We start from the raw sequence: 67,472 nt of genomic DNA, 5'->3' as shown, positions 1-67,472 counted from the left end.
TGCTCAGGGCTGTCCGGTCCCTGTCTGACCGGAGCAGGAGCTGTGTTTGCATTGCCGGCAGTAAGTCAGACCTGTTCCCAGTGCATGAGGGACTCCTCAGGGCTGCGCTTTGTCACCGGTTCTGTTCATAATTTGTATGGACAGAATTTCTAGGCGCAGTCAGGGGTCGGAGGGTGTCCGGTTTGGGGACCACAGGATCTCATCTCTGCTGTTTGCAGACGATGTTGTCCTGATGGCTCCATCAAACCCGGACCTGCAACATGCACTGGGACGGTTTGCAGCCGAGTGTGAAGCGGCTGGGATGAGAATCAGCTCCAAATTCGAGGCCATGGTTCTCGACCGGAAAAAGTTGGCTTGTCCTCTCCAGGTGGGTGGGGTGTCATTGCCCCAAGTGGAGGAGTTCAAGTATTTCGGGGTCTTGTTCACGAGTGAGGGAAGGATGGAGCGTGAGATCGACAGTTGGATCGGTGCAGCGGCTGCAGTGATGCAGTCGCTGCATCGGACCGTTGTGGTAAAGAGGGAGCTGAGCCGAAAGGCAAAGCTCTCTATTTACCGGTCGGTCTACGTTCTGACCTCACCTATGGTCATGAGCTTTGGGTAGTGACCGAAAGAACAAGATCGCGGATTCAAGCGGTCGAAATGAGTTTCCTCCGCCGTGTGGCTGGGCGCTCCCTTAGAGATAAGGTGAGGAGCTCGGCCACACGGGGGGAGCTCGGAGTAGAGCCGCTGCTCCTCCAGCTGAGGTGGCTCGGGCATCTGTTTCGGAGCCTCCTGGGCGCCTCCCTCGGGAGGTGTTTCAGGCATGTCCCACCGGGAAGAGGCCCCGGGGAAGACCCAGGACACGCTGGAGAGACTATGTCTCTCGGCTGGCCTGGGAACGCCTCGGGATCCCCCCGGAGGAGTTAGAGGAAGTGTCTGGGGAGAGGGAAGTCTGGGAGTCCCTGCTCAGACTGCTGCCCCCGCGACCCGGCCCCGGATAAAGCGGCAGAAGATGGATGGATGGCACCTCCTCGTTTCAGTCAAAGCGATTAACTTCTTCACAATCAATTATTCAGTCCACTCTTCTCTCCCTCCTCTTTTCTCTTTTCGCTTTGCTTTCTTTTCCAATTAGTAAGGCACTTAGCGGCTCCGGGGCCCTGAGCGGCTCCGGGGCCCTGAGCGGCTCCAGGGCCCTGAGCGGCTCCGGGGCCCGTGGGTGGAAGTGCGAGGTCATAACGAGACGCTTTGTAGTAGTTTTAGTCTTGGAGGTCGTTGAGGAGTTTCACGTCAGAAGAAGATTCCACTTCTTCAGGATCAAAGGTTTCATCAGAGCGATCGATGTGGAGGCTGCAGAGGCCGCAAGAGCCCGAGCGCTGCAGAGGCCGCAAGAGCCCGAGCGCTGCAGAGGCCGCAAGAGCCCGAGCGCTGCAGAGGCCGCAAGAGCCCGAGCGCTGCAGAGGCCGCAAGAGCCCGAGCGCTGCAGAGGCCGCAAGAGCCCGAGCGCTGCAGAGGCCGCAAGAGCCCGAGCGCTGCGGCGTAAAGAGGCTCATTAAGGCGTGTGAAGACAGGACGGGCCCCGGGCCCCGGGGAGCTCGTTAGACTCGTTATCACACGCAATAATTATAAGTGCACACACGTCTAATCAGAGCAAGAAGAGACTGAGAGAGAGGTGTCTGCTTCTGCTCCTGTCTGCTCCTGCCTGCTCCTGTCTGCTCCTGTCTGCTCCTGCCTGCTCCTGTCTGCTCCTGCCTGCTCCTGTCTGCTCCTGCCTGCTCCTGCCTGCTCCTGTCTGCTCCTGCCTGCTCCTGTCTGCTCCTGTCTGCTCCTGCCTGCTCCTGTCTGCTCCTGCCTGCTCCTGTCTGCTCCTGCCTGCTCCTGTCTGCTCCTGTCTGCTCCTGCCTGCTCCTGTCTGCTCCTGCCTGCTCCTGTCTGCTCCTGCCTGCTCCTGCCTGCTCCTGTCTGCTCCTGCCTGCTCCTGTCTGCTCCTGTCTGCTCCTGCCTGCTCCTGTCTGCTCCTGCCTGCTCCTGCCTGCTCCTGCCTGCTCCTGTCTGCTCCTGTCTGCTCCTGCCTGCTCCTGTCTGCTCCTGCCTGCTCCTGTCTGCTCCTGTCTGCTCCTGCCTGCTCCTGTCTGCTCCTGCCTGCTCCTGTCTGCTCCTGCCTGCTCCTGTCTGCTCCTGCCTGCTCCTGTCTGCTCCTGCCTGCTCCTGTCTGCTCATGTCTGCTCCTGCCTGCTCCTGTCTGCTCCTGCCTGCTCCTGTCTGCTCCTGCCTGCTCCTGTCTGCTCCTGCCTGCTCCTGTCTGCTCCTGCCTGCTCCTGTCTGCTCCTGTCTGCTCCTGCCTGCTCCTGTCTGCTCCTGTCTGCTCCTGACCTTGGCTCTGATTGAAGGACGTTTGTGACTCTAAACACGCCTCCAGGAGAAAGAGGGAGGAGCTACAGATCAATACTGCTCATAGATGTTAATCTGATGAGAGTGAGCCGTGCCACAGATCTGACCCGTCACCATGGCGATAGAGAAGTCAGTGTTATTTCATTTAACGCTTTTCACAGATAAGAAAATAATGGAAAAATAGATCCAGATAAAAATAATGAAGCCGGTGGTTTAAAGCCGCATTCTGGAACGTCTCAGGCGAAGCCAGAGCGTCTCCATGGAAACCAGTCATCAATCATTTCAGCTCGTACAGATGTGTTTATCAGCGGGGCCACACCTGCTGCCGCCTGCGGCTCCCGGGGCCCTCGTCCCGGGGCCCGGAGCTCATTTCAGTCCTTTAATCTGTGAAGCCCAGAGTCAAAGTGAGAGAAGCTTTTGAAAAGAGCCAGAGAGAAGGAGGAGAGGAGGAGGAGGAGAGGAGAGGGAGGAGGAGAGAGGGAGGAGAGGAAGAGAGGGAGGAGAAGAGGAGGAGGAGAGGAAGAGAGGGAGGAGAGGAGAGGAGGAGAGGGAGGAGGAGAGGAGGAGAGGGAGGAGGAGAGGAGGAGAGGGAGGAGGAGAGGGAGGAGGAGGAGAGGGAGGAGAGAGGGAGGAGAGGAAGAGAGGGAGGAGGAGAGGAGGAGGAGGAGAGGGAGGAGAGAGGGAGGAGAGGAAGAGAGGGAGGAGGAGAGGAGGAGGAGAGGGAGGAGGAGAGAGGGAGGAGGAGAGAGGGAGGAGAGGAAGAGAGGGAGGAGGAGAGGAGGAGGAGAGGGAGGAGGAGAGGGAGGAGGAGAGAGGGAGGAGGAGAGGGAGGAGGAGAGGAGGAGGAGGAGAGGGAGGAGGAGAGGAGGAGGAGAGGAGGAGAGAGGGAGGAGGAGAGGGAGGAGGAGAGAGGGAGGAGAGGAAGAGTGGGAGGAGGAGAGGAGGAGGAGGAGGAGAGGGAGGAGAGAGGGAGGAGGAGAGGAGGAGGAGGAGAGGGAGGAGGAGAAGGTGAGGAGGAGAGGAGAGGAGGAGGAGAGGGAGGAGAGGGAGGAGAAGAGGAGGAGGAGAGAGGGAGGAGAGGGAGGAGGTGAGGAGAGGAGAGGGGAGGAGGAGAGGGAGGAGGAGAGGAGAGGAGGAGAGAGGGAGGAGAGGAGGAGAGGGAGGAGAGGAGGAGAGGGAGGAGGAGAGGACGAGGAGGAGAGGGAGGAGGAGAGGAGGAGGAGAGGAGGAGAGAGGGAGGAGAGGAGAAGAAGAAAGAGGGAGGAGAGGAGGAGAGGGAGGAGGTGAGGAGAGGAGAGGGGAGGAGGAGAGGGAGGAGGAGAGGAGAGGAGGAGAGAGGGAGGAGAGGAAGAGAGGGAGGAGAGGAGAGGAAGAGAGGGAGGAGGAGAGGAGGAGAGGGAGGAGGAGAGGAGGAGAGGGAGGAGGAGAGGGAGGAGGAGGAGAGGGAGGAGAGAGGGAGGAGAGGAAGAGAGGGAGGAGGAGAGGAGGAGGAGGAGAGGGAGGAGAGAGGGAGGAGAGGAAGAGAGGGAGGAGGAGAGGAGGAGGAGAGGGAGGAGGAGAGAGGGAGGAGGAGAGAGGGAGGAGAGGAAGAGAGGGAGGAGGAGAGGAGGAGGAGAGGGAGGAGGAGAGGGAGGAGGAGAGAGGGAGGAGGAGAGGGAGGAGGAGAGGAGGAGGAGGAGAGGGAGGAGGAGAGGAGGAGGAGAGGAGGAGAGAGGGAGGAGGAGAGGGAGGAGGAGAGAGGGAGGAGAGGAAGAGTGGGAGGAGGAGAGGAGGAGGAGGAGGAGAGGGAGGAGAGAGGGAGGAGGAGAGGAGGAGGAGGAGAGGGAGGAGGAGAAGGTGAGGAGGAGAGGAGAGGAGGAGGAGAGGGAGGAGAGGGAGGAGAAGAGGAGGAGGAGAGAGGGAGGAGAGGGAGGAGGTGAGGAGAGGAGAGGGGAGGAGGAGAGGGAGGAGGAGAGGAGAGGAGGAGAGAGGGAGGAGAGGAGGAGAGGGAGGAGAGGAGGAGAGGGAGGAGGAGAGGACGAGGAGGAGAGGGAGGAGGAGAGGAGGAGGAGAGGAGGAGAGAGGGAGGAGAGGAGAAGAAGAAAGAGGGAGGAGAGGAGGAGAGGGAGGAGGAGAGGAGAGGAGAAGAGGGAGGAGGAGAGGAGGAGGAGAGGGAGGAGAAGGAGGTGAGGAGGAGAGGAGGAGAGAGGGAGGAGAGGAGGAGAGGGAGGAGGAGGAGAGGGAGGAGAAGAGGAGGAGGAGAGAGGGAGGAGAGGGAGGAGGTGAGGGAGGAGAGAGGGAGGAGAGGAAGAGAGGGAGGAGGAGAGGAGGAGGAGAGAGGGAGGAGGAGAGAGGGAGGAGGAGAGAGGGAGGAGAGGAAGAGAGGGAGGAGGAGAGGAGGAGGAGGAGAGGGAGGAGAGAGGACAGAAGGAGGGTCTAAGGACAAAAGGAGGGTCTAAGGACAGAAGGAGGGTCTAAGGACAGAAGGAGGGTCTAAGGACAAAAGGAGGGTCCAAGGACAGAAGGAGGGTCTAAGGACAGAAGGAGGGTCTAAGGACAGAAGGAGGGTCTAAGGACAAAAGGAGGGTCCAAGGACAGAAGGAGGGTCTAAGGACAGAAGGAGGGTCTAAGGACAGAAGGAGGGTCTGAGGACAGAAGGAGGGTCTAAGGACAGAAGGAGGAGCTAAGGACAGAAGGAGGGTCTAAGGACAGAAGGAGGAGGGTCTAAGGACAGAAGGAGGGTCTAAGGACAGAAGGAGCAGGCCCCTGGAGCAGGCCCCTGGAGGAGGCCCCTGGAGGAGGCTTGTGGCGACGTCAGTGTGGAGGCCTGTCAGGGCTTCATGCGCCACTCAAGGCGATTCTTCCAACGCTGCCTGACAGGGAGCACCCTGCCTGACAGGGAGCACCCTGCCTGACAGGGAGCACCCTGCCTGTTATGTCGATGAGGCCCTCTGGCCTGACAGGAACCGGAGGCATGATGGCTATTTTTTTTTGTGAGGGGGACTGACACAGACAAGAGGACATAAGACCATCTTTACACACAATGAGACACACACAAGACGACATAAGACCATCTTTACACACAATGAGACACACACAAGAGGACATAAGACCATCTTTACACACAATGAGACACACACAAGAGGACATAAGACCATCTTTACACACAATGAGACACACACAAGAGGACATAAGACTATCTTTACACACAATGAGACACACAAGACGACATAAGAGCATCTTTACACACAATGAGACACACACAAGACGACATAAGACCATCTTTACACACAATGAGACACACACAAGAGGACATAAGACCATCTTTACACACAATGAGACACACACAAGACGACATAAGACCATCTTTACACACAATGAGACACACACAAGAGGACATAAGACCATCTTTACACACAATGAGACACACACAAGAGGACATAAGACCATCTTTACACACAGAGACACTGGGCAGCACAGACCGGGCTGAGAGGGCAGAGGAGCCGGGCCTTTTCACCCCACAGCTCATGGGGGAGGAGCAGGAGGAGAAGAGGAGGTGAGCGCTTCACACGGAGCTGTTCTTTGATGTTCGGGGCGCGCACTAATTGGGAGCTGGGGAATCGAGGCTGCGCGCTCCGATCAATTATGTTAAGAGAACAGCTGTAAGTACAGCTAACGAGAGCATTAGAGACGCGCGGTGCTGTCAGGGCGGCAGGGGCGGCAGGGGCGGCGCTGAGCAGGACTAAAGCAGGTCTAAAGCAAGAGTAAGGCAAGACCCAGCAGGGCGGAGGGCCGTCGCCCCTGGCAAGTACAGTGAACTAGCCCATGCCGAAGGCATGGATCATGCACACTTACTCCTGCTATGCCCATTCACTCATTGTTGACTAAAGCAGCGCGAATCGCTGCATTCCTCCAAAAACCCTCCTGACATCGTCCTGTACGCGAGAGTCCATGGGCCATGCTTGTATCTGCGCAAATCAATGGAAGTCTATGGGGAGTGACGAGCGCGTAAGCGCTCGTAATGATGATTCCACCTCATGGCGGCGGGGAAGGGTTAGAGCTTTCAAACGATGTATAATTTGTTGTTATAGTGGAAACGACTGTATTGTTTTCGCTAAAAATATTATTATTAGGCCCGAGCGCCACAAGCTGGTGAGAGTAACTATTAGTTCCGTAAGGCCGTGCGAAGCACGGCTGCGTAAGTGAAATCGAGCGCGAAGCGCTTTACATTGGGATGGAAGTGTCTCACAAACACGTTCCATCTCTTTATGTTCAGTTCATATAAACATGTGATGCAAAAATGTAACATTATTACTGTTTAGAGGGCCAAAAACACAAAGTGGGCGGAGCCCACTCAAAATGAATGAAAGTACCCGTCAGTGACCAGGGACCCACACCATGAGGGAGGAAAGCACGAGCGCTTTCCGAAAATGTATAGTTTATGATATTTGAAAAATGTGAAACATTGTTTTCACATCAGAATATTCTTCTTCTTCTCGGGACACGCCCCCTATTTTTCACCCAGTGACATTGACGAAAAGTCACACAAATGTTCACACGTGTAAAGATCGTGCCTCTCTACATTCTGGCTATTTCCCTTTTCTAAAATAAAAGAATGTGCGCGTCAGCGCCCCCAAATGTACCAAAAATGCATTGAGAGATGGGAAATGACCCAAAAAATTCTGATGGTAGAATCATGAAATTTGGCGCAGAGGTAGATGGCGACAAGAGAAGTAAAAAATATTATTACGGCAACGCCGTCCGCCCAACCAAATGTCGGCCATATTGCTTCAAAAATGGCTAAACATGACTCGGGAGTTTTTCCAGACGTGGTACTTTTATGAACTCCTCTCGGGGCGTTGGCTCTAAAAAGCTGAAATTGTGTGAAAATGGTGCTGAGAAGTGGGACATCAAAAGTTATTCAAATGACTTTGACCCTGTCACAGTTTCTGTGGGTTTGGGCGAAGCCACAAACTGTAGCTAGAATTTCATAAATCTCCCAAATTTAACATTTCTGCCGTTTGCACAGATAAAGTCCAAATTGCGTCAAATTAGAATCAGTTGTTAAACTCTTTGCCCTAAACCTACTTGAAGTGAAATAAATTAATTTGGAGCCACAGTGCCCCCTACAGATTTTATATGGAGGTTAAATGTTTAGTTTTGCGAAATTATATGAAATTTGACACAAAACTCAATTTTGGCCCCATCAAAAAGTCAATGACTCATGTCATAATTGTTATATCGTTGCCGTAGCGATGACCAAAACCTCCCATGTTATTCCAATGGGGAAATCGCCAGAACATGTTTACACTTTATACTTTCACAAACTCCTCCCCCTCAGAGCGTTGACTCCTCCCCCTCAGGGCGTTGACTCCTCCCCCTCAGGGCGTTGACTCCTCCCCCTCAGGGCGTTGACTCCTCCCCCTCAGGGCGTTAGACATATGAACCTGATGAAATGTGGTGAGACTCATGTTCAGGGGTAAAAGTTATTCACATTTTTAATGTAAGAGTCACGTGTCTGTGCGGCTTCATTCTGCTGAGAATTCAGAATAAAATTGTTTTTTGATGTAAAACAAAGAGAAGATGTGACAGCGTCACAGATTCAGCAGTAGGCGTAATAAAAGGACAATTGGGGCGCGTTAGCCACGCCCCCTCCTCTTGGGGCGTGGCGAGGCTGATCATTGCCGCTTGCGGCTTTAATTATTCTTATTATAAACATGAGTCAAAAGTGACTTTAATGTTGACACTTTATCACCAAAACATTTAAATCTCAAATACAAGATTCTGCACTTCTGTCCCGGTCCTGTCCCGGTCCTGTCCCGGTCCTGTCCCGGTGGCAGACTCTTGTCGTGGGCGGAGCGTGGGCGCGCGTCGCTCTCTGCACGTGCGTAATTGGCGTAATCAGGTCCGTGTCGCGGCTGTGATTGGTCCACGCGGGGGGAGGGGGAGGAGGGGGGCGTGCGCGTGAGCAGTGCGCGTGAGGGACAGCTGGAGCCGCACGAGCCGTGGCAGACGCTGAGCGCGAGGCGAACGGGACGCATCTCTTTGTGTCCCGTCATCCACTGCGGCTCCCGCGCTCCGCGTCTGCACCGCGTCTGCACCGCGCCTCTACCGCGTCCCCGGTTCCCCGCCGCCGCGTGCTCCTCCTCCGGACCTGCGCGGAGCCTCACGCCGCCGTGCAGGAGCCGTGTCCCGGGAACAAAGCCCCGTGTCTCCGGTTCGCAGTCGCATGCAGCTGCTCCGCGGCTCCAGCGCCTCCAATGCAGAAAAGAGACAAAAGTTACGGTAAGACGGTTCTGTCCTCTCCCGATGCGCGTGCGTGAGAGCCTCATCCCGCCGCGGGGAGCCGCGCGTCCGCAGGTGACCCCGCTCCACCGTGACCGCTCCGGGACACGGGCTCAGGACGCGGTGAAACGCGCGCTAAACGCTGGTGTTTACCGCAGCTCCGCGCGGGTCTGACGCGGCGGTGATTGGCCCTTCAGCCGCGGGCCGCTGCCATGGCAACAGTCATTAGGAAAAGGCCAAATGTCACCGAGACCGAAACACCATGTGACGCGCGCACTGCGGAGTCCGCGCCAGAGCCGCGCCGTGACCGGAGCCTTTGTCCCGCTTGGTCCCGATCTCCTCTGCGCGGACACAGTGGAGCAGGGGCCCCAGTGAAGGGCCCCCGGGGGCCCGCTGGTGATGACCAGCGACACTTTGAAGTGAAACGTGCGCGTGAATCTGGATCAGCCAATCAGCGCTCAGATAAAACGGCGCTGACTGCAACCTGCCCCGCGCATGCGCACAGAGGGGCCGACGTGCTTCTGACGCACGCGCCATCTGTCACGTGATGTTTATGAATATGATTATGTTCTGGAGCCTCAGATATAAAGCTCACGTAGAGCCTGGACCCTTAGAGCCTGGACCCTTAGAGCCTGGACCCTTACAGCCTGGACCCTTGGAGCCTGGACCCTTGGAGCTTTAGCAACACAAAGCTAGCTTAGCGCGTTAGCAACAGCGGTTTCCTGTTTCTGGCTGCACGGCGCTCGCTTTGTCAAGAGCCACAATCTGATATTTCCATATTGAAGCCACGCCCCTCACATGCACTAGCTTTAGCCACGCCCCTCACACACACACTAGCTTTAGCCACGCCCCTCACATGCACTAGCTTTAGCCACGCCCCTCACACACACACTAGCTTTAGCCACGCCCCTCACATGCACTAGCTTTAGCCACGCCCCTCACATGCACTAGCTTTAGCCACGCCCCTCACACACACTAGCTTTAGCCACGCCCCTCACACACACACACTAGCTTTAGCCACGCCCCTCACATGCACACACTAGCTTTAGCCACGCCCCTCACATGCACTAGCTTTAGCCACGCCCCTCACACACGCTAGCTTTAGCCACGCCCCTCGCACGCGCTAGCTTTAGCCACGCCCCTCGCACGCGCTAGCTTTAGCCACGCCCCTCGCACGCGCTAGCTTTAGCCACGCCCCTCGCACGCGCTAGCTTTAGCCACGCCCCTCACACACTAGCTTGTGTGTGTGTGTGTGTGTGTGTGTGTGTGTGTGTGTGTGTGTGTGTGTGTGTGTGTGTGTGTGTGTGTGTGTGTGTGTGTGTGTGTGTGTGTGTGTGTGTGTGTGTGTGTGTGTGTGTGTGTGTGTGTGTGTGTGTGTGTGTGTGTGTGTGTGTGTGTGTGTGTGTGTGTGTGTGTGTGTGTGTGTGTGTGTGTGTGTGTGTGTGTGTGTGTGTGTGTGTGTGTGTGTGTGTGTGTGTGTGTGTGTGTGTGTGTGTGTGTGTGTGTGTGTGTGTGTGTGTGTGTGTGTGTGTGTGTGTGTGTGTGTGTGTGTGTGTGTGTGTGTGTGTGTGTGTGTGTGTGTGTGTGTGTGTGTGTGTGTGTGTGTGTGTGTGTGTGTGTGTGTGTGTGTGTGTGTGTGTGTGTGTGTGTGTGTGTGTGTGTGTGTGTGTGTGTGTGTGTGTGTGTGTGTGTGTGTGTGTGTGTGTGTGTGTGTTTTGAAGAAAAGAGCAGCTTCTGAACAATGAGCCTGGACACACACACGATGCTAACTTTTTAGGGTTTAAAAATATCTACCATGTTGTTCGCCTGTTTTAAAATGGCCACTGTCTCTGACCCCTGACCTGACCCCTGACCCCGCAGGTATACAGATGCTGTCGGTGCAGCCGGACACGAAGCCTAAGGGCTGCGCTGGCTGCAAGAGGAAGATCCAGGACCGGTTCCTGCTGAAGGCCCTGGACCAGTACTGGCACGAGGACTGTCTGAAGTGCGCCTGCTGCGAGTGCCGCCTCGGGGAGGTGGGCTCCACCCTCTACACCAAGGCCAACCTCATCCTGTGCCGGCGAGACTACCTGCGGTGAGTCTGGGCCAATCACAGAGCGGCTGCGGTGAGTCTGAGGTTCATCACTGCTGTGGACCTGAACATCAGGTTTACTAGAGAGGACCCTAAGAGAGGACCCTAAGAGAGGACCCTAAGAGAGGGAACCTCGTGGCCTTTCTAGATTGTTCCACGATCAGAGGAAGCTCCAGAGAGAAGTTTAAAGGAAGGGAGCGTCTACAGAGCCCACCGGCTCAGAGGACAAGAGGTGTCCACCAGCTCAGAGGACAAGAGGTGTCCACCAGCTCAGAGGACAAGAGGTGTCCACCAGCTCAGAGGACAAGAGGAGGTGTCCACCAGCTCAGAGGACAAGAGGAGGTGTCCACCAGCTCAGAGGACAAGAGGAGGTGTCCACCAGCTCAGAGGACAAGAGGAGGTGCCCACCAGCTCAGAGGACAAGAGGTGTCCACCAGCTCAGAGGACAAGAGGTGGTGTCCACCAGCTCAGAGGACAAGAGGTGTCCACCAGCTCAGAGGACAAGAGGAGGTGCCCACCAGCTCAGAGGACAAGAGGAGGTGTTCACCAGCTCAGAGGACAAGAGGAGGTGTTCACCAGCTCAGAGGACAAGAGGAGGTGTCCACCAGCTCAGAGGACAAGAGGTGTCCACCAGCTCAGAGGACAAGAGGTGGTGTCCACCAGCTCAGAGGACAAGAGGTGTCCACCAGCTCAGAGGACAAGAGGAGGTGTTCACCAGCTCAGAGGACAAGAGGAGGTGTCCACCAGCTCAGAGGACAAGAGGAGGTGTCCACCAGCTCAGAGGACAAGAGGAGGTGTCCACCAGCTCAGAGGACAAGAGGTGTCCACCAGCTCAGAGGACAAGAGGTGTCCACCAGCTCAGAGGACAAGAGGTGTCCACCAGCTCAGAGGACAAGAGGTGTCCACCAGCTCAGAGGACAAGAGGTGTCCACCAGCTCAGAGGACAAGAGGAGGTGTCCACCAGCTCAGAGGACAAGAGGAGGTGTCCACCAGCTCAGAGGACAAGAGGAGGTGTCCACCAGCTCAGAGGACAAGAGGAGGTGTCCACCAGCTCAGAGGACAAGAGGAGGTGTCCACCAGCTCAGAGGACAAGAGGAGGTGCCCACCAGCTCAGAGGACAAGAGGTGTCCACCAGCTCAGAGGACAAGAGGTGGTGTCCACCAGCTCAGAGGACAAGAGGTGTCCACCAGCTCAGAGGACAAGAGGAGGTGCCCACCAGCTCAGAGGACAAGAGGAGGTGTCCACCAGCTCAGAGGACAAGAGGAGGTGTTCACCAGCTCAGAGGACAAGAGGAGGTGTCCACCAGCTCAGAGGACAAGAGGAGGTGTCCACCAGCTCAGAGGACAAGAGGAGTCCACCAGCTCAGAGGACAAGAGGTGTCCACCAGCTCAGAGGACAAGAGGTGTCCACCAGCTCAGAGGACAAGAGGTGTCCACCAGCTCAGAGGACAAGAGGTGTCCACCAGCTCAGAGGACAAGAGGTGTCCACCAGCTCAGAGGACAAGAGGTGTCCACCAGCTCAGAGGACAAGAGGAGGTGTCCACCAGCTCAGAGGACAAGAGGAGGTGTCCACCAGCTCAGAGGACAAGAGGAGGTGTCCACCAGCTCAGAGGACAAGAGGAGGTGCCCACCAGCTCAGAGGACAAGAGGTGTCCACCAGCTCAGAGGACAAGAGGTGGTGTCCACCAGCTCAGAGGACAAGAGGTGTCCACCAGCTCAGAGGACAAGAGGAGGTGCCCACCAGCTCAGAGGACAAGAGGAGGTGCCCACCAGCTCAGAGGACAAGAGGAGGTGTTCACCAGCTCAGAGGACAAGAGGAGGTGTCCACCAGCTCAGAGGACAAGAGGAGGTGTCCACCAGCTCAGAGGACAAGAGGAGTCCACCAGCTCAGAGGACAAGAGGTGTCCACCAGCTCAGAGGACAAGAGGTGTCCACCAGCTCAGAGGACAAGAGGTGTCCACCAGCTCAGAGGACAAGAGGTGTCCACCAGCTCAGAGGACAAGAGGTGTCCACCAGCTCAGAGGACAAGAGGAGGTGTCCACCAGCTCAGAGGACAAGAGGAGGTGTCCACCAGCTCAGAGGACAAGAGGAGGTGTCCACCAGCTCAGAGGACAAGAGGTGTCCACCAGCTCAGAGGACAAGAGGTGTCCACCAGCTCAGAGGACAAGAGGTGTCCACCAGCTCAGAGGACAAGAGGTGTCCACCAGCTCAGAGGACAAGAGGAGGTGTCCACCAGCTCAGAGGACAAGAGGAGGTGTCCACCAGCTCAGAGGACAAGAGGAGGTGTCCACCAGCTCAGAGGACAAGAAGAAAGAGGAATAACAGGTCCAGAACGCCCTCTAAGCCTGTGGAACCCGCTTGGGCTCTAAACAGAGTGAAGAGGAAACAGAAGTGTGTCTAAGGCTCTTTGTCTGGATCAAAACAGATGCTTTTGATCATCTTAAAGACTTTTGCTTTGTTTGGTTTTATTCCATATTTTTATATTGTATTTAAACTCTTGAATGTTTTATTGACTTTTAGTTTAGATCTTCTGCTCTCGTCTCATTTGCTTCTTCTTCTTCTTCTTCTTCAGATTGTTTGGCGTGACAGGAAACTGTGCCGCTTGTAGTAAACTCATCCCGGCCTTCGAGATGGTCATGAGGGCCAAAGACAACGTCTACCACCTCGACTGCTTCGCCTGCCAGCTCTGCAACCAGAGGTGAGGTCAGGGGTCAGAGGTCAGGGGTCAGGTCGAGGGGGGTGGAGCCTCAGAGGCCCCTGTGGCAGAGTGGTTAGCCTGACTGTGTCTTTTACAGGTTTTGTGTTGGAGATAAATTCTTCCTGAAGAACAACATGATCCTGTGTCAGAGCGACTACGAGGAGGGGCTCCTGAAGGAGGGCTACGGGCCCCAAATACGCTGAGCCCCGAGGGGCCCACTGTGGCTCCGGGGCCTCGGCTCTGGGGCCTCTCTGTACACACTGGCTCCAGTAGGCGGCGCTGTTTTGAGCTGTGGACACTGTCTGGACTGAACGGGACAGTTTTTGGTGCTGGACTTGTGCTGGCGCCGCCCCCTGGAGGCGGGGCAATGGAAACAATCACATGTTTACAGGCGAGACGCTGCAGTCGCTCCGTCTCACGTCTTGTCACGTTTTCAGACAGAAAAAAGACATTTTCTGTGTAAAAACGGCCCAAATGTCTCATATTTGGGCCGTTTATATGTGAAAAATGGACCGAGCAGTTAAAATGTCTTCATTTTGGCCACATTTATATGATTTATGATGGAGTGTGGGAGGAGCCACGTCTCTGTGGGAGGAGCCACGTCTCTGTGGGAGGAGCCACGTCTCTGTGGGAGGAGCCATGTCTCTGTGTGATGTTTTGCTGCAGCGTCTCGTCCTGAACAGTTACAATGGTTTAATTCAGTTTTGCATGTTCTGCCTGTGTCTGTCCTCATCAAACACACGTTGTTCCGGGCTCCGGGGGGCCGTGGCTCGGGGGGGCTGGGGCTCGGGGGGCCGTGGCTCGGGGCCTGGGGGGGCTGGGGCCTGGGGGGGGCTCGGGGACAAAGTGAATCTCCTTTTCTTTTTCATCTTGAGGATTTTCTTTATTTATTGGTCTTTTCTTTCCTCGTCTGTAAATGTTGATGTAAATAAAATCTGGATCTTTTTCCTGTAATTTACCAGTTTTTTTTGGCATGAGAAATGATTTTTAGGCCTTTTGTACAGAGCGAACCTTTTGAAGCACAAATGTAATAAACTTTTATGATGTCAAAGCGGCTCCAGGACTTTTCCTCACCTTTAACTTTGTCATGTTCTTCTGCTCCAGGTTTATACTTGTGTCATTCATGAACTGAGTCACATTTGAAAACTCAGCCATGTTTTTAACCAAAGGTCACGTTCGTCACCTTCGGGCCCTCGAGGGCCCTTATTTTAAAAAGGCCAGAAAATGCACAAAGATTCATATTTGTTTATACTTTCAGATCTCTTCATCTACTTAAACTCCACGCATTAAAACTAAGTATTTCTTTTACTTTATAAGATGAAATATATGAAAAGTACATGTTACATATTTTTTATATAATTGAAAGTGTGAACTTAAACTTGAGATCTATTTAGAGCATTACTAACATGGTCAATATTCGTGAGAAGTTTATGCACAAAAACACTGCATCGCCATCAACTTACAGTAGTGGCCCCTGTGACTGCCCCTGTTTTCTATGCGAGAGGTCACGAGGTTGAGAGGTCACGAATTACAATAATTACAATATTATTGATTATAAGAATAAATATAGCCGCAAGCGGCAATAATCGTCCCTCGCCACGCCGCAAGAGGAGGGGGCGTGGCTAACGCGCCCCAATTGTCCTTTTATTACGCCTACTGCTGAATCTGTGACGCTGTCACATCTTCTCTTTGTTTTACATCAAAAAACAATTTTATTCTGAATTCTCAGCAGAATGAAGCCGCACAGACACGTGACTCTTACAATAAAAATGTGAATAACTTTTACCCCTGAACATGAGTCTCACCACATTTCATCAGGTTCATATGTCTAACGCCCTGAGGGGGAGGAGTCAACGCCCTGAGGGGGAGGAGTCAACGCCCTGAGGGGGAGGAGTCAACGCCCTGAGGGGGAGGAGTCAACGCCCTGAGGGGGAGGAGTCAACGCTCTGAGGGGGAGGAGTCAACGCCCTGAGGGGGAGGAGTCAACGCCCTGAGGGGGAGGAGTCAACGCCCTGAGGGGGAGGAGTCAACGCCTGCGATTTCCCCATTGGAATAACATGGGAGGTTTTGGTCATTGCTACGGCAACGCCATAACAATTATCGAGAAGAAGAAGAATATTCTGATGAGAAAACAATGTTTCCCATTTTTCAAATATCATAAACTATACATTTTCAGAAAGCGCTCGTGCTTTCCTCCCTCATGGTGTGGGTCCCTGGTCACTGACGGGTACTTTCATTCATTTTGAGTGGGCTCCGCCCACTTTGTGTTTTTGGCCCTCTAAACAGTAATAATGTTACATTTTTGCATCACATGTTTATATGAACTGAACATAAAGAGATGGAACGTGTTTGTGAGACACTTAGAGCAAACCAGAGCTTTATGTGGAGATGATCCCAATGTTAAGTGCTCGTTTAGTGCGCACTTTTGCACGGGCTTCGCCCGTTTACAACGGTAAAGTTCCATTTTCCTACTACTAATTAGTCTGCACGGGGCGATGCATGAGTGAAGGAGTGCGTTAGTGAGTGTTTGGAAGTGGGCGAGCGCTTCGCGCTCGATTTCGTGCGCACTTTTGCAGCCGTGCTTCGCACGGCCTTACGGAGCTGACTGGCCTCTCGCAGCTTGTGGCGCTCGGGCCTAATAATAATCCAGAGTGAAATTGTTTTACTTTTGAAGTTTGAAACTATTTTCTCTTCATCTGAAATCGAGTCGCGTTCAATAGTCACATGACGATGAGTGACACGCCTTCTCTAAAGTCTGAGGCGACTAAGAACGTTTGTGATGATCAGAAGAATCTCTGTTTGAACTCTGACCCCGACGACACGCGGTCGTGGGGCTCTTGGTCGGGGAGACATTCGTCTTTTTGTGGACAGTTCATGAGCATAAACCACAGTAAAGGAACCACAACTCAGATCAGAAAATAGAAACGTTTAATGAGAAAATGACAAAAGACATTCTGAAGAGAGAAGATCCTCTCCACTTTCTCACACATATTTCAGAGTGTTTGTAAAGCTCATGCCTTCAGATCCTTCAGATCCTTCTCCTGCCATAACAAGTTAAAGGACAATATTAAGGAGAGAAGGACATGTGCTCCAGGGAATGTTTCAGTGAAAGACAAGGCTCTGGGACATGGTCAGAGTGGTCAAAGCGGTCAGAGTGGTCCCAGGGGACAGAGCGGTCAGAGCGGTCAGAGTGGTCCCAGGGGACAGAGCGGTCAGAGCGGTCAGAGCGGTCAGAGCGGTCAGAGTGGTCCCAGGGGACAGAGCGGTCAGAGCGGTCAGAGTGGGTGTTTCAGTGGAAGATGACGCTGTGGATGACGCTGTGGGACATGGACAGAGTGGTCAGAAGCCCCAGGATCCAGCTCAGGCCTCTGGACGGCTGTGGCAGAGCGTGGATGAACGCCACCGTGTGGAAGAGACGAGACGCGGTGAAGACCCGGAAATGCAGCAGGGCCCAGGACGGGTCAGGACCGGTCAGCGAGTACATCAGCCCGATGAGCACGAAGGGCACGATGTTCTCCAGGTCATTCTGATGGCACCTGCAGCACAAACACCTTCAGAGGAGGTCCAGAGAGGAAGAGGTGGTGCAGGGAGGAGGAGGAGCTGCAGGGAGGAGGGGGAGGTCCAGGGAGGAGGAGCTGCTGCAGGGAGGAGGAGGAGCTGCAGGGAGGAGGGGGAGGTCCAGGGAGGAGGAGCTGCTGCAGGGAGGAGGAGGAGCTGCAGGGAGGAGCTGCAGGGAGGAGGGGGAGGTGCAGGGAGGAGGTGCAGGGAGGAGGAGGTGGAGGGAGGTTTTTAACAGTTTTCTGACTTTATATCAAACTTAGAGTTAGCCTGGGATAAAATAGTTATAGTTGGAGACTTTAATATCCACGTGAACATGAGTGATGACTCTCTCAGTAATGCCTTCAGCGCCTTATTAGACAGCATTGGTTTCACTCAGAATGTAAATAAAGCGACTCACACTCACAAGAACACTCTGGATCTTGTCCTAACGTATGGAACAGAGATTAGTGACCTCATTGTCCTCCCTCAAAACCCTATATTGTCAGATCATTTCCTAATTACCTTTCAGTTTATTCTTAAAGATCATCCAGTCCCACAAAATAAAGTTATAATGAAAAGGACAATATCTGAAAAACCTATCTCAAAGTTCAAAGAAATAATAGTCAATATTCAGTGACATGTGACGGAGCCAGTCCGTCTTCAATTGTCGCTGTTTGTTTACTGAGCGCCCGTTCATGCCCGCGCGGCCCGTTCATGCCCGCGCGGCCCGTTCATGCCCGCGCTGCCCGTCCGTTTTTTGGACATTTTTCCTCACTGTAAATATTTTTGCATCCTTTTTTCACTATTTTTGCACTTTGGTTTTAGGCACAACAAATCCACCTGAGCACTTGAAATTCTACTTCGCCTATTTTCGAAAGAGAGCCCCGCTACATTTGGTGTCAGAAGTGGGATTCGAACCCTCGCCTCCAGGGGAGACTGGAGGGACTGACTATGCCTGCTACCCCTGTGCTGGTTCATCTTCCTCCTGAGCAAGAAACACAGCTACTCCAGACCTTCAAGGAAGTGTCCTCGCTGTTCCGTGCTAGTCCTGGAAGAACTACAGTGGTGGAACATGTCATCCGCCTGAAGGAGGGTCGGCCGATCCGACAGCGACCATATCGTGTACCACAGCAGCTTGTTGGGAAGCTCCAAGATGAGATCCAAGAAATGCTGAGACTGGGAGTCATCGAACCTTCCAAATCCGAATGGAGCAGTCCTGTAGTGATTGTGTTCAAGAAAGACGGATCACTCAGGATATGTATTGACTTTCGGAAGCTGAACTCTGTGTCTGAATTTGATGCATACCCAATGCCAAGGATTGATGACTTGCTGGAGAAGATTGGTTCCGCCAAGTACATAACAACATTGGACCTTTGCAAAGGATACTGGCAAGTGCCCCTCGAGAAGTCCTCACGGCCCTACACAGCATTTCAAACACCAACTGGACTGTTTCAGTTTACTGTGATGCCATTCGGGCTGCATGGAGCACCCGCTACGTTTCAACGTCTAATGGATCGAGTTCTCCATCTTCAGCGAGACCTGGGAGGATCATGTCTGACATCTCTCCCAAGTCCTGAAGCAGATCCAGCGAGCCGGTCTTACGCTGAATCCGGCAAAGTGTGAGTGGGCTCGGCAGGAGACACGCTACCTCGGCTACCAGATGGGTCGAGGGGAGGTGAGGCCTCAGGTCGACAAGGTCGAGGCTATCCTGAAATCTCTGAGGCCACGAACAAAGAAAGAGGTGCGTTCCTTTCTTGGGTTGGCTGGATGGTACCGACGGTTTGTGCCACAGTTGGCAACCATCGCCGTTCCACTCACTGCACTCAACGCCAAAGACAAGCGAAACCCAGTCGTCTGGACAGAAGACTGTGAGAATGCCTTTACCACCCACAAAGCCCATCTGTGCTCATCTCCGGTGTTGAAGAGTCCAGACTTCACCAAACGCTTTTTAGTACAAGTGGATTCCTCTATGGTCGGCCTTGGAAAAAACAAATGGTCTTTAAAATCGTTTGTGTGGGATGTACCTGAAAATGTTTCTTTGTTGCAAAGCAATGATATTACTTTGAAAAGTCTTTTTGCTGAGGTGGTGAAAGAAACCAAAGGTTGTCTGGGTCAAGAGAAGTTTATTATTGACAATGGGGTGTTGTATATTGTTAGTGATGAATGTAAACGTCTTGTTGTTCCCTTTAGCTGTAGGACCCTTGTCATGCATTTAGCACACACAGTGCCATGGTCAGGTCACCTCGGTCGCCACAAAACATTCTTGCGCGTCAGTTCTAGATTTTATTGGCCGTCCATGTATGCTGACATTCACACATACTGTGCCACATGTCCGACCTGTCAGAAAACATGTCCAGTGCGCAAGTCTGACTGTGCCTTTTTGCAGCCTCTTCCAGTTATCTCCACTCCCTTCCGAAGGATTGCGATGGACATTGTGGGGCCCCTGGTGAAGAGCAGCAGTGGACATCAGTACATCCTGGTCATCTCGGATTATGCCACCAGATTTCCAGAGGCTTTTCCGCTGAGAACCATCACTGGGCCTGCTGTCCTTCGAGCGCTTGTTCAACTGTTCTCCAGAGTTGGATTACCTGATGAAATTCTCACGGACAAAGGCACCAACTTCACTTCTCGGTTAATGCACCTTTTCCAGCAGCAACTGGGCATTTCCTCCATCAAAACCACCCCGTACCCCCCCGTACCCCCCCGTACCCCCCGTACCACCCCGTACCACCCCGTACCACCCCGTACCAGCCCGTACCACCCCGTACCAAGCCTGGTCAGAAGGTGCTGCTTCTTCTGCCATCCTCCACCCATAAACTTTTAGCAAAATGGCAGGGCCCGTACACTGTCACTCGGAAGATGGAGCCAGTCACCTACGAGGTCCTGCGTCCAGAGAAAAAGAAGTCCAGGCAGACGTACCATGTCAACCTCCTGACGGAGTGGAGAGAGCGTCCAGTCCAAGCTCCAACAAAAGTCCTGTTGGTCAGGAAAGTAGATGATGACGAGGACGGGGAAGAGCCGGACATGGGACTGGAGGGACTGACCAACACTGCCACCCCTGTGCTGGTTCATCTCCCTCCTGAGGAAGCCACACAGCTACTTTAACACTTTTACTGAGGGCAGAACTCTCCACTCACTCCTGATCCTGCTGAGAACAGCTTTAGTCCAGGGGAAGTGACCAATCTGTCCACTTGACCATGAATTCTCTGAAGTCTGCTCTTGATGTTGCAGCTCCGTTAAAACAGGTCATCAGGCCAAAGCACCCTTACACAGAGCCTGCTGATAGGACAGTAGCTTTTAGGGATTCTTCTGTGTAGGAGGGGCCAAAGGGAAAAAAACTGAAGTCGAAAGAATAAAGTCTGGATGCCAACCGCCATAAAACAACAAAAACAACAACAACAACAACAACTAACTCTGTTTATGTGAACGCAGTTCTTTGTTGTACCAGGGGGAGGCGCACTGTGTAAGGCCCAAACCAGATACTATTCACATCTTATAGAAGTCAACTAAAGTCTCATTTATCTCTGATTGTTTTTATTTTGTTGTTAAAGTGAGGGCTCTACTGCGTTGACTGTTTGTTACCACGGCTACAGCGTGTTACGAAATGACTCACACTCTCATGAAGCCCAAGCTGTAAATCTAACGTCACATATAAATCCACCTGTAAATGTAGAAAGGTTCAGCTGTTGATCAAGAGAGAGAACTTCAGCCCTTATGTCCTCTAAAAGCTCCACTTGTGTCCTAGACCCCATTCCAAGCTCCTCAAAGACATTCTCCCCCTAATTATAGACTCTATTCTTAATATAATAAATACTTCAGTAGAAAGTGTTTATGTTCCACGTCCTTCAAACATGACGTCATTAAACCTGTAGCTCCAGCCTGAGTTAGCCTAGCGCAGCCTAGCCGCTAGCGTCATAGCTGGATCTACCTTTACCTGTTTGAGCTGTCATATGGCTAAATCTAGTGTGTGTGAGGGGCGTGGCTAAAGCTAGTGTATGTGTGAGGGGCGTGGCTAAAGCTAGTGTGTGAGGGGCGTGGCTAAAGCTAGTGTGTGTGTGAGGGGCGTGGCTAAAGCAAGTGTGTGTGTGAGGGGCGTGGCTAAAGTAAGTTTGTGTGTGAGGGGCGTGGCTAAAGCTAGTGTATGTGTGAGGGGCGTGGCTAAAGCTAGTGTGTGAGGGGCGTGGCTAAAGCTAGTGTGTGTGTGAGGGGCGTGGCTAAAGCTAGTGCGTGTGAGGGGCGTGGCTAAAGCTAGTGCGTGTGAGGGGCGTGGCTAAAGCTAGTGCTTGTGAGGGGCGTGGCTAAAGCTAGTGCGTGTGAGGGGCGTGGCTAAAGCTAGTGCGTTTGAGGGGCGTGGCTAAAGCTAGTGCGTGTGAGGGGCGTGGCTAAAGCTACTGTGTGTGAGGGGCGTGGCTAAAGCAAGTGTTTGAGGGGCGTGGCTAAAGCAAGTGTGTGAGGGGCGTGGCTAAAGCTAGTGTGTGTGAGGGGCGTGGCTAAAGCTAGTGTGTGTGTGAGGGGCGTGGCTAAAGCTAGTGCGTGTGATGGTCGTGGCTAAATCTAGTGCGTGTGAGGGGCGTGGCTAAAGCTAGTGTGTGTGAGGGGCGTGGCTTAAGCTAGTGTGTGTGTGAGGGGCGTGGCTAAAGCTACTGTGTGTGAGGGGCGTGGCTAAAGCTAGTGCGTGTGAGGGGCGTGGCTAAAGCTAGTGCGTGTGAGGAGGCGTGGCTAAAGCTAGTGTGTGTGTGAGGGGCGTGGCTAAAGCTAGTGTGTGTGTGAGGGGCAAGCTAGTGCGTGTGAGGGGCGTGGCCAAAGCTAGTGTGTGTTTGAGGGGCGTGGCTAAAGCTAGTGTGCGTGTGAGGGGCGTGGCTAAAGCTAGTGCGTGTGAGGGGCGTGGCTAAAGCTAGTGCGTGTGAGGGGCGTGGCTAAAGCAAGTGTGTGTGTGAGGGGCGTGGCTAAAGTAAGTTTGTGTGTGAGGGGCGTGGCTAAAGCTAGTGTGTGTGAGGGGCGTGGCTAAAGCTAGTGTGTGTGTGAGGGGCGTGGTTAAAGCTAGTGTGTGTGAGGGGCGTGGCTAAAGCTAGTGTGTGTGTGAGGGGCGTGGCTTAAGCTAGTGCGTGTGAGGGGCGTGGCTAAAGCTAGTGCGCGTGAGGGGGTGGCTAAAGCTAGTGTGTGTGTGAGGGGCGTGGCTAAAGCTAGTGTGTGTGAGGGGCGTGGCTAAAGCTAGTGTGTGTGAGGGGCGTGGCTAAATCGAGTGTGTGTGGGGCGTGGCTAAAGCTAGTGTGTGTGGGGCGTGGCTAAAGCTAGTGTATGTGTGAGGGGCGTGGCTAAAGCTAGTGTGTGTGTGAGGGGCGTGGCTAAAGCTAGTGCGTGTGAGGGACGTGGCTAAAGCTAGTGCGTGTGAGGGGCGTGGCTAAAGCTAGTGCATGTGAGGGGCGTGGCTAAAGCTAGTGCGTGTGAGGGGCAAGCTAGTGTGTGTGAGGGGCGTGGCTAAAGCTAGTGCGTGTGAGAGGCGTGGCTAAAGCTAGTGCGTGTGTGAGGGGCGTGGCTAAAGCTAGTGCATGTGAGGGGCGTGGCTAAAGCTAGTGCGTGTGAGGGGCGTGGCTAAAGCTAGTGTGTGTGTGAGGGGCGTGGCTAAAGCAAGTGTGTGTGTGAGGGGCGTGGCTAAAGCTAGTGCGTGTGAGGGGCGTGGCTAAAGCTAGTGCGTGTGAGGGGCGTGGCTAAAGCTAGTGTGTGTGTGAGGGGCGTGGCTAAAGCTAGTGTGTGTGAGGGGCGTGGCTAAAGCTAGTTAGTGTGTGAGGGGCGTGGCTAAAGCTAGTGTGTGTGAGGGGCGTGGCTAAATCTAGTGTGTGTGTGAGGGGCGTGGCTAAAGCTAGTGTGTGTGTGAGGGGCGTGGCTAAAGCTAGTGTGTGTGTGTGAGGGGCGTGGCTAAAACTAGTGTGTGTGAGGGGCGTGGCTAAATCGAGTGTGTGTGGGGCGTGGCTAAAGCTAGTGTGTGTGGGGCGTGGCTAAAGCTAGTGTATGTGTGAGGGGCGTGGCTAAAGCTAGTGTGTGTGTGAGGGGCGTGGCTAAAGCTAGTGCGTGTGAGGGACGTGGCTAAAGCTAGTGCGTGTGAGGGGCGTGGCTAAAGCTAGTGCGTGTGAGGAGCAAGCTAGTGTGTGTGAGGGGCGTGGCTAAAGCTAGTGCGTGTGAGAGGCGTGGCTAAAGCTAGTGCGTGTGTGAGGGGCGTGGCTAAAGCTAGTGCGTGTGAGGGGCGTGGCTAAAGCTAGTGCGTGTGAGTGGCGTGGCTAAAGCTAGTGCGTGTGAGGGGCGTGGCTAAAGCTAGTGTGTGCGTGAGGGGCGTGGCTAAAGCTAGTGTGTGTGTGAGGGGCGTGGCTAAAGCTAGTGTGTGTGAGGGGCGTGGCTAAAGCTAGTGTGTGTGTGAGGGGCGTGGCTAAAGCTAGTGTGTGTGTGAGGGGCTTGGCTTAAGCTAGTGTGTGTGAGGGGCGTGGCTAAAGCTAGCGTGTGTATGAGGGGCGTGGCTAAAGCTAGCGTGTGTGTGAGTGGCGTGGCTAAAGCTAGCGTGTGTGTGAGGGGCGTGGCTAAAGCTAGTGTGTGAGGGGCGTGGCTAAAGCTAGTGTGTGTGAGGGGCGTGGCTAAAGCTAGTGTGTGTGAGGGGCGTGGCTAAAGTTAGTGTGTGTGAGGGGCGTGGCTAAAGCTAGTGTGTGTGTGAGGGGCGTGGCTAAAGCTAGTGTGTGTGAGGGGCGTGGCTAAATCGAGTGTGTGTGGGGCGTGGCTAAAGCTAGTGTGTGTGGGGCGTGGCTAAAGCTAGTGTATGTGTGAGGGGCGTGGCTAAAGCTAGTGTGTGTGTGAGGGGCGTGGCTAAAGCTAGTGCGTGTGAGGGACGTGGCTAAAGCTAGTGCGTGTGAGGGGCGTGGCTAAAGCTAGTGCATGTGAGGGGCGTGGCTAAAGCTAGTGCGTGTGAGGGACGTGGCTAAAGCTAGTGCGTGTGAGGGGCGTGGCTAAAGCTAGTGCGTGTGAGGGGCGTGGCTAAAGCTAGTGCGTGTGAGGGGCAAGCTAGTGTGTGTGAGGGGCGTGGCTAAAGCTAGTGCGTGTGAGAGGCGTGGCTAAAGCTAGTGCGTGTGTGAGGGGCGTGGCTAAAGCTAGTGCGTGTGAGGGGCGTGGCTAAAGCTAGTGCGTGTGAGGGGCGTGGCTAAAGCTAGTGTGTGTGTGAGGGGCGTGGCTAAAGCAAGTGTGTGTGTGAGGGGCGTGGCTAAAGCTAGTGCGTGTGAGGGGCGTGGCTAAAGCTAGTGCGTGTGAGGGGCGTGGCTAAAGCTAGTGTGTGTGTGAGGGGCGTGGCTAAAGCTAGTGTGTGTGTGAGGGGCGTGGCTAAAGCCAGTTAGTGTGTGAGGGGCGTGGCTAAAGCTAGTGTGTGTGAGGGGCGTGGCTAAATCTAGTGTGTGTGTGAGGGGCGTGGCTAAAGCTAGTGTGTGTGTGAGGGGCGTGGCAAAAGCTAGTGTGTGTGAGGGGCGTGGCTAAAGCTAGTGTGTGTGTGTGAGGGGCGTGGCTAAAACTAGTGTGTGTGAGGGGCGTGGCTAAATCGAGTGTGTGTGGGGCGTGGCTAAAGCTAGTGTGTGTGGGGCGTGGCTAAAGCTAGTGTATGTGTGAGGGGCGTGGCTAAAGCTAGTGTGTGTGTGAGGGGCGTGGCTAAAGCTAGTGAGTGTGAGGGACGTGGCTAAAGCTAGTGCGTGTGAGGGGCATGGCTAAAGCTAGTGCGTGTGAGGAGCAAGCTAGTGTGTGTGAGGGGCGTGGCTAAAGCTAGTGCGTGTGAGAGGCGTGGCTAAGCTAGTGCGTGTGTGAGGGGCGTGGCTAAAGCTAGTGCGTGTGAGGGGCGTGGCTAAAGCTAGTGCGTGTGAGGGGCGTGGCTAAAGCTAGTGTGTGTGTGAGGGGCGTGGCTAAAGCTAGTGTGTGTGTGAGGGGCGTGGCTAAAGCTAGTGTGTGTGAGGGGCGTGGCTAAAGCTAGTGTGTGTGTGAGGGGCGTGGCTAAAGCTAGTGTGTGTGTGAGGGGCTTGGCTTAAGCTAGTGTGTGTGAGGGGCGTGGCTAAAGCTAGCGTGTGTATGAGGGGCGTGGCTAAAGCTAGCGTGTGTGTGAGTGGCGTGGCTAAAGCTAGCGTGTGTGTGAGGGGCGTGGCTAAAGCTAGTGTGTGAGGGGCGTGGCTAAAGCTAGTGTGTGTGAGGGGCGTGGCTAAAGCTAGTGTGTGTGAGGGGCGTGGCTAAAGTTAGTGTGTGTGAGGGGCGTGGCTAAATCTAGTGTGTGTGTGAGGGGCGTGGCTAAAGCTAGTGTGTGTGTGAGGGGCGTGGCTAAAGCTAGTGTGTGTGTGAGGGGCGTGGCTAAAGCTAGTGTGTATGAGGGGCGTGGCTAAAGCTAGTGTGTGTGTGTGTGTGTGAGGGGCATGGCTAAAGCTAGTGTGTGTGTGTGAGGGGCGTGGCTAAAGCTAGTGTATGTGAGGGGTGTGGCTAAATCGAGTGTGTTTGAGGGGCGTGGCTAAATCGAGTGTGTTTGAGGGGCGTGGTTAAAGCTAGTGTGTGTGAGGGGCGTGGCTAAAGCTAGTGTGTGTGAGGGGCGTGGCTAAAGCAAGTGTGTGTGTGAGGGGCTTGGCTAAAGCTAGTGTGTGTGTGAGGGGCGTGGCTAAAGCTAGCGTGTGTGTGAGGGGCGTAGCTAAAGCTAGCGTGTGTGTGAGGGGCGTGGCTAAAGCTAGTGCGTGTGAGGGGCGTGGCTAAAGCTAGTGTATGTGTGAGGGGCGTGGCTAAAGCTAGTGTGTGTGTGAGGGGCGTGGCTAAAGCTAGTGCGTGTGAGGGACGTGGCTAAAGCTAGTGCGTGTGAGGGGCGTGGCTAAAGCTAGTGCATGTGAGGGGCGTGGCTAAAGCTAGTGCGTGTGAGGGACGTGGCTAAAGCTAGTGCGTGTGAGGGGCGTGGCTAAAGCTAGTGCATGTGAGGGGCGTGGCTAAAGCTAGTGCGTGTGAGGGGCAAGCTAGTGTGTGTGAGGGGCGTGGCTAAAGCTAGTGCGTGTGAGAGGCGTGGCTAAAGCTAGTGCGTGTGTGAGGGGCGTGGCTAAAGCTAGTGCGTGTGAGGGGCGTGGCTAAAGCTAGTGCGTGTGAGGGGCGTGGCTAAAGCTAGTGCGTGTGAGGGGCGTGGCTAAAGCTAGTGTGTGTGTGAGGGGCGTGGCTAAAGCAAGTGTGTGTGTGAGGGGCGTGGCTAAAGCTAGTGCGTGTGAGGGGCGTGGCTAAAGCTAGTGCGTGTGAGGGGCGTGGCTAAAGCTAGTGTGTGTGTGAGGGGCGTGGCTAAAGCTAGTGTGTGTGTGAGGGGCGTGGCTAAAGCCAGTTAGTGTGTGAGGGGCGTGGCTAAAGCTAGTGTGTGTGAGGGGCGTGGCTAAATCTAGTGTGTGTGTGAGGGGCGTGGCTAAAGCTAGTGTGTGTGTGAGGGGCGTGGCAAAAGCTAGTGTGTGTGAGGGGCGTGGCTAAAGCTAGTGTGTGTGTGTGAGGGGCGTGGCTAAAACTAGTGTGTGTGAGGGGCGTGGCTAAATCGAGTGTGTGTGGGGCGTGGCTAAAGCTAGTGTGTGTGGGGCGTGGCTAAAGCTAGTGTATGTGTGAGGGGCGTGGCTAAAGCTAGTGTGTGTGTGAGGGGCGTGGCTAAAGCTAGTGAGTGTGAGGGACGTGGCTAAAGCTAGTGCGTGTGAGGGGCATGGCTAAGCTAGTGCGTGTGTGAGGGGCGTGGCTAAAGCTAGTGCGTGTGAGGGGCGTGGCTAAAGCTAGTGCGTGTGAGAGGCGTGGCTAAGCTAGTGCGTGTGAGGGGCGTGGCTAAAGCTAGTGCGTGTGAGGGGCGTGGCTAAAGCTAGTGTGTGTGTGAGGGGCGTGGCTAAAGCTAGTGTGTGTGAGGGGCGTGGCTAAAGCTAGTGTGTGTGTGAGGGGCGTGGCTAAAGCTAGTGTGTGTGTGAGGGGCTTGGCTTAAGCTAGTGTGTGTCAGGGGCGTGGCTAAAGCTAGCGTGTGTATGAGGGGCGTGGCTAAAGCTAGCGTGTGTGTGAGTGGCGTGGCTAAAGCTAGCGTGTGTGTGAGGGGCGTGGCTAAAGCTAGTGTGTGAGGGGCGTGGCTAAAGCTAGTGTGTGTGAGGGGCGTGGCTAAAGCTAGTGTGTGTGAGGGGCGTGGCTAAAGTTAGTGTGTGTGAGGGGCGTGGCTAAATCTAGTGTGTGTGTGAGGGGCGTGGCTAAAGCTAGTGTGTGTGTGAGGGGCGTGGCTAAAGCTAGTGTGTGTGTGAGGGGCGTGGCTAAAGCTAGTGTGTATGAGGGGCGTGGCTAAAGCTAGTGTGTGTGTGTGTGTGTGAGGGGCATGGCTAAAGCTAGTGTGTGTGTGTGAGGGGCGTGGCTAAAGCTAGTGTATGTGAGGGGTGTGGCTAAATCGAGTGTGTTTGAGGGGCGTGGCTAAATCGAGTGTGTTTGAGGGGCGTGGTTAAAGCTAGTGTGTGTGAGGGGCGTGGCTAAAGCTAGTGTGTGTGAGGGGCGTGGCTAAAGCAAGTGTGTGTGTGAGGGGCTTGGCTAAAGCTAGTGTGTGTGTGAGGGGCGTGGCTAAAGCTAGCGTGTGTGTGAGGGGCGTAGCTAAAGCTAGCGTGTGTGTGAGGGGCGTGGCTAAAGCTAGTGCGTGTGAGGGGCGTGGCTAAAGCTAGTGCGTGTGAGGGGCGTGGCTAAAGCTAGTGCGTGTGAGGGGCGTGGCTAAAGCTAGTGTGTGTTAGGGGCGTGGCTAAAGCTAGTGTGTGTGAGGGGCGTGGCTAAAGCTAGTGTGTGTGTGAGGGGCGTGGCTAAAGCTAGTGAGTGTGAGGGGCGTGGCTAAAGCTAGTGTGTGTGTGTGAGGGCGTGGCTAAAGCTAGTGTGTGTGTGAGAGGGGCGTTGCTAAAGCTAGTGTGTGTGAGGGGCGTGGCTAAATCGAGTGTGTGTGGGGCGTGGCTAAAGCTAGTGTGTGTGGGGCGTGGCTAAAGCTAGTGTGTGTGTGAGGGGCGTGGCTAAAGCTAGTGCGTGTGAGGGACGTGGCTAAAGCTAGTGCGTGTGAGGGGCGTGGCTAAAGCTAGTGCATGTGAGGGGCGTGGCTAAAGCTAGTGCGTGTGAGGGGCGTGGCTAAAGGTAGTGTGTGTGAGGGGCGTGGCTAAAGCTAGTGCGTGTGAGAGGCGTGGCTAAAGCTAGTGCTTGTGTGAGGGGCGTGGCTAAAGCTAGTGCGTGTGAGGGGCGTGGCTAAAGCTAGTGTGTGTGTGAGGGGCGTGGCTAAAGCTAGTGTGTGTGTTAGGGGCGTGGCTAAAGCTAGTGTATGTGTGAGGGGCGTGGCTAAAGCTAGTGTGTGTGTGAGGGGCGTGGCTAAAGCTAGTGTGTGTGAGGGGCGTGGCTAAATCGAGTGTGTGTGGGGCGTGGCTAAAGCTAGTGTGTGTGGGGCGTGGCTAAAGCTAGTGTATGTGTGAGGGGCGTGGCTAAAGCTAGTGTGTGTGTGAGGGGCGTGGCTAAAGCTAGTGCGTGTGAGGGACGTGGCTAAAGCTAGTGCGTGTGAGGGGCGTGGCTAAAGCTAGTGCATGTGAGGGGCGTGGCTAAAGCTAGTGCGTGTGAGGGGCAAGCTAGTGTGTGTGAGGGGCGTGGCTAAAGCTAGTGCGTGTGAGAGGCGTGGCTAAAGCTAGTGCGTGTGTGAGGGGCGTGGCTAAAGCTAGTGCGTGTTAGGGGCGTGGCTAAAGCTAGTGCGTGTGAGGGGCGTGGCTAAAGCTAGTGTGTGTGTGAGGGGCGTGGCTAAAGCAAGTGTGTGTGTGAGGGGCGTGGCTAAAGCTAGTGCGTGTGAGGGGCGTGGCTTAAGCTAGTGCGTGTGAGGGGCGTGGCTAAAGCTAGTGTGTGTGTGAGGGGCGTGGCTAAAGCTAGTGTGTGTGTGAGGGGCGTGGCTAAAGCCAGTTAGTGTGTGAGGGGCGTGGCTAAAGCTAGTGTGTGTGAGGGGCGTGGCTAAATCTAGTGTGTGTGTGAGGGGCGTGGCTAAAGCTAGTGTGTGTGTGAGGGGCGTGGCAAAAGCTAGTGTGTGTGAGGGGCGTGGCTAAAGCTAGTGTGTGTGTGTGAGGGGCGTGGCTAAAACTAGTGTGTGTGAGGGGCGTGGCTAAATCGAGTGTGTGTGGGGCGTGGCTAAAGCTAGTGTGTGTGGGGCGTGGCTAAAGCTAGTGTATGTGTGAGGGGCGTGGCTAAAGCTAGTGTGTGTGTGAGGGGCGTGGCTAAAGCTAGTGAGTGTGAGGGACGTGGCTAAAGCTAGTGCGTGTGAGGGGCATGGCTAAAGCTAGTGCGTGTGAGGAGCAAGCTAGTGTTTGTGAGGGGCGTGGCTAAAGCTAGTGCGTGTGAGAGGCGTGGCTAAGCTAGTGCGTGTGTGAGGGGCGTGGCTAAAGCTAGTGAGTGTGAGGGGCGTGGCTAAAGCTAGTGCGTGTGAGGGGCGTGGCTAAAGCTAGTGTGTGTGAGGGGCGTGGCTAAAGCTAGTGTGTGTGTGAGGGGCGTGGCTAAAGCTAGTGTGTGTGAGGGGCGTGGCTAAAGCTAGTGTGTGTGTGAGGGGCGTGGCTAAAGCTAGTGTGTGTGTGAGGGGCTTGGCTTAAGCTAGTGTGTGTGAGGGGCGTGGCTAAAGCTAGCGTGTGTATGAGGGGCGTGGCTAAAGCTAGCGTGTGTGTGAGTGGCGTGGCTAAAGCTAGCATGTGTGTGAGGGGCGTGGCTAAAGCTAGTGTGTGAGGGGCGTGGCTAAAGCTAGTGTGTGTGAGGGGCGTGGCTAAAGCTAGTGTGTGTGAGGGGCGTGGCTAAAGCTAGTGTGTGTGAGGGGCGTGGCTAAAGTTAGTGTGTGTGAGGGGCGTGGCTAAATCTAGTGTGTGTGTGAGGGGCGTGGCTAAAGCTAGTGTGTGTGTGAGGGGCGTGGCTAAAGCTAGTGTGTGTGTGAGGGGCGTGGCTAAAGCTAGTGTGTGTGTGAGGGGCGTGGCTAAAGCTAGTGTGTATGAGGGGCGTGGCTAAAGCTAGTGTGTGTGTGTGTGTGTGAGGGGCATGGCTAAAGCTAGTGTGTGTGTGTGAGGGGCGTGGCTAAAGCTAGTGTATGTGAGGGGTGTGGCTAAATCGAGTGTGTTTGAGGGGCGTGGCTAAATCGAGTGTGTTTGAGGGGCGTGGTTAAAGCTAGTGTGTGTGAGGGGCGTGGCTAAAGCTAGTGTGTGTGAGGGGCGTGGCTAAAGCAAGTGTGTGTGTGAGGGGCTTGGCTAAAGCTAGTGTGTGTGTGAGGGGCGTGGCTAAAGCTAGCGTGGGTGTGAGGGGCGTAGCTAAAGCTAGCGTGTGTGTGAGGGGCGTGGCTAAAGCTAGTGCGTGTGAGGGGCGTGGCTAAAGCTAGTGCGTGTGAGGGGCGTGGCTAAAGCTAGTGTGTGTTAGGGGCGTGGCTAAAGCTGGTGTGTGTGAGGGGCGTGGCTAAAGCTAGTGTGTGTGTGAGGGGCGTGGCTAAAGCTAGTGAGTGTGAGGGGCGTGGCTAAAGCTAGTGTGTGTGTGTGAGGGCGTGGCTAAAGCTAGTGTGTGTGTGTGAGGGGCGTTGCTAAAGCTAGTGTGTGTGAGGGGCGTGGCTAAATCGAGTGTGTGTGGGGCGTGGCTAAAGCTAGTGTGTGTGGGGCGTGGCTAAAGCTAGTGTGTGTGTGAGGGGCGTGGCTAAAGCTAGTGCGTGTGAGGGACGTGGCTAAAGCTAGTGTGTGTGAGGGGCGTGGCTAAAGCTAGTGTGTGTGTGAGGGGCGTGGCTAAAGCTAGTGAGTGTGAGGGGCGTGGCTAAAGCTAGTGTGTGTGTGTGAGGGCGTGGCTAAAGCTAGTGTGTGTGTGTGAGGGGCGTTGCTAAAGCTAGTGTGTGTGAGGGGCGTGGCTAAATCGAGTGTGTGTGGGGCGTGGCTAAAGCTAGTGTGTGTGGGGCGTGGCTAAAGCTAGTGTGTGTGTGAGGGGCGTGGCTAAAGCTAGTGTGTGTGAGGGGCGTGGCTAAAGCTAGTGTGTGTGAGGGGCGTGGCTAAAGTTAGTGTGTGTGAGGGGCGTGGCTAAATCTAGTGTGTGTGTGAGGGGCGTGGCTAAAGCTAGTGTGTGTGTGAGGGGCGTGGCTAAAGCTAGTGTGTGTGTGAGGGGCGTGGCTAAAGCTAGTGTGTGTGTGAGGGGCGTGGCTAAAGCTAGTGTGTATGAGGGGCGTGGCTAAAGCTAGTGTGTGTGTGTGTGTGTGAGGGGCATGGCTAAAGCTAGTGTGTGTGTGAGGGGCGTGGCTAAAGCTAGTGTGTGTGTGAGGGGCGTGGCTAAAGCTAGTGTGTATGAGGGGCGTGGCTAAAGCTAGTGTGTGTGTGTGTGTGTGAGGGGCGTGGCTAAAGCTAGTGTGTGTGTGTGAGGGGCGTGGCTAAAGCTAGTGTATGTGAGGGGTGTGGCTAAATCGAGTGTGTTTGAGGGGCGTGGCTAAATCGAGTGTGTTTGAGGGGCGTGGTTAAAGCTAGTGTGTGTGAGGGGCGTGGCTAAAGCTAGTGTGTGTGAGGGGCGTGGCTAAAGCAAGTGTGTGTGTGAGGGGCTTGGCTAAAGCTAGTGTGTGTGTGAGGGGCGTGGCTAAAGCTAGCGTGTGTGTGAGGGGCGTAGCTAAAGCTAGCGTGTGTGTGAGGGGCGTGGCTAAAGCTAGTGCGTGTGAGGGGCGTGGCTAAAGCTAGTGCGTGTGAGGGGCGTGGCTAAAGCTAGTGTGTGTTAGGGGCGTGGCTAAAGCTGGTGTGTGTGAGGGGCGTGGCTAAAGCTAGTGTGTGTGTGAGGGGCGTGGCTAAAGCTAGTGAGTGTGAGGGGCGTGGCTAAAGCTAGTGTGTGTGTGTGAGGGCGTGGCTAAAGCTAGTGTGTGTGTGTGAGGGGCGTTGCTAAAGCTAGTGTGTGTGAGGGGCGTGGCTAAATCGAGTGTGTGTGGGGCGTGGCTAAAGCTAGTGTGTGTGGGGCGTGGCTAAAGCTAGTGTGTGTGTGAGGGGCGTGGCTAAAGCTAGTGCGTGTGAGGGACGTGGCTAAAGCTAGTGTGTGTGAGGGGCGTGGCTAAAGCTAGTGTGTGTGTGAGGGGCGTGGCTAAAGCTAGTGAGTGTGAGGGGCGTGGCTAAAGCTAGTGTGTGTGTGTGAGGGCGTGGCTAAAGCTAGTGTGTGTGTGTGAGGGGCGTTGCTAAAGCTAGTGTGTGTGAGGGGCGTGGCTAAATCGAGTGTGTGTGGGGCGTGGCTAAAGCTAGTGTGTGTGGGGCGTGGCTAAAGCTAGTGTGTGTGTGAGGGGCGTGGCTAAAGCTAGTGCGTGTGAGGGACGTGGCTAAAGCTAGTGCGTGTGAGGGGCGTGGCTAAAGCTAGTGCATGTGAGGGGCGTGGCTAAAGCTAGTGCGTGTGAGGGGCGTGGCTAAAGGTAGTGTGTGTGAGGGGCGTGGCTAAAGCTAGTGCGTGTGAGAGGCGTGGCTAAAGCTAGTGCTTGTGTGAGGGGCGTGGCTAAAGCTAGTGCGTGTGAGGGGCGTGGCTAAAGCTAGTGTGTGTGGGGCGTGGCTAAAGCTAGTGTGTGTGTGAGGGGCGTGGCTAAAGCTAGTGTGTGTGAGGGGCGTGGCTAAAGCTAGTGTGTGTGAGGGGCGTGGCTAAAGTTAGTGTGTGTGAGGGGCGTGGCTAAATCTAGTGTGTGTGTGAGGGGCGTGGCTAAAGCTAGTGTGTGTGTGAGGGGCGTGGCTAAAGCTAGTGTGTGTGTGAGGGGCGTGGCTAAAGCTAGTGTGTGTGTGAGGGGCGTGGCTAAAGCTAGTGTGTATGAGGGGCGTGGCTAAAGCTAGTGTGTGTGTGTGTGTGTGAGGGGCATGGCTAAAGCTAGTGTGTGTGTGTGAGGGGCGTGGCTAAAGCTAGTGTATGTGAGGGGTGTGGCTAAATCGAGTGTGTTTGAGGGGCGTGGCTAAATCGAGTGTGTTTGAGGGGCGTGGTTAAAGCTAGTGTGTGTGAGGGGCGTGGCTAAAGCTAGTGTGTGTGAGGGGCGTGGCTAAAGCAAGTGTGTGTGTGAGGGGCTTGGCTAAAGCTAGTGTGTGTGTGAGGGGCGTGGCTAAAGCTAGCGTGTGTGTGAGGGGCGTAGCTAAAGCTAGCGTGTGTGTGAGGGGCGTGGCTAAAGCTAGTGCGTGTGAGGGGCGTGGCTAAAGCTAGTGCGTGTGAGGGGCGTGGCTAAAGCTAGTGTGTGTTAGGGGCGTGGCTAAAGCTGGTGTGTGTGAGGGGCGTGGCTAAAGCTAGTGTGTGTGTGAGGGGCGTGGCTAAAGCTAGTGCGTGTGAGGGGCGTGGCTAAAGCTAGTGTGTGTGTGTGAGGGCGTGGCTAAAGCTAGTGTGTGTGTGTGAGGGGCGTTGCTAAAGCTAGTGTGTGTGAGGGGCGTGGCTAAATCGAGTGTGTGTGGGGCGTGGCTAAAGCTAGTGTGTGTGGGGCGTGGCTAAAGCTAGTGTGTGTGTGAGGGGCGTGGCTAAAGCTAGTGCGTGTGAGGGACGTGGCTAAAGCTAGTGTGTGTGAGGGGCGTGGCTAAAGCTAGTGTGTGTGTGAGGGGCGTGGCTAAAGCTAGTGAGTGTGAGGGGCGTGGCTAAAGCTAGTGTGTGTGTGTGAGGGCGTGGCTAAAGCTAGTGTGTGTGTGTGAGGGGCGTTGCTAAAGCTAGTGTGTGTGAGGGGCGTGGCTAAATCGAGTGTGTGTGGGGCGTGGCTAAAGCTAGTGTGTGTGGGGCGTGGCTAAAGCTAGTGTGTGTGTGAGGGGCGTGGCTAAAGCTAGTGCGTGTGAGGGACGTGGCTAAAGCTAGTGCGTGTGAGGGGCGTGGCTAAAGCTAGTGCATGTGAGGGGCGTGGCTAAAGCTAGTGCGTGTGAGGGGCGTGGCTAAAGGTAGTGTGTGTGAGGGGCGTGGCTAAAGCTAGTGCGTGTGAGAGGCGTGGCTAAAGCTAGTGCTTGTGTGAGGGGCGTGGCTAAAGCTAGTGCGTGTGAGGGGCGTGGCTAAAGCTAGTGTGTGTGTGAGGGGCGTGGCTAAAGCTAGTGTGTGTGTTAGGGGCGTGGCTAAAGCTAGTGTATGTGTGAGGGGCGTGGCTAAAGCTAGTGTGTGTGTGAGGGGCGTGGCTAAAGCTAGTGTGTGTGTGAGGGGCGTGGCTAAAGCTAGTGTTTGTGAGGGGCGTGGCTAGAGCTAGTGCGTATGAGGGGCGTGGCTAAAGCTAGTGTGTGTGAGGGGCGTGGCTAAAGCTAGTGTGTGTGAGGGGCGTGGCTAAAGCTAGTGTGTGTGTGAGGGGCGTGGCTAAAGCTAGTTAGTGTGTGAGGGGCGTGGCTAAAGCTAGTGTGTGTGAGGGGCGTGGCTAAAGCTAGTGTGTGTGAGGGGCGTGGCTAAATCTAGTGTGTGTGTGAGGGGCGTGGCTAAAGCTAGTGTGTGTATGTGAGTGGTGTGGCTAAATCGAGTGTGTGTGAGGGGCGTGGCTAAAGCTAGTGTGTGTGGGGCGTGGCTAAAGCTAGTGTATGTGTGAGGGGCGTGGCTAAAGCTAGTGTGTGTGTGAGGGGCGTGGCTAAAGCTAGTGTGTGTGTGAGGGGCGTGGCTAAAGCTAGTGTTTGTGAGGGGCGTGGCTAAAGCTAGTGCGTGTGAGGGGCGTGGCTAAAGCTAGTGCGTGTGAGGGGCGTGGCTAAAGCTAGTGCGTGTGAGGGGCGTGGCTAAAGCTAGTGTGTGTGAGGGGCGTGGCTAAAGCTAGTGTGTGTGAGGGGCGTGGCTAAAGCTAGTGTGTGTGTGAGGGGCGTGGCTAAAGCTAGTGCCTGTGAGGGGCGTGGCTAAAGCTAGTGCGTTTGAGGGGCGTGGCTAAAGCTAATGCGTGTGAGGGGCGTGGCTAAAGCTAGTGCATAAGAGGGGCGTGGCTAAAGCTAGTGCGCGTGTGAGGGGCGTGGCTTAAGCTAGTGTGTTTGAGGGGCGTGGCTAAAGCTAGTGCGTGTGAGGGGCGTGGCTAAAGCTAGTGCGTGTGAGGGGCGTGGCTAAAGCTAGTGCGTGTGAGGGGCGTGGCTAAAGCTAGTGCGTGTGAGGAGGCGTGGCTAAAGCTAGTGTGTGTGTGAGGGGCGTGGCTAAAGCTAATGTGTGTGTGAGGGGCAAGCTAGTGCGTGTGAGGGGCGTGGCTAAAGCTAGTGTGTGTGTGAGGGGCGTGGCTAAAGCTAGTGTGCGTGTGAGGGGCGTGGCTAAAGCTAGTGCGTGTGAGGGGCGTGGCTAAAGCTAGTGTGTGTGAGGGGCGTGGCTAAATCTAGTGTGTGTGTGAGGGGCGTGGCTAAAGCTAGTGTGTGTGTGTGAGGGGCGTGGCTAAAGCTAGTGTGTGTGAGGGGCGTGGCTAAAGCTAGTGTGTGTGTGTGTGTGAGGGGCGCGGCTAAAGCTAGTGTGTGTGTGTTAGGGGCGTGGCTAAAGCTAGTGTGTGTGAGGGGCGTGGCTAAAGCTAGTTTGTGTGTGTGAGGGGCGTGGCTAAAGCTAGTGTGTGTGAGGGGCGTTGCTAAAGCTAGTGCGTGTGAGGGGCGTGGCTAAATCTAGTGTGTGTGTGAGGGGCGTGGCTAAAGCTAGTGTGTGTGTGTGAGGGGCGTGGCTAAAGCTAGTGTGTGTGAGGGGCGTGGCTAAAGCTAGTGTGTGTGTGTGTGTGAGGGGCGCGGCTAAAGCTAGTGTGTGTGTGTTAGGGGCGTGGCTAAAGCTAGTGTGTGTGAGGGGCGTGGCTAAAGCTAGTTTGTGTGTGTGAGGGGCGTGGCTAAAGCTAGTGTGTGTGAGGGGCGTTGCTAAAGCTAGTGTGTGTGAGGGGCGTGGCTAAATCGAGTGTGTGTGGGGCGTGGCTAAAGCTAGTGTGTGTGGGGCGTGGCTAAAGCTAGTGTATGTGTGAGGGGCGTGGCTAAAGCTAGTGTGTGTGTGAGGGGCGTGGCTAAAGCTAGTGCGTGTGAGGGACGTGGCTAAAGCTAGTGCGTGTGAGGGGCGTGGCTAAAGCTAGTGCGTGTGAGGGGCGTGGCTAAAGCTAGTGCGTGTGAGGGGCGTGGCTAAAGCTAGTGTGTGTGTGAGGGGCGTGGCTAAAGCTAGTGTGTGTGTTAGGGGCGTGGCTAAAGCTAGTGTATGTGTGAGGGGCGTGGCTAAAGCTAGTGTGTGTGTGAGGGGCGTGGCTAAAGCTAGTGCGTGTGAGGGGCGTGGCTAAAGCTAGTGCGTGTGAGGAGGCGTGGCTAAAGCTAGTGTGTGTGTGAGGGGCGTGGCTAAAGCTAATGTGTGTGTGAGGGGCAAGCTAGTGCGTGTGAGGGGCGTGGCTAAAGCTAGTGTGTGTGTGAGGGGCGTGGCTAAAGCTAGTTAGTGTGTGAGGGGCGTGGCTAAAGCTAGTGTGTGTGAGGGGCGTGGCTAAAGCTAGTGTGTGTGAGGGGCGTGGCTAAAGCTAGTGTGTGTGTGAGGGGCGTGGCTAAAGCTAGTGTGTGTGTGAGGGGCGTGGCTAAAGCTAGTGTTTGTGAGGGGCGTGGCTAGAGCTAGTGCGTATGAGGGGCGTGGCTAAAGCTAGTGTGTGTGAGGGGCGTGGCTAAAGCTAGTGTGTGTGAGGGGCGTGGCTAAAGCTAGTGTGTGTGTGAGGGGCGTGGCTAAAGCTAGTTAGTGTGTGAGGGGCGTGGCTAAAGCTAGTGTGTGTGAGGGGCGTGGCTAAAGCTAGTGTGTGTGAGGGGCGTGGCTAAATCTAGTGTGTGTGTGAGGGGCGTGGCTAAAGCTAGTGTGTGTATGTGAGTGGTGTGGCTAAATCGAGTGTGTGTGAGGGGCGTGGCTAAAGCTAGTGTGTGTGGGGCGTGGCTAAAGCTAGTGTATGTGTGAGGGGCGTGGCTAAAGCTAGTGTGTGTGTGAGGGGCGTGGCTAAAGCTAGTGTGTGTGTGAGGGGCGTGGCTAAAGCTAGTGTTTGTGAGGGGCGTGGCTAAAGCTAGTGCGTGTGAGGGGCGTGGCTAAAGCTAGTGCGTGTGAGGGGCGTGGCTAAAGCTAGTGCGTGTGAGGGGCGTGGCTAAAGCTAGTGTGTGTGAGGGGCGTGGCTAAAGCTAGTGTGTGTGAGGGGCGTGGCTAAAGCTAGTGTGTGTGTGAGGGGCGTGGCTAAAGCTAGTGCCTGTGAGGGGCGTGGCTAAAGCTAGTGCGTTTGAGGGGCGTGGCTAAAGCTAATGCGTGTGAGGGGCGTGGCTAAAGCTAGTGCATAAGAGGGGCGTGGCTAAAGCTAGTGCGCGTGTGAGGGGCGTGGCTTAAGCTAGTGTGTTTGAGGGGCGTGGCTAAAGCTAGTGCGTGTGAGGGGCGTGGCTAAAGCTAGTGCGTGTGAGGGGCGTGGCTAAAGCTAGTGCGTGTGAGGGGCGTGGCTAAAGCTAGTGCGTGTGAGGAGGCGTGGCTAAAGCTAGTGTGTGTGTGAGGGGCGTGGCTAAAGCTAATGTGTGTGTGAGGGGCAAGCTAGTGCGTGTGAGGGGCGTGGCTAAAGCTAGTGTGTGTGTGAGGGGCGTGGCTAAAGCTAGTGTGCGTGTGAGGGGCGTGGCTAAAGCTAGTGCGTGTGAGGGGCGTGGCTAAAGCTAGTGTGTGTGAGGGGCGTGGCTAAATCTAGTGTGTGTGTGAGGGGCGTGGCTAAAGCTAGTGTGTGTGTGTGAGGGGCGTGGCTAAAGCTAGTGTGTGTGAGGGGCGTGGCTAAAGCTAGTGTGTGTGTGTGTGTGAGGGGCGCGGCTAAAGCTAGTGTGTGTGTGTTAGGGGCGTGGCTAAAGCTAGTGTGTGTGAGGGGCGTGGCTAAAGCTAGTTTGTGTGTGTGAGGGGCGTGGCTAAAGCTAGTGTGTGTGAGGGGCGTTGCTAAAGCTAGTGCGTGTGAGGGGCGTGGCTAAATCTAGTGTGTGTGTGAGGGGCGTGGCTAAAGCTAGTGTGTGTGTGTGAGGGGCGTGGCTAAAGCTAGTGTGTGTGAGGGGCGTGGCTAAAGCTAGTGTGTGTGTGTGTGTGAGGGGCGCGGCTAAAGCTAGTGTGTGTGTGTTAGGGGCGTGGCTAAAGCTAGTGTGTGTGAGGGGCGTGGCTAAAGCTAGTTTGTGTGTGTGAGGGGCGTGGCTAAAGCTAGTGTGTGTGAGGGGCGTTGCTAAAGCTAGTGTGTGTGAGGGGCGTGGCTAAATCGAGTGTGTGTGGGGCGTGGCTAAAGCTAGTGTGTGTGGGGCGTGGCTAAAGCTAGTGTATGTGTGAGGGGCGTGGCTAAAGCTAGTGTGTGTGTGAGGGGCGTGGCTAAAGCTAGTGCGTGTGAGGGACGTGGCTAAAGCTAGTGCGTGTGAGGGGCGTGGCTAAAGCTAGTGCGTGTGAGGGGCGTGGCTAAAGCTAGTGCGTGTGAGGGGCGTGGCTAAAGCTAGTGTGTGTGTGAGGGGCGTGGCTAAAGCTAGTGTGTGTGTTAGGGGCGTGGCTAAAGCTAGTGTATGTGTGAGGGGCGTGGCTAAAGCTAGTGTGTGTGTGAGGGGCGTGGCTAAAGCTAGTGCGTGTGAGGGGCGTGGCTAAAGCTAGTGCGTGTGAGGAGGCGTGGCTAAAGCTAGTGTGTGTGTGAGGGGCGTGGCTAAAGCTAATGTGTGTGTGAGGGGCAAGCTAGTGCGTGTGAGGGGCGTGGCTAAAGCTAGTGTGTGTGTGAGGGGCGTGGCTAAAGCTAGTGTGCGTGTGAGGGGCGTGGCTAAAGCTAGTGCGTGTGAGGGGCGTGGCTAAAGCTAGTGTGTGTGAGGGGCGTGGCTAAATCTAGTGTGTGTGTGAGGGGCGTGGCTAAAGCTAGTGTGTGTGTGTGAGGGGCGTGGCTAAAGCTAGTGTGTGTGAGGGGCGTGGCTAAAGCTAGTGTGTGTGTGTGTGTGAGGGGCGCGGCTAAAGCTAGTGTGTGTGTGTTAGGGGCGTGGCTAAAGCTAGTGTGTGTGAGGGGCGTGGCTAAAGCTAGTTTGTGTGTGTGAGGGGCGTGGCTAAAGCTAGTGTGTGTGAGGGGCGTTGCTAAAGCTAGTGTGTGTGAGGGGCGTGGCTAAATCTAGTGTGTGTGTGAGGGGCGTGGCTAAAGCTAGTGTGTGTGTGTGAGGGGCGTGGCTAAAGCTAGTGTGTGTGAGGGGCGTGGCTAAAGCTAGTGTGTGTGTGTGTGTGAGGGGCGCGGCTAAAGCTAGTGTGTGTGTGTTAGGGGCGTGGCTAAAGCTAGTGTGTGTGAGGGGCGTGGCTAAAGCTAGTTTGTGTGTGTGAGGGGCGTGGCTAAAGCTAGTGTGTGTGAGGGGCGTTGCTAAAGCTAGTGTGTGTGAGGGGCGTGGCTAAATCGAGTGTGTGTGGGGCGTGGCTAAAGCTAGTGTGTGTGGGGCGTGGCTAAAGCTAGTGTATGTGTGAGGGGCGTGGCTAAAGCTAGTGTGTGTGTGAGGGGCGTGGCTAAAGCTAGTGCGTGTGAGGGACGTGGCTAAAGCTAGTGCGTGTGAGGGGCGTGGCTAAAGCTAGTGCGTGTGAGGGGCGTGGCTAAAGCTAGTGCGTGTGAGGGGCGTGGCTAAAGCTAGTGTGTGTGTGAGGGGCGTGGCTAAAGCTAGTGTGTGTGTTAGGGGCGTGGCTAAAGCTAGTGTATGTGTGAGGGGCGTGGCTAAAGCTAGTGTGTGTGTGAGGGGCGTGGCTAAAGCTAGTGTGTGTGAGGGGCGTGGCTAAAGCTAGTGTGTGTGAGGGGCGTGGCTAAAGCTAGTGTGTGTGTGAGGGGCGTGGCTAAAGCTAGTTAGTGTGTGAGGGGCGTGGCTAAAGCTAGTGTGTGTGAGGGGCGTGGCTAAAGCTAGTGTGTGTGAGGGGCGTGGCTAAATCTAGTGTGTGTGTGAGGGGCGTGGCTAAAGCTAGTGTGTGTATGTGAGTGGTGTGGCTAAATCGAGTGTGTGTGAGGGGCGTGGCTAAAGCTAGTGTGTGTGGGGCGTGGCTAAAGCTAGTGTATGTGTGAGGGGCGTGGCTAAAGCTAGTGTGTGTGTGAGGGGCGTGGCTAAAGCTAGTGTGTGTGTGAGGGGCGTGGCTAAAGCTAGTGTTTGTGAGGGGCGTGGCTAAAGCTAGTGCGTGTGAGGGGCGTGGCTAAAGCTAGTGCGTGTGAGGGGCGTAGCTAAAGCTAGTGCGTATGAGGGGCGTGGCTAAAGCTAGTGTGTGTGTGAGGGGCGTGGCTAAAGCTAGTGTGCGTGTGAGGGGCGTGGCTAAAGCTAGTGTGTGTGTGAGGGGCGTGGCTAAAGCTAGTGTTTGTGAGGGGCGTGGCTAAAGCTAGTGCGTGTGAGGGGCGTGGCTAAAGCTAGTGCGTGTGAGGGGCGTAGCTAAAGCTAGTGCGTGTGAGGGGCGTGGCTAAAGCTAGTGTGTGTGTGAGGGGCGTGGCCAAAGCTAGTGTGCGTGTGAGGGGCGTGGCTAAAGCTAGTGCGTGTGAGGGGCGTGGCTAAAGCTAGTGCGTGTGAGGGGCGTGGCTAAAGCAAGTGTGTGTGTGAGGGGCGTGGCTAAAGCTAGTGTGTGTGTGTGAGGGGCAAGGTTAAAGCTAGTGTGTGTGAGAGGCGTGGCTAAAGCTAGTGTGTGTGTGAGGGGCGTGGCTAAAGCTAGTGCGTGTGAGGGGCGTGGCTAAAGCTAGTGCGTGTGAGGGGCGTGGCTAAAGCTAGTGCGTGTGAGGGGCGTGGCTAAAGCTAGTGTGTGTGAGGGGCGTGGCTAAAGGTAGTGTGTGTGAGGGGCGTGGCTAAAGCTAGTGTGTGTGTGAGGGGCGTGGCTAAAGCTAGTGCCTGTGAGGGGCGTGGCTAAAGCTAGTGCGTTTGAGGGGCGTGGCTAAAGCTAGTGCGTTTGAGGGGCGTGGCTAAAGCTAATGCGTGTGAGGGGCGTGGCTAAAGCTAGTGCATAAGAGGGGCGTGGCTAAAGCTAGTGCGCGTGTGAGGGGCGTGGCTAAAGCTAGTGTGTTTGAGGGGCGTGGCTAAAGCTAGTGCGTGTGAGGGGCGTGGCTAAAGCTAGTGCGTGTGAGGGGCGTGGCTAAAGCTAGTGCGTGTGAGGGGCGTGGCTAAAGCTAGTGCGTGTGAGGGGCGTGGCTAAAGCTAGTGCGTGTGAGGAGGCGTGGCTAAAGCTAGTGTGTGTGTGAGGGGCGTGGCTAAAGCTAATGTGTGTGTGAGGGGCAAGCTAGTGCGTGTGAGGGGCGTGGCTAAAGCTAGTGTGTGTGTGAGGGGCGTGGCTAAAGCTAGTGTGCGTGTGAGGGGCGTGGCTAAAGCTAGTGCGTGTGAGGGGCGTGGCTAAAGCTAGTGTGTGTGAGGGGCGTGGCTAAATCTAGTGTGTGTGTGAGGGGCGTGGCTAAAGCTAGTGTGTGTGTGTGAGGGGCGTGGCTAAAGCTAGTGTGTGTGAGGGGCGTGGCTAAAGCTAGTGTGTGTGTGTGTGAGGGGCGCGGCTAAAGCTAGTGTGTGTGTGTTAGGGGCGTGGCTAAAGCTAGTGTGTGTGAGGGGCGTGGCTAAAGCTAGTTTGTGTGTGTGAGGGGCGTGGCTAAAGCTAGTGTGTGTGAGGGGCGTGGCCCTCAGAGGCAACTGTTGTTGTGATTTTGGGCCTTACAAAAATAAATTGATTTGATTTGATTTGATTAAAGCTAGTGTATGTGAGTGGTGTGGCTAAATCGAGTGTGTGTGAGGGGCGTGGCTAAAGCTAGTGTGTGTGGGGCGTGGCTAAAGCTAGTGTATGTGTGAGGGGCGTGGCTAAAGCTAGTGTGTGTGTGAGGGGCGTGGCTAAAGCTAGTGTGTGTGTGAGGGGCGTGGCTAAAGCTAGTGCGTGTGAGGGGCGTGGCTAAAGCTAGTGCGTGTGAGGGGCGTGGCTAAAGCTAGTGTGTGTGAGGGGCGTGGCTAAAGCTAGTGTGTGTGTGAGGGGCGTGGCTAAAGCTAGTTAGTGTGTGATGGGCGTGGCTAAAGCTAGTGTGTGTGAGGGGCGTGGCTAAAGCTAGTGTGTGTGAGGGGCGTGGCTAAATCTAGTGTGTGTGTGAGGGGCGTGGCTAAAGCTAGTGTGTGTGTGTGAGGGGCGTGGCTAAAGCTAGTGTGTGTGAGGGGCGTGGCTAAAGCTAGTGTGTGTGTGAGGGGGGTGGCTAAAGCTAGTGTGTGTGAGGGGCGTGGCTAAAGCTAGTGTGTGTGTGAGGGGCGCGGCTAAAGCTAGTGTGTGTGTGTTAGGGGCGTGGCTAAAGGTAGTGTGTGTGAGGGGCGTGGCTAAAGCTAGTGTATGTGTGAGGGGCGTGGCTAAAGCTAGTGTGTGTGTGAGGGGCGTGGCTAAATCGAGTGTGTGTGAGGGGCGTGGCTAAAGCTAGTGCGTGTGAGGGGCGTGGCTAAAGCTAGTGTATGTTTGAGGGGCGTGGCTAAAGCTAGTGTGTGTGTGAGGGGCGTGGCTAAAGCTAGTGTGTGTGTGAGGGGCGTGGCTAAAGCTAGTGTTTGTGAGGGGCGTGGCTAAAGCTAGTGCGTGTGAGGGGCGTGGCTAAAGCTAGTGCGTGTGAGGGGCGTGGCTAAAGCTAGTGCGTGTGAGGGGCGTGGCTAAAGCTAGTGTGTGTGTGAGGGGCGTGGCTAAAGCTAGTGTGCGTGTGAGGGGCGTGGCTAAAGCTAGTGCGTGTGAGGGGCGTGGCTAAAGCTAGTGCGTGTGAGGGGCGTGGCTAAAGCAAGTGTGTGTGTGAGGGGCGTGGCTAAAGCTAGTGTGTGTGTGAGGGGCGTGGCTAAAGCTAGTGCGTGTGAGGGGCGTGGCTAAAGCTAGTGCGTGTGAGGGGCGTGGCTAAAGCTAGTGCATGTGAGGGGCGTGGCTAAAGCTAGTGTGTGTGAGGGGCGTGGCTAAAGCTAGTGTGTGTGAGGGGCGTGGCTAAAGCTAGTGTGTGTGTGAGGGGCGTGGCTAAAGCTAGTGCCTGTGAGGGGCGTGGCTAAAGCTAGTGTGTGTGTGAGGGGCGTGGCTAAAGCTAGTGCGTGTGAGGGGCGTGGCTAAAGCTAGTGCGTGTGAGGGGCGTGGCTAAAGCTAGTGTGTGTGAGGGGCGTGGCTAAAGCTAGTGTATGTGTGAGGGGCGTGGCTAAAGCTAGTGTGTGTGTGAGGGGCGTGGCTAAAGCTAGTGTGTGTGTGAGGGGCGTGGCTAAAGCTAGTGCGTGTGAGGGGCGTGGCTAAAGCTAGTGCGTGTGAGGGGCGTGGCTAAAGCTAGTGTGTGTGAGGGGCGTGGCTAAAGCTAGTGTGTGTGTGAGGGGCGTGGCTAAAGCTAGTTAGTGTGTGATGGGCGTGGCTAAAGCTAGTGTGTGTGAGGGGCGTGGCTAAAGCTAGTGTGTGTGAGGGGCGTGGCTAAATCTAGTGTGTGTGTGAGGGGCGTGGCTAAAGCTAGTGTGTGTGTGTGAGGGGCGTGGCTAAAGCTAGTGTGTGTGAGGGGCGTGGCTAAAGCTAGTGTGTGTGTGAGGGGGGTGGCTAAAGCTAGTGTGTGTGAGGGGCGTGGCTAAAGCTAGTGTGTGTGTGAGGGGCGCGGCTAAAGCTAGTGTGTGTGTGTTAGGGGCGTGGCTAAAGGTAGTGTGTGTGAGGGGCGTGGCTAAAGCTAGTGTATGTGTGAGGGGCGTGGCTAAAGCTAGTGTGTGTGTGAGGGGCGTGGCTAAAGCTAGTGTGTGTATGTGAGTGGTGTGGCTAAATCGAGTGTGTGTGAGGGGCGTGGCTAAAGCTAGTGCGTGTGAGGGGCGTGGCTAAAGCTAGTGTATGTTTGAGGGGCGTGGCTAAAGCTAGTGTGTGTGTGAGGGGCGTGGCTAAAGCTAGTGTGTGTGTGAGGGGCGTGGCTAAAGCTAGTGTTTGTGAGGGGCGTGGCTAAAGCTAGTGCGTGTGAGGGGCGTGGCTAAAGCTAGTGCGTGTGAGGGGCGTGGCTAAAGCTAGTGCGTGTGAGGGGCGTGGCTAAAGCTAGTGTGTGTGTGAGGGGCGTGGCTAAAGCTAGTGTGCGTGTGAGGGGCGTGGCTAAAGCTAGTGCGTGTGAGGGGCGTGGCTAAAGCTAGTGCGTGTGAGGGGCGTGGCTAAAGCAAGTGTGTGTGTGAGGGGCGTGGCTAAAGCTAGTGTGTGTGTGAGGGGCGTGGCTAAAGCTAGTGCGTGTGAGGGGCGTGGCTAAAGCTAGTGCGTGTGAGGGGCGTGGCTAAAGCTAGTGCATGTGAGGGGCGTGGCTAAAGCTAGTGTGTGTGAGGGGCGTGGCTAAAGCTAGTGTGTGTGAGGGGCGTGGCTAAAGCTAGTGTGTGTGTGAGGGGCGTGGCTAAAGCTAGTGCCTGTGAGGGGCGTGGCTAAAGCTAGTGCGTTTGAGGGGCGTGGCTAAAGCTAATGCGTGTGAGGGGCGTGGCTAAAGCTAGTGCATAAGAGGGGCGTGGCTAAAGCTAGTGCGCGTGTGAGGGGCGTGGCTAAAGCTAGTGTGTTTGAGGGGCGTGGCTAAAGCTAGTGCTTGTGAGGGACGTGGCTAAAGCTAGCGTGCACAGGAACAGTTTTGCCTCATTTCTTTGACTTCTCTCAAAGCCTCTATGCTGTGTTTGACCCTCTCTCTATGTCATGCTAATGCTAATGCTAATAATAACGTTAGCCGCATTATGACCTGGTGGTCATTATTATGACATGATTGTGGTTCTTAACAAAGCGATAAACGGGAATAATCTGTTTCCTCTTCAGCGAAATATGAATCTGATCCAAAGTGGAAACGACTCTTCTGGACGAGGGGGAGGAGTCTGAGCAGGTCCGACCAGTGGGACCAGATCCAGACAGTCAGAGCCAATCACAGCACGACGAGGTGCAGCTTCTCAAACGGTGGTTCTAGTACCTGCGCGCTCGCTCCACGTCCTCGTCCTTCCTCACCAGACGCTTCTTGTCGTCTGGCTTTGAAGAATGAACCGCTGCGTCTTCCACGTTTTCAAACGCCTGGAACGAAAAAGCAGCTTCAGCCCGACCGTTCAGAGTCAAGTATTGGTAGTATCGGTGGTATCGGTATCGGGATCGGTGGTACCTTCCTGGTGAAGCGGTAATACGCGGTCAGAGGCCCCATCAGCAGCAGTTTGACGGTGACAATCGCCCCGTATTTGAGAAAAGAGCGAAAAACCTCGTCCTCCATCAGAGACGCCATCTTGGATCAACTGAAGAGACAGAAAAGGACAAAAACAGGTCTGAACCAGGTTTAGACCAGGACCAAACCAGGACCAAACCAGGACCAAACCAGGACCAAACCAGGACCAAACCAGGACCAAACCAGGACCAAACCAGGACCAAACCAGGACCAAACCAGGACCAAACCTGGACTCAACCAGGACTAAACCTGGACTAAACCAGGACTAAACCAGGTCTAAACCTGGACTAAACCAGGACTAAACCAGGTCTAAACCAGGACTAAACCTGGACTAAACCAGGACTAAACCAGGACTAAACCAGGACTAAACCAGGACTAAACCAGGACTAAACCAGGACTAAACCAGGACTAAACCAGGACTAAACCAGGTCTAAACCAGGACTAAACCTGGACTAAACCAGGACTAAACCAGGACTAAACCAGGACTAAACCTGAACACATGTTCAACGACTGGACTTTGCACCAAATCATTTGAGGATTAAACATTTCCCCTGTGACAATAATAGAAGCAACAGTAACAGTATTAGTACTTCTAATACTTATATTATTTATTGTATTTAAAGTATTTAAAGTTTTATGAGAGAACAAACAATCTGATAAATTGTCTGTTTGAATTAAGTTTAAATCAGGGAAGTTCAAGAAAAACTTCAACATTAATCCCACATTGCATTTGAGAACTGCAGTATTTGAAGTATTTGTAGCTCTTTTCATTAGCTCCACAGTAGTATAGGTATTTGCAGCACTTCCAGCAGTGTTCGCAGTACTTACAGCAGTATTCGCAGTACTTACAGCAGTATTCGCAGTACTTACAGCAGTATTTGCAGTACTTACAGCAGTATTCGCAGTACTTACAGCAGTATTTGCAGTACCTCCAGGAGCAGAGTCGAGCAGGAGAAAAAGGCTGTTGTGTAATCCTTTGAAGGAATGTGACTTCCTGTTGGGAGGCGGAGCCAGGAGCAGGTCACATGGGGTCAGAAATGAGCCACTCCTCCTGAATACTGTAAAAAACAAACAAATCCAGAGCGGTCAGAGAACAGTGCTCTGAAGCCTGCTGTGGTGGGCTCTGAACCCTGCTGTGGTGGGCTCTGAAGCCTGCTGTGGTGGGCTCTGGACCCTGCTGTGGTGGGCTCTGAACCCTGCTGTGGTGGGCTCTGAACCCTGCTGTGGTGGGCTCTGGACCCTGCTGTGGTGGGCTCTGAACCCTGCTGTGGTGGGCTCTGAACCCTGCTGTGGTGGGCTCTGAACCCTGCTGTGGTGGGCTCTGAACCCTGCTGTGGTGGGCTCTGGACCCTGCTGTGGTGGGCTCTGAACCCTGCTGTGGTGGGCTCTGAACCCTGCTGTGGTGGGCTCTGAACCCTGCTGTGGTGGGTTATAAATAGGTCTGTAGTTTACCAATAGGTCGGGATCTAGATGAGTCTTTTTCAGAAGATGTTTGAAGGACGTGGAACATAAACACTTTAATAAGTGATGAGTCTATAATTAATAAGACAATAATAATAAGACCACTCCTCCTTGAACCGACACCTTAACGTGGTGGAGGGGTTTGAGTGCCCCGAATGATCCCGGGAGCTATGTTGTCGGGGGCTTCATGCCCCTGGTCGGGTCTCCCAAGGCAAACAGGTCCTAGGTGACGGGTCAGACAAAGATCGGTTCAGAAGCCCCCTATGATGAGTAAAAGAACAAGGCCGTTTACGTCGCCTGGATCGGCGTCACCGGGGCCCAATCCTGGAGCCAGGCCTGGGATGGGTGCTCGATGGCGAGCGCCTGGTGGCCGGGTCTTACCCCACGAGGCCCGGCCGGGCACAGCCCGAAGGAGCGACGTGGGGTCGCCCTCCCATGGGCCCACCACCCGCAGGAGGATCCATAAGGGGCCGGTGCAGAGAGATCTGGGGGGCAGTCGACGGCAGGGGCCTCGGCGACCAGATCTCCAGACACAGAGACTAACTCTGGGGACATGGAATGTCCCCTCGCTGGGGGGAGGAGCCTGAGCTTGTGCGGGAGGTTGAGCGATACCGACTAGATATAGTCGGCCTCACCTCCAGCACAGTTTGGGCTCGGAACCATCTCCTCAAGAGGGGCTGGACGCTCCACTTCTCTGGTGTTGCCCGCGGGGAGAGGCGGCGGGCTGGTGTGGGCTTATAGCCCCTCAGCTCAGCCGCCACGTGTTGGAGTTTACCCCAGTGAACGAGAGGGTCGCGTCCCTCCGCCTTCGGGTGGGGGCCAGGTCTCTCACTGTTGTGGCGGCCTACGGGCCGAACAGCAGTGCAGAGTACCCGGCCTTCTTGGAGTCCTTGGGAGGGGAACTGGACAGTGCACCGACCGGGGACTCCGTTGTTCTACTGGGGGACTTCAACGCCCACGTGGGCAATGACAGTGACACCTGGAGAGGGGTGATCGGGAAGAACGGCTTCCCCGATCTGAACCCGAGCGGTGTTCAGTTATTAGACTTCTCTGCTAGCCACGGATTGTCCATAACGAACACCATGTTCAAGCACAAGGGTGTCCATCAGTGCACATGGCACCAGGACACCCTAGGCCGGAGGTCAATGATCGACTTTATTGTCATGTCATCTGACCTCCGGCCGCGTGTCTTGGACACTCGGGTGAAGAGAGGGGCAGAGTTGTCAACCGATCACCACCTGATGGTGAGTTGGATCCGCTGGTGGAGGAGGAAGCCGGACAGACTTGGCAGACCCAAGCGCATTGTGAGGGTCTGTTGGGAACGTCTAGTGGAGCCCTCTGTCAGTAGGGTATTCAACTCGCACCTCCGGGAGAGCTTCTCCCATGTCCCGGGGGAGGTTGGGGACATTGAGTCCGAGTGGACCATGTTCTCCGCCTCCATTGTTGATGCGGCTGCTCGGAGCTGTGGTCGCAAGGTCTCCGGTGCCTGTCGTGGCGGCAACCCCCGAACCCGGTGGTGGACACCGGAAGTAAGGGAGTGCTGTCGCAGAGGCAAAAATCCGGGCCTGGGAGGAGTTCGGGGAGGCCATGGAGGAGGACTATCGGTCGGCACCAAAGAAATTCTGGCAAACCGTCCGGCGCCTCAGGAGGGGGAAGCAGTGCCTCACCAACACCGTTTATGGTGCGGGTGGAGACCTGCTGACCTCGACTGGGAATGTTGTCGGATGGTGGAAGGAAAACTTTGAGGATCTCCTTAATCCCTCAGTCACGTCTTCCGAAGAGGAAGTAGAGACCGGGGACTCGGAGGCTGGCTCATCCATCACCCAAGCTGAAGTCACTGAGGTTGTTCGCAAACTCCTCGGTGGCAGGGCTCCGGGGGTGGATGAGATCCGCCCTGAGTACCTAAAGTATCTGGATGTTGTAGGACTGTCTTGGTTGACATGTCTCTGCAACATTGCGTGGCGGTCGGGGGCCGTGCCTCTGGACTGGCAGACCGGGGTGGTGGTCCCTCTGTTCAAGAAGGGGGACCGGAGGGTGTGTTCCAACTACAGAGGGATCACACTCCTCAGCCTCCCATAAGGTCTATTCCAAGGTCCTGGAGAGGAGAATCCGACCGATAGTCGAACCTCGGATTCAGGAGGAGCAGAGTGGTTTTCGTCCCGGTCGTGGAACACTGGACCAGCTCTATACCCTCCATCGGGTGCTCGAGGGTTCATGGGAGTTTGCCCAACCGGTCCACATGTGCTTTGTGGATCTGGAGAAGGCTTTCGACCGTGTCCCTCGGGGTGTCCTTTGGGGGGTGCTCCGGGAGTACGGGGTCCGGGGCCCTTTGCTCAGGGCTGTCCGGTCCCTGTATGACCGGAGCAGGAGCTGTGTTTGCATTGCCGGCAGTAAGTCAGACCTGTTCCCAGTGCATGAGGGACTCCTCAGGGCTGCGCTTTGTCACCGGTTCTGTTCATAATTTGTATGGACAGAATTTCTAGGCGCAGTCAGGGGTCGGAGGGTGTCCGGTTTGGGGACCACAGGATCTCATCTCTGCTGTTTGCAGACGATGTTGTCCTGATGGCTCCATCAAACCCGGACCTGCAGCTGCACTGGGACGGTTTGCAGCCGAGTGTGAAGCGGCTGGGATGAGAATCAGCTCCAAATTCGAGGCCATGGTTCTCGACCGGAAAAAGGTGGCTTGCCCTCTTCAGGTGGGTGGGGGGTCCTTGCCCCAAGTGGAGGAGTTCAAGTATCTCGGGGTCTTGTTCAGAGTGAGGGAAGGATGGAGCGTGAGATCGACAGTTGGATCGGTGCAGCGGCTGCAGTGATGCAGTCGCTGCATCGGACCGTTGTGGTGAAGAAGGAGCTGAGCCGAAAGGCAAAGCTCTGGATTTACCGGTCGGTCTACGTTCTGACCTCACCTATGGTCATGAGCTTTAGGTAAGAACGAAAGAACAAGATCGCGGATACAAGCGGTCGAAATGAGTTTCTTCCGGGGGGAGCTCGGAGTAGAGCCGCTGCTCCTCCAGCTGAGGTGGCTCGGGCATCTGTTCCGGAGCCTCCTGGGCGCCTCCGTCGGGAGGTGTTTCAGGCATGTCCCACCGGGAAGAGGCCCCGGGGAAGACCCAGGACACGCTGGAGAGACTATGTCTCTCGGCTGGCCTGGGAACGCCTCGGGATCCCCCCGGAGGAGTTAGAGGAAGTGTCTGGGGAGAAGGAAGTCTGGGAGTCCCTGCTCAGACTGCTGCCCCCGCGACCCGGCCCCGGATAGAGCGGGAGAAGATGGATGGATGGATAATAATAAGACCAGTTCAGCGCAATTCTTGATTTGATGCAGTTCTTTGTGATTTCCTCTCCAGAGAAACGCCGTGGCTCAGGAGTAAGTCCATCAGCACATCCACACTATGAACCATGAAAAGAGTGAAGCTGGTTTTTCTGCTTTTCACGGACTCTTCTGGTTTCTAAATCCATCTTTGCTCGTCAGCGACAGAAACATGTGGAGTTCAGAAAGTTCAGACCAAAATAGAAGCTGAATCGATGATGAGGCTTTAAATAAATGACCACAAATCTATTCTTTAAACGTCCGACTCAAAACGGCACGTCTTAATGAGCGGATCGTAGATAATCGTTAATAAAAGAAGCTCAAACTGTCAGATTAATGAGCAAAATCATTATTTAATTTGAGGAATTATGGACGGCGAGAAAATGAGATGGAAAAAGAGACAAAAGACTTGGTTTAAAATAGGATTCTGCCACGACGACCAGCACGTCTACAGAGAGAGAGGCTGTCAACCATAAACCTGACCTTTGACCTCTGACACTGACCCTGACCCTGACACTGACCCTGACCCTAACCCTGACCCTGACCCTGACCCTGACCCTGACTCTGACCCTGACCCTGACACTGACCCTGACCCTGACACTGACCCTAACCCTGACACTGACCCTAACCCTGACCCTGACCCTGACCCTGACACTGACCCTGACCCTAACCCTGACACTGACCCTAACCCTGACACTGACCCTGACCCTAACCCTGACACTGACCCTGACCCTGACACTGACCCTGACCCTGACACTGACCCTAACCCTGACACTGACCCTAACCCTGACCCTGACCCTGACCCTGACACTGACCCTGACCCTAACCCTGACCCTGACACTGACCCTGACCCTAACCCTGACACTGACCCTAACCCTGACACTGACCCTGACCCTAACCCTGACACTGACCCTGACCCTGACACTGACCCTGACCCTGACACTGACCCTGACCCTGACACTGACCCTAACCCTGACACTGACCCTAACCCTGACCCTGACCCTGACCCTGACACTGACCCTGACCCTGACACTGACCCTGACCCTGACACTGACCCTAACCCTGACACTGACCCTAACCCTGACCCTGACCCTGACCCTGACCCTAACCCTGACACTGACCCTAACCCTGACACTGACCCTGACCCTGACACTGACCCTGACCCTGACACTGACCCTGACACTGACCCTGACACTGACCCTGACACTGACCCTAACCCTGACACTGACCCTAACCCTGACCCTGACCCTGACCCTGACACTGACCCTGACCCTAACCCTGACACTGACCCTAACCCTGACACTGACCCTGACCCTAACCCTGACACTGACCCTGACCCTGACACTGACCCTGACCCTAACCCTGACACTGACCCTAACCCTGACACTGACCCTGACCCTAACCCTGACACTGACCCTGACCCTGACACTGACCCTGACCCTGACCCTGACACTGACCCTAACCCTGACACTGACCCTAACCCTGACCCTGACCCTGACCCTGACCCTAACCCTGACACTGACCCTAACCCTGACACTGACCCTGACCCTGACACTGACCCTGACACTGACCCTGACACTGACCCTGACCCTGACACTGACCCTGACCCTGACACTGACCCTGACCCTGACCCTGACACTGACCCTGACACTGAGCGTTCACCTGAGGATTTTCACCTGAACCAGACACAGATAAATGGGGAACACGCGTTGGGAAAGCAGCTCTGAATGTGAGAGTGTGGCGCCATCTGCAGGTTCACATGGGGAACTGCACCTGCCCTTATTTCATTCTGAACTGAAGAATCTGCAACGTCTCAATGTTCTGACCCAAGATGACGTCATTCAGGGTTAAGACCAGGGGTCCCCAACCACCGGACCGAGGACCGGGGACCAGGGACCAAGGACCGGGGACCGGGGACCAAGGACCGGGGACCGGGGACCAAGGACCGGGGACCGGTCCACAACAGTCAATAATCTCTCAGTGACAGGACTTTGTCCTCGTGACACTGAAGCTCGTCTGTGGATGTGTCATGAACTTAGAGGAAATCCATTCAATATAATGAAGTATATTATCTCTGCTCTTGTCCTGCACCAGAACATCACTGACACCTGCATTATACGTGACACCTGCATTATACGTGACACCTGCATTATACGTGACACCTGCATTATACGTGACACCTGCATTATGCATTATACGTGACACCTGCATTATACGTGACACCTGCATTATACGTGACACGAGCATTATACGTGACACCTGCATTATACGTGACACCTGCATTATACGTGACACCTGCATTATACGTGACACCTGCATTATACGTGACACCTGCATTATACGTGACACCTGCATTATGCATTATACGTGACACCTGCATTATACGTGACACCTGCATTATACGTGACACGAGCATTATACGTGACACCTGCATTATACGTGACACCTGCATTATACGTGACACGAGCATTATACGTGACATCTGCATTATACGTGACACGAGCATTATACGTGACACCTGCATTATACGTGACACCTGCATTATACGTGACACCTGCATTATACGTGACACGAGCATTATACGTGACACCTGCATTATACGTGACACCTGCATTATACGTGACACCTGCATTATACGTGACACCTGCATTATACGTGACACCTGCATTATACGTGACACCTGCATTATATGTTACACGAGCATCATATGTGACACCTGCATTATACGTGACACGAGCATTATACGTGACACCTGCATTATACGTGACACGAGCATTATACGTGACACCTGCATTATACGTGACACCTGCATTATACGTGACACCTGCATTATACGTGACACCTGCATTATACGTGACACGAGCATTATACGTGACACCTGCATTATACGTGACACCTGCATTATACGTGACACCTGCATTATATGTTACACGAGCATCATATGTGACACCTGCATTATACGTGACACGAGCATTATACGTGACACCTGCATTATACGTGACACCTGCATTATACGTGACACCTGCATTATACGTGACACGAGCATTATACGTGACACCTGCATTATACGTGACACCTGCATTATACGTGACACGAGCATTATACGTGACACCTGCATTATACGTGACACCTGCATTATACGTGACACGAGCATTATACGTGACACGAGCATTATACGTGACACGAGCATTATACGTGACACCTGCATTATACGTGACACCTGCATTATACGTGACACCTGCATTATACGTGACACGAGCATTATACGTGACACCTGCATTATACGTGACACCTGCATTATACGTGACACCTGCATTATACGTGACACGAGCATTATACGTGACACCTGCATTATACGTGACACCTGCATTATACGTGACACGAGCATTATACGTGACACCTGCATTATACGTGACACCTGGATTATACGTGACACGAGCATTATACGTGACACGAGCATTATACGTGACACGAGCATTATACGTGACACCTGCATTATACGTGACACCTGCATTATACGTGACACAAGCATTATACGTGACACCTGCATTATACGTGACACGAGCATTATACGTGACACGAGCATTATACGTGACACCTGCATTATACGTGACACGAGCATTATACGTGACACAAGCATTATACGTGACACCTGCATTATACGTGACACCTGCATTATACGTGACACCTGCATTATACGTGACACGAGCATTATACGTGACACGAGCATTATACGTGACACCTGCATTATACGTGACACGAGCATTATACGTGACACGAGCATTATACGTGACACCTGCATTATACGTGACACCTGCATGATACGTGACACGAGCATTATACGTGACACGCGCATTATACGTGACACCTGCATTATACGTGACACCTGCCTTATACGTGACACAAGCATTATACGTGACACCTGCATTATACGTGACACGAGCATTATACGTGACACCTGCCTTATACGTGACACAAGCATTATACGTGACACGAGCATTATACGTGACACGAGCATTATACGTGACACGAGCATTATACGTGATACGAGCATTATACGTGACACCTGCATTATACGTGACACCTGCATTATACGTGACACGAGCATTATACGTGACACCTGCATTATACGTGACACCTGCATTATACGTGACACCTGCATTATACGTGACACGAGCATTATACGTGATACGAGCATTATACGTGACACCTGCATTATACGTGACACCTGCATTATACGTGACACAAGCATTATACGTGACACCTGCATTATACGTGACACCTGCATTATACGTGACACCTGCATTATACGTGACACGAGCATTATACGTGATACGAGCATTATACGTGACACCTGCATTATACGTGACACCTGCATTATACGTGACACCTGCATTATACGTGACACGAGCATTATACGTGATACGAGCATTATACGTGACACCTGCATTATACGTGACACAAGCATTATACGTGACACCTGCATTATACGTGACACCTGCCTTATACGTGACACAAGCATTATACGTGACACCTGCATTATACGTGACACGAGCATTATACGTGACACCTGCCTTATACGTGACACAAGCATTATACGTGACACGAGCATTATACGTGACACGAGCATTATACGTGACACGAGCATTATACGTGATACGAGCATTATACGTGACACCTGCATTATACGTGACACCTGCATTATACGTGACACGAGCATTATACGTGACACCTGCATTATACGTGACACCTGCATTATACGTGACACCTGCATTATACGTGACACGAGCATTATACGTGATACGAGCAGTATACGTGACACCTGCATTATACGTGACACCTGCATTATACGTGACAAAAGCATTATACGTGACACCTGCATTATACGTGACACCTGCATTATACGTGACACCTGCATTATACGTGACACGAGCATTATACGTGATACGAGCATTATACGTGACACCTGCATTATACGTGACACCTGCATTATACGTGACACCTGCATTATACGTGACACGAGCATTATACGTGATACGAGCATTATACGTGACACCTGCATTATACGTGACACAAGCATTATACGTGACACCTGCATTATACGTGACACCTGCCTTATACGTGACACAAGCATTATACGTGACACCTGCATTATACGTGACACGAGCATTATACGTGACACCTGCCTTATACGTGACACAAGCATTATACGTGACACGAGCATTATACGTGACACGAGCATTATACGTGACACGAGCATTATACGTGATACGAGCATTATACGTGACACCTGCATTATACGTGACACCTGCATTATACGTGACACGAGCATTATACGTGACACCTGCATTATACGTGACACCTGCATTATACGTGACACCTGCATTATACGTGACACGAGCATTATACGTGATACGAGCATTATACGTGACACCTGCATTATACGTGACACCTGCATTATACGTGACACGAGCATTATACGTGATACGAGCATTATACGTGACACCTGCATTATACGTGACACGAGCATTATACGTGATACGAGCATTATACGTGATACGAGCATACGTTATCGCGGACGCGTCGCATCAAACACGCTGCCCAAAAGTAGAACAAAAAACAGCGAAAATTTTAAAAAACAAAAGTCTTTGAAGAGCGTTTTTGCAAAGTTGAAAAGTCCAAGTGAGGAGCAGACGAGGAGCAGACGAGGAGCAGACGAGGAGCAGACGAGGAGCAGACGAGGAGTCAGACGAGGAGCAGACGAGGAGCAGAGGAGGAGCAGACGAGGAGCAGACGAGGAGCAGACGAGGAGCAGACGAGGAGTCAGACGAGGAGCAGACGAGGAGGCAGACGAGGAGCAGACGAGGAGCAGACGAGGAGGCAGACGAGGAGTCAGACGAGGAGCAGACGAGGAGCAGACGAGGAGCAGACGAGGAGCAGACGAGGAGCAGACGAGGAGCAGACGAGGAAGCAGACGAGGAGCAGACGAGGAGCAGACGAGGAGCAGACGAGGAGTCAGACGAGGAGTCAGACGAGGAGTCAGACGAGGAGCAGACGAGGAGCAGACGAGGAGTCAGACGAGGAGTCAGACGAGGAGCAGACGAGGAGCAGACGAGGAGCAGACGAGGATTAGACGAGGAGAAGACGAGGAGCAGACGAGGAGTCAGACGAGGAGTCAGACGAGGAGTCAGACGAGGATTAGACGAGGAGAAGACGAGGAGCAGACGAGGAGTCAGACGAGGAGTCAGACGAGGAGTCAGACGAGGAGCAGACGAGGAGCAGACGAGGAGTCAGACGAGGAGTCAGACGAGGAGCAGACGAGGAGGCAGACGAGGAGCAGACGAGGAGCAGACGAGGAGCAGACGAGGAGCAGACGAGGAGCAGACGAGGATTAGACGAGGAGAAGACGAGGAGCAGACGAGGAGCAGACGAGGAGCAGACGAGGAGCCAGACGAGGAGCCAGACGAGGAGGCAGACGAGGAGCAGACGAGGAGGCAGACGAGGAGTCAGACGGGGAGCAGACGAGGAGCAGACGAGGAGCAGACGAGGAGTAAGACGAGGAGTCAGACGAGGAGCAGACGAGGACCAGACGAGGAGCAGACGAGGAGGCAGACGAGGAGCAGACGAGGAGCAGACGAGGAGCAGACGAGGAGTCAGACGAGGAGCCAGACGAGGAGCAGACGAGGAGCAGACGAGGAGCCAGACGAGGAGCCAGACGAGGAGGCAGACGAGGAGCAGACGAGGAGGCAGACGAGGAGTCAGACGAGGAGCAGACGAGGAGGCAGACGAGGAGTCAGACGAGGAGCAGACGAGGAGCAGACGAGGAGTAAGACGAGGAGTAAGACGAGGAGGCAGACGAGGAGCAGACGAGGAGCAGACGAGGAGTCAGACGAGGAGCAGACGAGGAGTCAGACGAGGAGCAGACGAGGAGCAGACGAGGAGCAGACGAGGAGTAAGACGAGGAGGCAGACGAGGAGCAGACGAGGAGCAGACGAGCAGACGAAGAGTCAGACGAGGAGGCAGACGAGGAGCAGACGAGGAGCAGACGAGGAGTCAGACGAGGAGTCAGACGAGGAGCAGACGAGGAGCCAGACGAGGAGCATACGAGGAGCAGACGAGGAGCATACGAGGAGCAGACGAGGAGTCAGACGAGGAGCAGACGAGGAGCAGCCGAGGAGCAGACGAGGAGTCAGACGAGGAGTCAGACGAGGAGTCAGACGAGGAGCAGACGAGGAGCAGACGAGGAGTCAGACGAGGAGCCAGACGAGGAGCAGACCAGGAGCAGACGAGGAGCAGATGAAGAGTCAGACGAGGAGTCAGACGAGCAGCAGACGAGGAGCAGACGAGGAGCAGACGAGGATTCAGACGAGGAGTCAGACGAGGAGCAGACGAGGAGCAGACGAGGAGCAGACGAGGAGCAGACGAGGATTAGACGAGGAGCAGACGAGGAGCAGACGAGGAGCAGACGAGGATTCAGACGAGGAGTCAGACGAGGAGCAGACGAGGAGCAGACGAGGAGCAGACGAGGAGCAGACGAGGATTAGACGAGGAGCAGACGAGGAGCAGACGAGGAGTCAGACGAGGAGTCAGACGAGGAGGCAGACGAGGAGCAGACGAGGAGGCAGACGAGGAGGCAGACGAGGAGCAGACGAGGAGCAGACGAGGAGCAGACGAGGAGTCAGACGAGGAGTCAGACGAGGAGGAGACGAGGAGCAGACGAGGATCAGACGAGGAGTCAGACGAGGAGTCAGACGAGGAGCAGACGAGCAGACGAAGAGTCAGACGAGGAGTCAGACGAGGAGCAGACGAGGAGCCAGACGAGGAGCAGACGAGGAGCAGACGAGGAGCCAGACGAGGAGCAGACGAGGAGCAGACGAGGAGCCAGACGAGGAGTCAGACGAGGAGCAGACGAGGAGTCAGACGAGGAGCAGACGAGGAGCAGACGAGGAGTCAGACGAGGAGCAGACGAGGAGCAGACGAAGAGTCAGACGAGGAGCAGACGAGGAGCCAGACGAGGAGCAGACGAGGAGCAGACGAAGAGTCAGACGAGGAGGCAGACGAGGAGCAGACGAGGAGCAGACGAGGAGCCAGACGAGGAGCAGACGAGGAGTCAGACGAGGAGTCAGACGAGGAGTCAGACGAGGAGTCAGACGAGGAGCAGACGAGCAGACGAAGAGTCAGACGAGGAGTCAGACGAGGAGCAGACGAGGAGCAGACGAGCAGCAGACGAGGAGCAGACGAGGAGCAGACGAGGAGGCAGACGAGGAGCAGACGAGGAGCAGACGAGGAGGAGACGAGGAGGCAGACGAGGAGCAGACGAGCAGACGAAGAGTCAGACGAGCAGCAGACGAGGAGCAGACGAGGAGCAGACGAGGAGGCAGACGAGGAGCAGACGAGGAGCAGACGAGGAGCAGACGAGGAGTCAGACGAGGAGCAGACGAGGAGCAGACGAGGAGTCAGACGAGGAGCAGACGAGGAGCAGACGAGCAGCAGACGAGGAGCAGACGAGGAGCAGACGAGGAGGCAGACGAGGAGCAGACGAGGAGCAGACGAGGAGCAGACGAGGAGTCAGACGAGGAGCAGACGAGGAGCAGACGAGGAGTCAGACGAGGAGTCAGACGAGGAGCAGACGAGGAGCAGACGAGGAGCAGACGAGGAGTCAGACGAGGAGCAGACGAGGAGCAGACGAAGAGTCAGACGAGGAGTCAGACGAGCAGCAGACGAGGAGCAGACGAGGAGTCAGACGAGGAGCAGACGAGGAGCAGACGAAGAGTCAGACGAGGAGCAGACGAGGAGCAGACGAAGAGTCAGACGAGGAGCAGACGAGGAGCAGACGAGGAGCAGACGAGGAGGCAGACGAGGAGCAGACGAGGAGCAGACGAGGAGCAGACGAGCAGACGAAGAGTCAGACGAGGAGGCAGACGAGGAGCAGACGAGGAGCAGACGAGGAGGCAGACGAGGAGCAGACGAGGAGCAGACGAGCAGACGAAGAGTCAGACGAGGAGTCAGACGAGCAGCAGACGAGGAGCAGACGAGGAGCAGACGAGGAGCAGACGAGGAGCAGACGAGGAGCAGACGAGGAGCAGACGAGCAGACGAGCAGACGAGCAGACGAGGAGGCAGACGAGGAGCAGACGAGGAGCAGACGAGCAGACGAAGAGTCAGACGAGGAGCAGACGAGGAGCAGACGAGGAGCAGACGAGGAGCAGACGAGGAGGCAGACGAGGAGCAGACGAGGAGCAGACGAGGAGCAGACGAGGAGCAGACGAGCAGACGCGGAGCAGACGAGGAGCAGACGAGGAGCAGACGAGGAGCAGACGAGCAGACGAGCAGACGAGGAGCAGACGAGGAGCAGACGAGGAGCAGACGAGGAGTCAGACGAGGAGTCAGATGAGGAGCAGACGAGGAGCCAGACGAGGAGCAGACGAGGAGCAGACGAGGAGTCAGACGAGGAGTCAGACGAGGAGCAGACGAGCAGACGAAGAGTCAGACGAGGAGTCAGACGAGGAGTCAGACGAGGAGCAGACGAGGAGCAGACGAAGAGTCAGACGAGGAGTCAGACGAGCAGCAGACGAGGAGCAGACGAGGAGTCAGACGAGGAGCAGACGAGGAGCAGACGAAGAGTCAGACGAGGAGCAGACGAGGAGCAGACGAAGAGTCAGACGAGGAGCAGACGAGGAGCAGACGAGGAGGCAGACGAGGAGCAGACGAGGAGCAGACGAGCAGACGAAGAGTCAGACGAGGAGGCAGACGAGGAGCAGACGAGGAGCAGACGAGGAGGCAGACGAGGAGCAGACGAGGAGCAGACGAGCAGACGAAGAGTCAGACGAGGAGTCAGACGAGCAGCAGACGAGGAGCAGACGAGGAGCAGACGAGGAGCAGACGAGGAGCAGACGAGGAGCAGACGAGGAGCAGACGAGCAGACGAAGAGTCAGACGAGGAGCAGACGAGGAGCAGACGAGGAGCAGACGAGGAGCAGACGAGGAGGCAGACGAGGAGCAGACGAGGAGCAGACGAGGAGCAGACGAGGAGCCAGACGAGGAGCAGACGAGGATCAGACGAGGAGTCAGACGAGGAGCAGACGAGGAGCAGACGAAGAGTCAGACGAGGAGTCAGACGAGCAGCAGACGAGGAGCAGACGAGGAGCAGACGAGGAGTCAGACGAGCAGCAGACGAGGAGCAGACAAGGAGCAGACGAGGAGGCAGACGAGGAGCAGACGAGGAGCAGACGAGGAGGAGACGAGGAGGCAGACGAGGAGCAGACGAGCAGACGAAGAGTCAGACGAGGAGGCAGACGAGGAGCAGACGAGGAGCAGACGAGGAGGCAGACGAGGAGCAGACGAGGAGCAGACGAGGAGGCAGACGAGGAGCAGACGAGCAGACGAAGAGTCAGACGAGGAGGCAGACGAGGAGCAGACGAGGAGCAGACGAGGAGGCAGACGAGGAGCAGACGAGGAGCAGACGAGCAGACGAAGAGTCAGACGAGGAGTCAGACGAGCAGCAGACGAGGAGCAGACGAGGAGCAGACGAGGAGCAGACGAGGAGCAGACGAGGAGCAGACGAGGAGCAGACGAGCAGACGAGCAGACGAGCAGACGAGGAGGCAGACGAGGAGCAGACGAGGAGCAGACGAGCAGACGAAGAGTCAGACGAGGAGCAGACGAGGAGCAGACGAGGAGCAGACGAGGAGCAGACGAGGAGGCAGACGAGGAGCAGACGAGGAGCAGACGAGGAGCAGACGAGGAGCAGACGAGCAGACGCGGAGCAGACGAGGAGCAGACGAGGAGCAGACGAGGAGCAGACGAGCAGACGAGCAGACGAGGAGCAGACGAGGAGCAGACGAGGAGCAGACGAGGAGTCAGACGAGGAGTCAGATGAGGAGCAGACGAGGAGCCAGACGAGGAGCAGACGAGGAGCAGACGAGGAGTCAGACGAGGAGTCAGACGAGCAGCAGACGAGGAGCAGACGAGCAGACGAAGAGTCAGACGAGGAGTCAGACGAGGAGTCAGACGAGGAGCAGACGAGGAGCAGACGAAGAGTCAGACGAGGAGTCAGACGAGCAGCAGACGAGGAGCAGACGAGGAGTCAGACGAGGAGCAGACGAGGAGCAGACGAAGAGTCAGACGAGGAGCAGACGAGGAGCAGACGAAGAGTCAGACGAGGAGCAGACGAGGAGCAGACGAGGAGGCAGACGAGGAGCAGACGAGGAGCAGACGAGCAGACGAAGAGTCAGACGAGGAGGCAGACGAGGAGCAGACGAGGAGCAGACGAGGAGGCAGACGAGGAGCAGACGAGGAGCAGACGAGCAGACGAAGAGTCAGACGAGGAGTCAGACGAGCAGCAGACGAGGAGCAGACGAGGAGCAGACGAGGAGCAGACGAGGAGCAGACGAGGAGCAGACGAGGAGCAGACGAGCAGACGAAGAGTCAGACGAGGAGCAGACGAGGAGCAGACGAGGAGCAGACGAGGAGCAGACGAGGAGGCAGACGAGGAGCAGACGAGGAGCAGACGAGGAGCAGACGAGGAGCAGACGAGCAGACGCGGAGCAGACGAGGAGCAGACGAGGAGCAGACGAGGAGCAGACGAGCAGACGAGGAGCAGACGAGGAGCAGACGAGGAGCAGACGAGGAGTCAGACGAGGAGTCAGATGAGGAGCAGACGAGGAGCCAGACGAGGAGCAGACGAGGAGCAGACGAGGAGCCAGACGAGGAGCAGACGAGGATCAGACGAGGAGTCAGACGAGGAGCAGACGAGGAGCAGACGAAGAGTCAGACGAGGAGTCAGACGAGCAGCAGACGAGGAGCAGACGAGGAGCAGACGAGGAGTCAGACGAGCAGCAGACGAGGAGCAGACAAGGAGCAGACGAGGAGGCAGACGAGGAGCAGACGAGGAGCAGACGAGGAGGAGACGAGGAGGCAGACGAGGAGCAGACGAGCAGACGAAGAGTCAGACGAGGAGGCAGACGAGGAGCAGACGAGGAGCAGACGAGGAGGCAGACGAGGAGCAGACGAGGAGCAGACGAGGAGGCAGACGAGGAGCAGACGAGCAGACGAAGAGTCAGACGAGGAGCAGACGAGGAGGCAGACGAGGAGCAGACGAGGAGGCAGACGAGGAGCAGACGAGGAGTCAGACGAGGAGCAGACGAGGAGTCAGACGAGGAGCAGACGAGGAGTCAGACGAGGAGCAGACGAGGAGTCAGACGAGGAGCAGACGAGGAGCAGACGAGGAGCAGACGAGGAGCCAGACGAGGAGCCAGACGAGGAGCAGACGAGGAGCAGACGAGGAGGCAGACGAGGAGCAGACGAGGAGCAGACGAGGAGGCAGACGAGGAGCAGACGAGCAGACGAAGAGTCAGACGAGGAGCAGACGAGGAGGCAGACGAGGAGCAGACGAGGAGGCAGACGAGGAGCAGACGAGGAGTCAGACGAGGAGCAGACGAGGAGCAGACGAGGAGCAGACGAGGAGCAGACGAGGAGCAGACGAGGAGCCAGAGGGGTTTTTGGACACGTCTCCACGATCACCTGTTTTTACTGTTACAAGAGTTTGAGCTCAACTTCCTGTGTCGAGACGGCAACAAGACAAACTCCACATCAGACTCAAACACACTGGGGGTCATTGTCTCCATCACTCCTGATGGGACCGCCTCATGCACAGGAACAAGCACAGGGCCCCTACAGCGTGCGGCCCCTACAGCGTGCGGCCCCTACAGCGTGCGGCCCCTACAGCGTGCGGCCCCTACAGCGTGCGGCCCCTACAGCGTGCGGCCCCTACAGCGTGCGGCCCCTACAGCGTGCGGCCCCTACAGCGTGCGGCCCCTACAGCGTGCGGCCCCCATATCTTCCTGGGATGAGCTCCAGCGGTCAGAACAGTGAGGACACGTGGAACTTGACCTTATGTCACTCATATTCAGATCTTCTGGAACACTTAATGTACAAACGTGTCTTTTCGGAGCTGAATCGAATGGAAGCCTAAGCCCCGCCCACTTCCGAGCAAGTCATCCTGAGCGCGACATAAACTGGTACACCGGTCCATGAGAATAAAACCTACATTATTCCGGTCTGTGGTGCAAAAAAGGTTGGGGGCCCCTGGTTTAGACTACGTCATTCAGGGTTTAGACGTCATGGAGACATTCATCTTTTTGTGGACAGTTCATGAGCATAAACCACAGTAAAGGAACCACAACTCAGATCAGAAAATAGAAACGTTTAATGAGAAAATGACAAAAGACATTCTGAAGAGAGAAGATCCTCTCCACTTTCTCACACATATTTCAGAGTGTTTGTAAAGCTCATGCCTTTAGATCCTTCAGATCCTTCAGATCCTTCAGATCCTTCAGAACCTTCAGATCCTTCAGATTCTTCAGATCCTTCAGATCCTTCAGATCCTTTAGATCCTTTAGATCCTTTAGACCCTTCAGATCCTTCAGATCCTTCAGATCCTTCAGATCCTTCAGATCCTTCAGATCCTTCAGATCCTTTAGATCCTTTAGATCCTTTAGACCCTTTAGACCCTTCAGATCCTTCAGATCCTTCAGATCCTTCAGATCCTTCAGATCCTTCAGATCCTTCAGATCCTTTAGATCCTTTAGATCCTTTAGATCCTTTAGATCCTTCAGAACCTTCAGAACCTTCAGAACCTTCAGATCCTTTAGATCCTTTAGACCCTTTAGACCCTTTAGACCCTTTAGACCCTTCAGATCCTTCAGATCCTTCAGATCCTTCAGATCCTTTAGATCCTTCAGATCCTTCAGATCCTTTAGATCCTTCAGATCCTTCAGAACCCTCAGATCCTTCAGAACCTTCAGATCCTTCAGATCCTTCAGATCCTTCAGATCCTTCAGATCCTTCAGATCCTTTAGATCCTTCTCCTGCCATAACAAGTTAAAGGACAGTATTAAGGAGAGGAGGACATGTGCTGCAGGAAATGTTTCAGTGAAAGAAGAGGCTGTGGGACATGGTCAGAGTGGTCAGAGTGGTCCCAGGGGACAGAGTGCACAGAGCGGTCGGAGCGGTCAGAGTGTAGAGCGGTCAGAGCGGTCAGAGTGGTCCCAGGGGACAGAGCGGTCAGAGCGGTCAGAGTGGGTGTTTCAGTGGAAGATGACGCTGTGGATGACGCTGTGGGACATGGACAGAGTGGTCAGAAGCCCCAGGATCCAGCTCAGGCCTCTGGACGGCTGTGGCAGAGCGTGGATGAACGCCACCGTGTGGAAGAGACGAGACGCGGTGAAGACCCGGAAATGCAGCAGGGCCCAGGACGGGTCAGGACCGGTCAGCGAGTACATCAGCCCGATGAGCACGAAGGGCACGATGTTCTCCAGGTCATTCTGATGGCACCTGCAGCACAAACACCTTCAGAGGAGGTCCAGAGAGGAAGAGGTGGTGCAGGGAGGAGGAGGAGCTGCAGGGAGGAGGGGGAGGTCCAGGGAGGAGGAGCTGCTGCAGGGAGGAGGAGGAGCTGCAGGGAGGAGCTGCAGGGAGGAGGGGGAGGTGCAGGGAGGAGGTGCAGGGAGGAGGAGGAGCTGCAGGGAGGAGGAGCTGCTGCAGGGAGGAGGAGGAGCTGCAGGGAGGAGGTGCAGGGAGGAGGAGGAGCTGCAGGGAGGAGGAGCTGCTGCAGGGAGGAGGAGGAGCTGCAGGGAGGAGGTGCAGGGAGGAGGAGGAGGTGCAGGGAGGAGGTGCAGGGAGGAGGAGGTGGTGCAGGGAGGAGGTGCAGGGAGGAGGAGGTCCAGGGAGGTTTTTAACCAAGTTTTCTGACTTTAGATCAAACTTAGAGTTAGCCTGGGATAAAGTAGTTATAGCTGGAGCCTTTAATATCCAGGTGAACGTGAGCGATGACTCTCTCAGTAATGCCTTCAGCGCCTTGATTAGTGAAGAGACACTTCTTTGGAGTTCGTTCGGGGGCCACAGGGCGAGATCGACTGTGGGCGGAAGAAGTCATAAACGGACACGGAAATGCCGTCGGATGAAGAAAATAAAAGTGAGACGCGAGACCATGGATTTATTATATCATGAGCCTTTTTAACAAATAGGAAACAAGTTGTTTATTTATCATTGTGTTTCAACAAAAAATAAATTGAGATAAATTTACAAAAAAGGATTTCTTTAAACATATGATGCTTAAAGTTATTATAGACAATATATCGATAATCGCGATATCGCGATATTATCGTATCGTGAGCTATGTATTGGTTCTGAGTGGTTCTATGTTCTGAGTGGTTCTATGTTCTGAGTGGTTCTATGTTCTGAGTGGTTCTATGTTCTGAGTGGTTCTATGTTCTGAGTGGTTCTAGTACCTGCGCACTAGCTCCACGTCCTCGTCCTTCCTCACCAGACGCTTCTTGTCGTCTGGCTTTGAAGAATGAACCGCTGCGTCTTCCACGTTTTCAAACGCCTGGAACGAAAAAGCAGCTTCAGCCCGACCGTTCAGAGTCAAGTATTGGTAGTATCGGTGGTATCGGTATCGGGATCGGTGGTACCTTCCTGGTGAAGCGGTAATACGCGGTCAGAGGCCCCATCAGCAGCAGTTTGACGGTGACAATCGCCCCGTATTTGAGAAAAGAGCGAAAAACCTCGTCCTCCATCAGAGACGCCATCTTGGATCAACTGAAGAGACAGAAAAGGACAAAAACAGGTCTGAACCAGGTTTAGACCAGGACCAAACCAGGACCAAACCAGGACCAAACCAGGACCAAACCTGGACTCAACCAGGACTAAAAAAATACATAATATTCATTGTATTTAAAGTATTTAAAGTTTTATGAGAGAACAAACAATCTGATAAATTGTTTGAATTAAGTTTAAATCAGGGAAGTTCAAGAAAAACTTCAACTTTCAACGCACATGAAGTACATTTGAGAACTGCAGTATTTGAAATATTTGTTGCTCTTTTCATTAGTTCCACAGTAGTATAGGTATTAGCAGTACTTACAGCAGTATTAGCAGTACTTACAGCAGTATTAGCAGTACCTCCAGCAGTATTAGCAGTACTTACAGCAGTATTTGCAGTACTTACAGCAGTATTTGCAGTACCTCCAGCAGTATTAGCAGTACTTACAGCAGTATTAGCAGTACTTACAGGAGCAGAGTCGAGCAGGAGAAAAATGCTGTAGTTAAATCCTTTGAAGAGGAAATGTGACTTCCTGTTGGGAGGTGCAGCCAGGAGCAAGGTCTTAAATAGTCAAGTTTTACATTAGCACCAGACTTTATTCTTTAGACTTTATTCTTTAGACTTTATTCTTTAGACTTTATTCTTTAGACTTTATTCTTTAGACTTTATTCTTTAGACTTTATTCTTTAGACTTTATTCTTTAGACTTTATTCTTTAGACTTTATTCTTCAGTTCAAAGCCCACAAATTCAAAGCGCATGAGATCCTGTTCTTCCTCCTCCTCATCTTCTTCTTCTTCTTCTTTGGTGTTTTGTCCTCTACACTTCCTCTCGCCCTTCTTCAAAATTCAATTCAAAGTGTTTCACACAACAGGAAAAATGCATTAAAATCACAAAACAGTTTCAGAAATAAAAGAGAAGAGTGCAAAGAAAAATCCTCTCAGTCACATGTCCTGACTCTGGCACCAGCAGGAGGCCGGTCCATGTTTAGTCCTGACTCTGGCACCAGCAGGAGGCCGGTCCATGTTTAGTCCCGACTCTGGCACCAGCAGGAGGCCGGTCCATGTTTAGTCCTGTCTCTGGCACCAGCAGGAGGCCGGTCCATGTTTAGTCCTGACTCTGGCACCAGCAGGAGGCCGGTCCATGTTTAGTCCTGACTCTGGCACCAGCAGGAGGCCGGTCCATGTTTAGTCCCGACTCTGGCACCAGCAGGAGGCCGGTCCATGTTTAGTCCTGTCTCTGGCACCAGCAGGAGGCCGGTCCATGTTTAGTCCTGACTCTGGCACCAGCAGGAGGCCGGTCCATGTTTAGTCCTGACTCTGGCACCAGCAGGAGGCCGGTCCATGTTTAGTCCTGACTCTGGCACCAGCAGGAGGCCGGTCCATGTTTAGTCCTGACTCTGGCACCAGCAGGAGGCCGGTCCATGTTTAGTCCTGACTCTGGCACCAGCAGGAGGCCGGTCCATGTTTAGTCCTGACTCTGGCACCAGCAGGAGGCCGGTCCATGTTTAGTCCTGACTCTGGCACCAGCAGGAGGCCGGTCCATGTTTAGTCCTGACTCTGGCACCAGCAGGAGGCCGGTCCATGTTTAGTCCTGACCAGAGGCGGAGCCAGACATTCTAAACATCCGGGGCTTAGCCCAAAAAGAAAGGGAGGGGGTTCATTCTGGCCAATATGATGTGGTTTTAGTGCAGTTACAGACAGTTACAGACAGTTACAGACAGTTACAGACAGTTACAGACAGTTACAGACAGTTACAGACAGTTACAGACAGTAACAGACAGTTACAGACAGTTACAGACAGTTACAGACAGTTACAGACAGTAACAGACAGTTACAGACAGTAACAGACAGTAACAGACAGTTACAGACAGTTACAGACAGTTACAGACAGTTACAGACAGTTACAGACAGTTACAGACAGTTACAGACAGTTACAGACAGTTACAGACAGTTACAGACAGTAACAGACAGTTACAGACAGTTACAGACAGTTACAGACAGTTACAGACAGTAACAGACAGTTACAGACAGTAACAGACAGTAACAGACAGTTACAGACAGTTACAGACAGTTACAGACAGTTACAGACAGTTACAGACAGTTACAGACAGTTACAGACAGTTACAGACAGTTACAGACAGTTACAGACAGTTACAGACAGTAACAGACAGTTACAGAC

General features: G+C 54.6%; 3 protein-coding genes across 4 annotated transcripts; 1 reads left to right on the top strand and 2 right to left on the bottom strand.

The window, feature by feature from the left end:
* Positions 1 to 8,285: 8,285 nt before the first annotated feature.
* On the top strand, positions 8,286 to 13,937 carry lmo3 (LIM domain only 3). The gene is made up of 4 exons (XM_072453339.1): positions 8,286 to 8,631; positions 10,492 to 10,705; positions 13,274 to 13,399; positions 13,497 to 13,937. The coding sequence occupies exons 1-4, from the start codon at positions 8,607 to 8,609 to the stop codon at positions 13,600 to 13,602; spliced, it is 471 nt and encodes a 156-aa protein (XP_072309440.1). The 5' UTR covers positions 8,286 to 8,606; the 3' UTR covers positions 13,603 to 13,937.
* Positions 13,938 to 16,310: 2,373 nt separating this feature from the next.
* On the bottom strand, positions 16,311 to 45,911 carry LOC140367040 (microsomal glutathione S-transferase 1-like). Of its 2 annotated transcripts, none has more exons than XM_072453340.1 (4): positions 45,837 to 45,911; positions 44,868 to 44,994; positions 44,685 to 44,782; positions 16,311 to 16,935 (listed from the first exon to the last, which is right to left on the bottom strand). In XM_072453340.1, the coding sequence occupies exons 2-4, from the start codon at positions 44,982 to 44,984 to the stop codon at positions 16,689 to 16,691; spliced, it is 462 nt and encodes a 153-aa protein (XP_072309441.1). In that variant the 5' UTR covers positions 44,985 to 44,994; positions 45,837 to 45,911; the 3' UTR covers positions 16,311 to 16,688. The 2 variants fall into 2 exon arrangements, with proteins under 2 accessions (XP_072309441.1, XP_072309442.1); XM_072453341.1 differs by having other exon boundaries at positions 45,795 to 45,859.
* A 16,967-nt stretch (positions 45,912 to 62,878) lies between these two features.
* Positions 62,879 to 65,733, bottom strand: LOC140367038 (microsomal glutathione S-transferase 1-like). Its single transcript, XM_072453338.1, has 5 exons — positions 65,699 to 65,733; positions 65,163 to 65,289; positions 64,980 to 65,077; positions 63,781 to 64,023; positions 62,879 to 63,700 (listed from the first exon to the last, which is right to left on the bottom strand). Exons 2-5 carry the CDS (start codon positions 65,277 to 65,279, stop codon positions 63,619 to 63,621), a joined length of 540 nt encoding a protein of 179 aa, XP_072309439.1. The 5' UTR covers positions 65,280 to 65,289; positions 65,699 to 65,733; the 3' UTR covers positions 62,879 to 63,618.
* Between the last annotated feature and the right edge of the window lie 1,739 nt (positions 65,734 to 67,472).

This window comes from Eucyclogobius newberryi, unplaced genomic scaffold (assembly GCF_026437365.1).
Source record: "Eucyclogobius newberryi isolate DKJ021-1_F unplaced genomic scaffold, fEucNew1.0.hap1 SCAF_2, whole genome shotgun sequence".
Taxonomy (NCBI): domain Eukaryota; kingdom Metazoa; phylum Chordata; class Actinopteri; order Gobiiformes; family Gobiidae; genus Eucyclogobius; species Eucyclogobius newberryi.
This window is presented reverse-complemented; position numbering and strand designations above follow the sequence as displayed.

What these genes read in the sequence shown, in the direction of transcription:
- lmo3 (XM_072453339.1), top strand. Translation starts at nt 8,607, where the DNA reads ATGCAGAAAAGAGACAAAAGTTACG. An exon ending in GAAAAGAGACAAAAGTTACG is followed by an intron (nt 8,632 to 10,491) that starts GTAAGACGGTTC and finishes CTGACCCCGCAG; the next exon opens with GTATACAGATGCTGTCGGTG. An exon ending in TGCCAGCTCTGCAACCAGAG is followed by an intron (nt 13,400 to 13,496) that starts GTGAGGTCAGGG and finishes TGTCTTTTACAG; the next exon opens with GTTTTGTGTTGGAGATAAAT.
- LOC140367040 (XM_072453340.1), bottom strand. Translation starts at nt 44,984, where the DNA reads ATGGCGTCTCTGATGGAGGACGAGGTTTTTCGCTCTTTTCTCAAATAC. An exon ending in ATTACCGCTTCACCAGGAAG is followed by an intron (nt 44,783 to 44,867) that starts GTACCACCGATC and finishes TTTTCGTTCCAG; the next exon opens with GCGTTTGAAAACGTGGAAGA. An exon ending in GACGTGGAGCGAGCGCGCAG is followed by an intron (nt 16,936 to 44,684) that starts GTACTAGAACCA and finishes TTTGTGCTGCAG; the next exon opens with GTGCCATCAGAATGACCTGG.
- LOC140367038 (XM_072453338.1), bottom strand. Translation starts at nt 65,279, where the DNA reads ATGGCGTCTCTGATGGAGGACGAGGTTTTTCGCTCTTTTCTCAAATAC. An exon ending in GACGTGGAGCTAGTGCGCAG is followed by an intron (nt 64,024 to 64,979) that starts GTACTAGAACCA and finishes TTTGTGCTGCAG; the next exon opens with GTGCCATCAGAATGACCTGG. An exon ending in ATCCACAGCGTCATCTTCCA is followed by an intron (nt 63,701 to 63,780) that starts CTGAAACACCCA and finishes CTACACTCTGAC; the next exon opens with CGCTCCGACCGCTCTGTGCA.